The sequence below is a fragment of the Schistocerca americana genome, chromosome 6, assembly GCF_021461395.2.
Source record: "Schistocerca americana isolate TAMUIC-IGC-003095 chromosome 6, iqSchAmer2.1, whole genome shotgun sequence".
NCBI lineage: Eukaryota > Metazoa > Arthropoda > Insecta > Orthoptera > Acrididae > Schistocerca > Schistocerca americana.
In genome coordinates, this window is record NC_060124.1 from 299,608,283 (window position 1) to 299,680,371 (window position 72,089).

At 41.6% G+C, this 72,089-nt stretch overlaps 1 protein-coding gene across 1 annotated transcript; it reads right to left on the reverse strand.

The window, feature by feature from the left end:
* Positions 1 to 8,241: 8,241 nt before the first annotated feature.
* Positions 8,242 to 43,614, reverse strand: LOC124619799 (luciferin sulfotransferase-like). Its single transcript, XM_047146391.1, has 7 exons — positions 43,583 to 43,614; positions 37,422 to 37,627; positions 27,937 to 28,036; positions 27,412 to 27,547; positions 17,164 to 17,284; positions 12,803 to 12,897; positions 8,242 to 8,800 (listed from the first exon to the last, which is right to left on the reverse strand). Exons 2-7 carry the CDS (start codon positions 37,609 to 37,611, stop codon positions 8,474 to 8,476), a joined length of 969 nt encoding a protein of 322 aa, XP_047002347.1. The 5' UTR covers positions 37,612 to 37,627; positions 43,583 to 43,614; the 3' UTR covers positions 8,242 to 8,473.
* Positions 43,615 to 72,089: the final 28,475 nt, after the last annotated feature.

Below are 72,089 nucleotides of genomic sequence, written 5' to 3' on the forward strand. Positions count from 1 at the left end.
GATTACTGCTGTAATGTGTTCAATGCAAATACATAATTGTTTAAATAGCAAACAAATATAATTTGACGTACAAATCCATACGGCAATGCAAAGGATATAGTGCGCTATTGTGTTCGACCTCCACTGGATCAGGCAATTCTATGTTGGAGTTCGATAGGGGCGAGTGCTGAGTAGCAGTACCACTAGCAGGCGCCAGTGGCTTCAATGTCGCTGTACGATATTTAATAATGTTTCTGCTGTTTGTATACTAGCGTACAGGTAGACTGTTAACTGTTTTGTGCATATGCCTATAATAATCTATATGTAAACCATGGATGGGTGGCAGGAGGGGGCGGAGGGGCTACTGCTGGGGGACGGGGGGAGGGGTTACTTCTCTCCACAATACCATCAGCGGTTCAGTCTGTGCCTCGGATGTGTTAGGTACTGTGTCACATACAAATCGCAGAATATAACATGAAATTATCCTATTACATTATTATTCGCCGCCATTTTTGCGGAATATGTTATGACGTCATTAATGGATACACGGCGCACTTGGGATTCAAATACTATTCTTACAAAACTACACTATTAATCTACATTACCTGGTATAGTAACTGCATAAAGGCCTTTCCTAAGTGAAGCTTGACGTTAGCTTGGAGGTGGCATCTTGCTTGTACAGAGACAACTAAGCTTATACTTTACTATAAGACAGTTAGGGTTGATTTTTTAACGTAGGCGCCCTCAAATCATAGATTAAAATTATTATGATAGTTTATATATGTCAAATCGCAATATTATCGGTAACCACCATGCAGATTTCAAAGTTCAGAAGAACGCGAAATCCCGAAGATTGGCTAAAATTTACAGACGCGCGATATTTGGCACGGACTTCAATGCGAGATACCTTTAATAGGTTCCACAACGAAACATTGTCTCTAAATTCGGCAGAAAAATCCGAAGAAATTCTGGTCGTATGTACAGTACACAAGCGCCAAGACGCAGTCAATACCTTCGCTGCGCAGTGCCGATGGTACTGTTACCGACGACTGTGCCGCTAAAGCGGAGTTATTGAACGCAGTTTTCCGAAATTCCTTCACCAGGGAAGATGAATGGAATATTCCAGAATTTGAAACACGAACAGCTGCTAGCATGAGTTTCTTAGAAGTAGACACCTTAGGGGTTGCGAAGCAACTCAAATCGCTTGATACGGACAAGTCTTCAGGTCCAGATTGTATACCGATTAGGTTCCTTTCAGATTACGCTGATACAATAGCTCCCTACTTAGCAATCATATGCAACCGCTCCCTCTCCGATAGATCTGTACCTACAGATTGGAATATTGCGCAGGTCGCACCGGTGTTTAAGAAGGGTAGTAGGAGTAATCCATCGAACTACAGACCTATATCATTGACGTCGGCTTGCAGTAGGGTTTTGGAGCATATATTGTATTCAAACATTATGAATCACCTCCAATAGAACGATCTATTGATACGTAATTAGCATGGTTTCAGAAAACATCGTTCTTGTGCAACGCAGCTAGCTCTTTATTCGCACGAAGTAATGGACGCTATCGACAGGGAATCTCAAGTTGATTCCGTATTTCTAGATTTCCGGAGGGCTTTTGACACCGTTCCTCACAAGCGACTTCTGATCAAGCTGCAGGCCTATGGGGTATCGTCTCAGTTGTGCGACTGGATTCGTGATTTCCTGGTAGGAAGGTCGCAGTTCGTAGTAATAGACGGAAAATCATCGAGTAAAACTGAAGTGATATCAGGTGTTCCCCAGGGAAGCGTCCTGGTACCTCTGCTGTTCCTGATCTATATTAATGACCTGGGTGGCAATCTGAGCAGTTCTCTTAGGTTGTTCGCAGATGATGCTGTAATTTACCGTCTAGTAAGGTCAACCGAAGGAAGACCAGTATCAGTGGCAAAGCGATTTAGAAAAGATTGCAGTATGGTGTGGCAGGTGGCAGTTGACGCTAAATAACTAAAAGTGTGAGGTGATCCACATGAGTTCCAAAAGAAATCCGTTGGAATTCGATTACTTGATAAATAGTACAATTCTCAAGGCTGTCAATACAACTAAGCACCTGGGTGTTAAAAGTACGAACAACTTCAGTTGGAAAGACCACATAGATAATATTGTGGGGAAGGCGAGCCAAAGGTTGCGTTTCATTGGCAGGACACTTAGAAGATGCAACAAGTCCACTAAAGAGACAGCTTACACTACACTCGTTCGTCCTCTGTCAGAATACTGCTGCGCGGTATGGGATCCTTAGCAGGTGGGATTGACGGAGGACATCGAAAGGGTGCAAAAAGGGGCAGCTCGTTTTGTATTATCATGTAATAGGGGAGAGAGTGTGGCAGATATGATACGCGAGTTGGGATGGAAGTCATTAAAGCAACGACGTTTTTCGTCGCGGCGAGATCTATTTACGAAATTTCAGTCACCAACTTCCGATTGCGAAAATATTTTGTTGATCCCAACCTACATAGGTTGGAATGATCATCAAAATAAAATAAGAGAAATCAGAGCTCGAACAGAAAGGTTTATGTGTTCGTTTTTCCCGCGCGCTGTTCGGGAGTGGAATGGTAGAGAGATAGTATGATTGTGGTTCGATGAACAATCTGCCAAGCACTTAAATGTGGATTGCAGAGTAGTCATGTAGATGTATATGTAGATGTAGAAGTATCCATACATGTGTCTACAGGAAATTTCCTTGCCTAAAGATCTTGGTATACCAGTCCGGAGACCACTACAGAATGGAGCAAGTGATTTATCCCTGTGCAGACTGTTCAGATATGTACACAATGACTCGTATCTTTCTTTTGAACTACCTTGTTAAGGGATATAATTACGTCACTTTGGCAGTTATTGGTAACAGCTCGCTGCTATTGCTGCTGTAATCATATTATTTTTTCTCTGTTTTATGTGTATTACGACGTCAGTATCATCGTCTCTTCAAACTGGCATTGTAATGCTGCCACACAGCGTATTTTGCAAGCATTTTAGAATTTTCCGACATCTTATACACAGAAAATAATTAATTTACGACTCTGTTGTGTTTTACCATCACAGATCTGACTGCAAATTGCTGTTATTATACACAGCCTTCAGTAGGTCTGTGTCATTTCTAATAATAGTAGTAACTGGCAATCAGTAGCATCGTTTGTATTGTTTCTAGTGAACAAAATGATGCAGTATTTTTATCCATCCTAAAATGGTGCTTGAGAAAAATTTAAATGTGGATGTATTTAACTCGAGGGGTCATTTTATGAGTTACATAAGCAGTCGGCCTAATTAATTACATTCAGTTCGTCTATTTGCCTGTTTACCATAATATTTTTAGCTAACACCTATTTTTCTGCAGTTACAAGCCTGGTCACGTTAGTTTTATGACATCGAGTTATTAGGCATACATTCTCAAATGTCAGCATGTGTTGAATTCTAGCCCTGGGGTAAGTACCTTAGCATTTTGGGCACTAAAATGACGAATATGTGTATATATGGAAATTAATTCACACTTACTTTTTCACTGCAGACATGTTTTTGCAATATTATGATACCATAGTAACTGATTTGTGTCTCACAGCGTTTTTACATAATATTAATCTCAACCAGCAATGTAAATCTTCCACTCGTCATGCTGCCGACTTATTTTGCAGACATTTCAGAATTTTTAGAGCATCGTAGGTGTGGAAAATAATTAATTTACGACTCTGTTGCGTGTTTTAACTTACTAAAGGTGGCGGAGGTAGGTGTGAAAGAGATTGCAGGTACGGTGGTTTTTCAGTTATCGCCTAAAGCGCACCTATAAGCTTGGGTGAAGAACTCCGTGTCTTGGGGGGACACTGATTTCAGAGATCAATGTGTCTATTGTTTAGGAATGATTAGCAAATATTAAGAATGAACACGTGAAAAAATTTACGTGTCGTGCCACAACTGTAGGTTTTGTCAGTAGAAACTTTGTGTTTGGTTATCAGTGAACCACTTGTGACCACATCTGCATAAATATTTGTTTTTCACTGTGTAGTGCATGGTGGAACGAACTTCGAAGCAATGTGGAACAAGAAAACTGTGCAGCAATCTATTAGTAGCAGCAAAAACCTACACACAAAGATCGAATATATCTCGATTTTACAATGCTGCCCTCTGCTCGTGATAGGATCAAACAGGATGTGAAACAGGACATGCTTTTCTTTCACATTTTCAAAGGTTGTGCGATGACATTTAAAGTAAAATTCATTTTCAACAAATACGAGTTCCCAGCTCGTTATTTATATTTTAGATGAAAATGTTGGTTTTTACTTGTTTCTAAGGAAATATGCTGTCTACTTTTTCTAATATTCCATGGAGAATGATTTACAGCTTCAAATGAAATTCATCAATGGCATGGTGTAACCAGTGGCTCCTGAAAATCAATCCTTCCAAGACCCAGGCAATCGTCATAGGTTGTACCACTTGTTCCTTCCGGCTCCTAAATTTCTCCCCTACCATCTGCGCCCATCCTGTCCGCATCTCCCCCCACCCTCACCTACCTTTGTCTCACCACTGACCCTCACCTCACCTTTATCCCTCATCTCCGCTCTATCCAATCCAAAGCCCACAACCGCCTCCAACTCCTCAAACTCCTCTTTGACCTCACATGGGGGTTGAACCCCTCTATGATCCTCCACACCTACAAATCCTTAATCCATCCCATCCTCTGTTATGCCAGTACCGCCTCTATATCTGCTCCCCCCCCCCCTCGCAAATTCTATATGTCCCTCCCAATCCTCGAGCATCATGCACTCCGCCTCGCCTTCCGTATATGCCTCCCATCCTCCATGCGAATCCTCTATGATCTGATTCCTTTGCCCCATCTGCTCCTTTTCCTTGAACATATCCACATCCTCTACACCTCATCTTCTGATTGCTCCTTTACTCTCCAACTCCCACCCTCTGCCGCGCTTTCACTGTTGTGTCCCCCTACCCTTCACCTCTCCACCCTTCATCTCCTTTCCTGAGGTGACTTCCGTCGACTCCCTCTCCCGGATGTTGCCCTCTCTCCCTCCATTTATCCCTCCTATCAACTCTGATCCTCACCGCCTTTCCTCTGTCCTTTACCTGAGCTTCTTCCCCCCCTTCCATCCTGTTTTTTTCCCCACCTAACCTCTCTCTGCCTCCCTTCTCTCTCCTAAGTCCTTTCTGCTCTCCCCTCCACTGCCTTTCCCACTCCTTCTCGCATCCGCTCAGCCCCACCCCCTTTTCTATGTCCCCTTCCACCACTGGATCCCCCTTTTTTTCTTCCCTTCCTCCCCTCTTCTCCCCCTCATAGACCTGGGTCCTCTCCCCTCCCCCCATCTGCCGCCATGTCACCTGTGTAGTGCTGGTATAACTGAGTGTTCAGTGTTGTGTTGTCCATCTCCTGTCAGTGTTGTGAACAGCCGCTATACTGTCTCCAGTTGTGTTTTTTATCTCGTGCTAACAGGAACCAGACTGTCGCCATGTTTTTTAATTGTGCCTGTCTGCATCTTCTGTGTCTTCATCCGCATCATCACTGCAAAGTTTTTATATTTTAAATTCCACAACTTTCCGGTATTTTACAATGCCTCCGTTTTATCGCCTGTTTTCTTGTTTTTTTATATTCTCATTATGTTTTTTAACTTTTTGTAGGCTGTAGAGCAGCATATTACGCTGCTGCCAGGGGGGGGGGGGGGGGGGAAATTGAAATCCAATAAAGAAAAAGAAAGAATTGCCACTGTGATTGGTGCAACAGTCCTTAAACGAATTTTTGGAAATCAGTAATGTAAACAGCTGACAAATTCTTCAGTGAGTCAGATACTTCATCGTATTTAGCCCCTGAGCAGGGATGCATGGGTGTGCATGGTGCAGGATGGGTGTGCTTCATGCAAGCTGCAGGTGTGCAGGGTGTAGGGAAGCAAGTGGTGCTTGTGGCTGGTTGCTGATGCTGATGCTGATGCAGATGCTGATGTCAGCGAAATATGATATGCATCGGAACTGCAGTCAACTCTCGCTCTCACAAAAGTCTGGATGCATTGTTGCACTTCATGCTGACAACATGCACGCCACTGGTTACAGAGTGGAAGCACTCTGGGCTGGGGATGTTTCGTGCAAACTTCAGAAGAGCAGGGGGGAATCAGTCCTCCCCTCCTCTCCCCCTCCACTCCTCCTATCCCTCCCTCCTTGACCTTAGCACACGGTTCCTGTGAAAGCTTTGGAGATAAAGAAGTGCTGATGCTACTGTCAGCAAATACGACAGGTGCTATTGCTTCAGCTGTAATATGACACCACAGATAAGAAAGCACTTGTGCTGATGTTAGCATAATCTCCGCCAGAACATACACAGCTCTACTGCTTGATAGGCTCCAAAGTGTCTTCTACATTGAGAGCAATTGGTAGCAAACAAATTTTTTTTCTTGGTAGTTGGATTGATTATTTCTACTAACTTATACAACCAAAATCTCTTATTGAATTCACTAGGATTTTATCTTTTCAGTTCCCTTTCACCTTCTTGATAGGATCCGAAGTGTCTACTAGATTGAGAGCAATTGGTAACAGAAAAATTCGCGATTTAAAGATTTTTTTTATTTTTTTGGTTGTTGGATTGATTATTAATGCTAACTTTTATAACAAAAATCTCTTCATGAATTCACTAGGTTTTTATCTTTTCAATTCTTCTGTGTCAGTTTATTGCCAGTGTGTTAACATAGATTTTTATTTAAATAATTATTTCCTGCTTTTTAGTGTCATGTATGCGAAATTATTCAATCGATTTCAAAAATTTCGTTATGACAGAAACGGAGACATGTGTAAAATTTCAGGTTTAGTTCAGTTTCTCTTCACCTGAGTCAAACAATCTACTGCTTTTTATTCCCTATATCTCGCGATAAAATAGTGAAATTCTTCTTTATGAACTTCTCCATAAATTTGTGCCTCATTACTACTGTTTCAAAGGTTACATGATGTTTTGCTCTGTAATTTTCACGTCTCGTAAATCTTCTCTAGTGTCTTCTAAGCAGCTAATTTTGGTCTTGTCTGACTTAGTAATGATGATAAGACCTTCGATGAGGCTGCTGTTCTACATTGTATAAATGTAGCCATAGAATTTTAATTACGTCTTGTACACGGTGTGAATGAACTTACCTATCACGTATGGAGATCAGACGTTCTCCTCTTCATCCAATTTTCATTATATTGTGTGTATCCATAATTTTCCGAAGGCTTTTCAGGTCCTATTTCTCCAAAAGTAAATCCCAGTGATGCATATAGTGCTTCTAGTAAAAGTAGATATTGCTACGCAAATTAAGTTACTTATGAGATAATTGTCTGGATAGAAATCAAGTTTGATATACCATATTTTTAAATTGAACTATTTATTTCAATAAAAATCTATTTTAATATACATCATTTTTATACTGGACCAAATGTATAAAATAATTTCTGATAGCCTCATACTGATTCCTAACTCCATACAGACGGTCCTGAAAAATTTTGAGCGTGATATTTAATAGCTATGAAAATACTTGTAAAATTTAGAACGAAAAATTTGGAGTGCAGGCATATAATAATGAGGTGAACTATTCAGGAATGCATGAATGTATTACAAGCGCCTCATGTTTTTCGTTTTAAATCTTAGGAATATTTCCGTAAGTATTAAAATTTCACACTCACAAATTTTCAGAATTCTCTGTATCACCTAGGAGAAATTCTTGTACGCATTTTAGTTCAATTTTAAAAAGTAAAATATTTAAATTGATTTTTATTTAAATAATTGTTTCCTGCTTTTTTGTGTCATGTATGTGAAATTGTTCAATGATTTCAAAAATTTCGATATGACAAAAACAGAGACATGTGGTAAATTTCAGGTTTAGTTTAGTTTCTCTTCACCTGAATTAAACAACCTATTGGTTCTTCTTATTTATATCTTCCGATAAAATAGTGAAATCTAACAGTGGAGATATTCGAGCTCACAAAAGCTTACCGTCGATCGTTCTTCCCGCAAACAATTCACCCCTGGAACGGGAAAAGGGAGAGATTGTAGTGGTACATGAAGTACTCTCCGCCACACATCAGGCAAGCAGGTGAGTTAATGTTGCACGTCATCCACTTTTCAGTTGTGATGTAAGTAGTGAGTCTCTGGCTCACTGGAAGTAGGTTTAAAATCAGTTGCAAAATTTGTGCTGTGCGGACAGGAAGACATGAAAGCGACCTAATAAAAACGTGATAAATATATTACTGATAGTGAAACTACAGAGCTTGAATATTTGAAACTTTTTATTGACTGTTTCTCGAAAGTACAAAACATTTTAACAGATTATTATTTGACCAGAGGTGAAGAGGTCAGTAAGAACATGTCAGTGAGTCTGTAGCGACATTTAGTGATGGACCCACAGGGCCCAGATAGCTTCGTGTTTTCCTGGTCGGGTTCTACCGCGCCAGCGATTGAGATGTGTGTGTGTCTTTGTGTGTGTGTCCGTCTGACAGCTTCCTAGGCGTGCCCCCCGGAGATGCCGACGGTGTAGCCGGTGCCGCTGGTCTTCTCCTGGATCCACTTGTCGAAGCGCTCGGCGAATCCTGGAGGGAACTCGTTCCTCCAGCCGCCCGGCTGGCCGCGCCGCATGAACCTGGGCAGGTCGGCCGCGTTCGGGTCGAGGCCCATGCCCTTGCGCACGGCGGCCACGTAGCCCTCCTTGTTCACGGCGGGGTTCGTCTTCATGTTGTCGAAGCTCAGGTGGTCCACCAGCTTCTGCAGCAGATCCTCGCTTACGTCCGCAGACATGAAGCGCGCGCACCGCCGTACTGCTGCCGGAAGGTCCTGCAAGGCAATTCAGACAGGTGCTTACTTCGTCACTTGTTTCCAGGCTCGGGTCCACGGTTCGCTTGAAGTGGAGGGGGGATGTCTCAGTTACCGTCCACTGCCACGTTTCCATCAGAAGCGCCACGTTCCTTATGGATCATTTCTATTAAAAGGTACTGCAGTGGGTGAAGTTGCCTTCAGCGCAAGCAAGTATATCATTTAAAAATGGTTCAAATGGCTCTAAGCACTATGCGACTTAACGTCTGAGGTCATCAGTCCCCTACACTTAGAACGACTTAAACGTAACTAACCTAAAAACATCACACACATCCATGCCCGAGGCAGGATTCGAACCTGCGACCGTATCGGTCACGCGGTTCCTGACTGAAGTGCTTAGAACCGCTCGGCCACACCGGCCGGTAATAACTATGAAAATACTTGTAAGATTTATAGCGATAAACGTAGGATGCATGCGATAGATACGTAAGTCAACTATTCATGCATTTATTATTTTCTGCATATACTAAACGTTTATTGTCATAAACCTTAAAGTCCACAATGACAGATTTTCAGAACTATCTCTATGTGGGTATCAATCTGTATGGAGCTAGGGGAAATTATTTTATATTTAAAAAAAAAAAGGCTAGGAGAAATTATTTTGTATTTCTCAGTCTGATTTAAAATATGCTATATTATAGAATTTATTTTTATTCAAATAATTATTTTTTGATTTTTAGTCGTGCATGTGAAACCTGTCAATCGGTTTTAAACATTTTGATGAGATTATAACAGAGAGCTGTGCTAAATTTCAGGTTTATGTTAGAGTCTTTCCACTTGATCATATTTAAAATAGAACAGCGTTATACCAGTTCGCTATTAACTAAAGTGCAGCTAGTCACGGAGATCCACTGTAGGGTGTAGTTATTGTATGATATCGAAACTTGGTACATATTCTATTGGGTTAATGCCGAACCGATTTACCCTGGAAAGAATTCAGTTCAAATTTCTGGAGCTGTACAGCATCTCGTCGATGTCCCTGGCGACCATATAACACAAATCTTGTAGGTGACAGTTAATAACAAAATCAGCTCGATGCCTTTCTCACCTGTTTGATCATTGTTACCCACATACCGTTCCTAATCTGTTACGTAAGGAAACATTTCTGTACGTCTTTCTCGCCGTGAGAGCACCAATTGGACCCTGGTGGCCATACTTGGAACTAACATTTTTCCAGCGTATATCGATTTCGCATTATCACATTACAATATCTACCAAGTTCCACTGGCATTAAAACCCACTCTGGACTTCTGAGAGTAGCTGTACTTTCACTGAAACCACCTGGTACCTACCTAGTAGTAAGATATAGAATGCAAAATTAATTTTATATGATTTCATATAAGACTTTTATGTGAATACTATCTTTATATCAGTGTCTTTGCCCTTGTTCACATCTTCCTCTCCCTCCTCTCTCTGTCCATCTCCTCCTCCCCCTCTAATTGTCCATCGTATTCGCTAATTCTCTGTCCACTTCCTCCTCCTCCCTCTACCTACATTTCTCCTCCTCCCCTCTCTGTCTGTCTCGTCCTTGGCCATCTCTGTCCATCTCCCCCTCTCACTTCTATGTGGCTATCTGTTTATCCTCCCTCTCTCTGTACATCTCTTACTACCACTTCTCCTTCTCCTCCTCCAACCTTCTCTGTCAATCTCCTCTTCCAGCTTCATCTTTTCATCTCCTTCTCCTCTTGTCCTCTCACTCTCCTCCCTCTCACTACCCATCACTTCCATCTCTCTCTCAGCCATGTTGTACTTACATACACCTCCTGAGACGCAGCCCAATAGTACTTGGTCACGCAGGGTAACCTACATGTCAGGTGTTACCAAACACTTTCACTTTCGCCACACTGGGTAGTCACACAGTCTGAGGCGCCTCCCCCTGTCGGACGTTCGAGTCCTCTCTCGGGCATAGATGTGTGTGTTGTCCTTAGCGTCAGTTCGTTTAAGTTAGATTAAGTAGTCTGTAAGTCTACGGACTGATGACCTCAGCAGTTTGTTTCCTTAGAAGCTTACCACAAATTTCCGAAAATTTTCACTCTCACACCCTCCCCTACCGATTAGATTGACAAAAAGCGAGATAATACTAAATTGTCATCCAGTTCTGAGCTAAGTTTAAAGTTTCAGGTCTATAGGTTTAGTTTAAATTAAATTCCAAATTTTGCAGCGAATAGACGGACAGACAAGAAAACTATCAAATAAAAATGTTTAAAATGTTCATAATTAAGAAACCCAAAATTCAGGGAAGTTTTAGCAATCATATGAAAGACATCACAAAATAGAGAAACTCATAATAAATATAATTTAATAATAGGTGGGGATTGTATTTTGAAACGAATTACCCTTGAGAGATTACAAAGATGCAGGAAGTTCAGTTCAGTGTTATAACGACATGAAGCCACTAACCTCTGAGGTCTCCGAAAATAGTGAAAGCGTTAACTGGATGGCACAAAGTAACATTCCGTGAGAAAAATCAGGTGAGATCACTGTACATCATTAGGGAAGGAATGGTGCTGATTCTACGTATTTTGAGATTCTTCGTCAATGCTGAACTGCCTTTACCATTAGACGCAAGACTACATAAAAGTTTCACATACATAAAAAATGTTCTGTACTACGTATGGGAGAATACACACTTATTCAACAATGTCATTCTTGCATGTAGTTTGAAAGTCGTAACACATCAGGGGGTCGTGACACAGACGCCGCATCGTGGGTGACAAGAAAAAGTGCGGGGTCCGGAATCTTATTAACTGGACAGTGGTGGGATACCAACCTCAATATCACCAGCCATAAGGCTCAAAAACCTAGCGTGATGAGTGTGAGGTGCCATTTCACCTCATAGCCGGTCCCCTTGTCATCCACAGCACTCTTGCAGCACTGCTGTCCGTCGACGACATTCTACGCCTCGTTTTGCTGCACTTCATGAGTAGCCATCCTGGGCTTACATTCAGTAAGATATTACCCTTCCGCACACACGGCGAGAGGTTCTACTGCTTTTATTCTTGCCTACCAAATCCTACCTTGGCCAGCAAGGTCGCCAAATCCCTCCCCAGTTGAGAACGATTGGATCATTATGGCCAGGGCGCTCCAACTATCTCGGGATTTTGATAATCTGTCGCTCCAACCGGACAGACTCTGGCACGATATCCCTCAGGAGGACTCTGTCAATCAATGCCAATGAGAATGTCTGCTTGTACAAGGGGCTGAGGTGGACCGACGCTCTACTGACTTGCTCAGTTTGTGAACCTCTTTCTCTTGAATAAATCATCCAGTTTTTCTGGAACCATAATCATTTGTTTGAACGTAAATGTAAGTCACATCTACCGATCTCCATCCCCTTCGGATAATTCCCTTTTTTTTTGTCTTAGAGAGTATATAAAACTAAATATCACATGAACGACCCAGTGATTCCTCAGCACTGTAAACTATAATCAGAACAACTAGTGCACCTGTAAATGACACAACCTGGTACGTTTTTTTATCAGAACAGGTCCACAGAAGCTAATGTTTGGAGCTACTAACATGGCGAAGGCTGGCTACAAGTGTGTGACGTCATGATAATCGCCTTATTTACCTCCATGGTCTCTAATGTCTTGATTATGCACACAAAGTGCTCAGTCATGGTACATACATGTTTGTATAGAGGCTTTTGTTTCCTAGGAACATGGACCGTGCACGCGAATAGTTGTTGCCGTGACATTCATCGAATCGACGAATGACGTTGAAGCACATTATGTGAAGACACAGTTACAAACTAAGTGACCACGAATTCTTAATACTGCTATATCTGTTTTTCTTGCTTTTATATGTTTATTTTAGAGTAATTCTGAGTATGAGGACTTGCATCCTCGAAACGAGTTACTCCAAGTGCTTTTGCTTTATGGAGGGAGATTGAGTCTAGATTTTAACACTGAGTTTAACAACCACGACCTCTCTTCCATCATGGATACAAAAAATTGTACTTACCCTCTTCATTTCTTCATAAGTGGTGAAGAGGACGTTCGGCTGATGCCGAAGCTTCCAGTAGCCCAGGACGTGCGCCCAGTATGGGCCGTACGGAACTGAAACATTAGAACGCTTGTCATAAAGCGAAGCTAAGTTTTATTATGTTTGTTTGATAAAGATATGAAGTCCCCCCGATATGATATCTGCAACATATCATTACTTTTACCATGTTGCCAAAAAAAAAAACTATATTATGAGCTCACTGTTTTTCAGCAAACTCTCTTCTTCTTTTGGTCAAGAGTGCTCTTCCATGAGATGTCTAGTCCCATGACAGTTAGAACGTGACGAGAGTATAGAGATGAACATTCTCCTGAACTGCGAACTCCAATTTTTCAAATTTTTTATTCCGTTTTTGCAATTTTATTAGGTATCGAAGTACGCCAGCTTTATCATTCAAGAGAACAGTTGAAGTTCGAGGCCCTGACCAAGTAAGGTAGGAAATTAGTGCAAATTTACAGATCAATAATTCGTCGAAATCACAGTTATTATGGACTGTTGGACATGGATGACTCGGACAGGGAAATACTGCGGTATTCACATCACGTATATTAAATCAGGCCAGCTGGACAGAGCACCTGAATACCAATCCAGCCGCTGGGAGGACATTACAAATATTACGTACCTAATCTGAAAACTAAGGCTCTTGATGGAGAAACCAATCCAGCTGCACACAGAGTGAGGATAGTGATCTAATAAAGAAACTGGACTCGTATGTATTCGGGATAACGATGGTTCGATGGCAACAACATTTAGATTTTCTAAGTCTTTTCCCCTTAATAATCTAAAAGAATGATAATATTAAATTGGAAACACTTGGTAATAGTCTGCAAAATTATGTTTATTTGGTCGTGAATCGCCGTCCGACTTATTAGGCCATCTTTATCTGACAAAGTATCTCCCAGATAAAAGTAACGTACGACTTACAGAGATATTATTTACACAGAAGACACAAACACGATGATATATAACGTGTTTGCAGATGAAAATGTTACTTTTTTGTCTTGTAGAAAAAGTTGCACTAGCTAAGAAAGAAAACAAAGTTTTTTATGTGGAGACACATTTAACAGCTAATGAGAAGTAATACTGAATTTGCAATCTGAATCTAGTATTTGCAACTAAAACTTAATTTAACAGAGGAGAAACAGAAAATTAAGTTCCGGCATTTAATACTAAGGTGGAATTCTCTGTCATATGTTTCTTGATTTCCGGTATACCCAGTAGGGTCATTATTCTTTACATTCTGTTTAGAAAAGAAGACAATGTGTCATCTTTCTATATTTTCTGTTAGGAAAAGCAGAAAGATGACCCTACTGTAAAAACTGGAAATCAATAAAACGTATGACAGCTGTTGCCAACTTACTATTAAATGACCAAACACAGTTTACTTTTTGCCCTGTGTTAAATTAAGTCGTCGTTACAAATACTAGATTGAAATTGTTCAATAGTTGTTAAATGTGCCTCCTCATAAAAAACTTTGTTTGCTTCCTCAGGTAATGTAATTATTTCTGCATGACTAAAAAACATAACACTTTCCTGTGCCAACACTCCGCACGTCTTCATTTTGGTACCTTTTGTATCTTCGTACAAAAAATCTGTCTAAGTAGCAATGCATTTTATCTGTTTTCGCGACATTCAGTTGTCATCTAAAGATAGAGTAAGACGCCGGAAGCTAGTTCCTGACCAAATAAACACAATTTGGCTGAACATCAGGAAGTGTATCCTATTTAACAGTGTCATATTCTGCCGAGCACTGACGGTAAACTCAAGTAGTGTTAAAAGAATGGTATTTTTTGCCAGGTGCCATACGTTTTATTATCAACTGTTTTTAGCTACTGTGTGCTTTTTTTAGCCATAAGATGTAACTGCTGACTGCGCGGTAAATATACCAAACTCCAGTAAGTAAAGAAAACTAGAATTTTTTTGAGTGAGATCGAACGTTTCAAAGCAAAGAGAATTGCTATAAACACGAGAATTCTAAGTCTGGATGTCCGTGTGGCGATTTGAACCTCGCTCTTACGTAATACAAGTCCATTTTTTTTTTAAGAGAAACAATCACGTTGCAGTTTTTCTCATTTTATGAAAGTTATTAATGTCACTATTCTCCCTCTGAAATGAAAATTGTGTGAGGTGTTTCAGTTTCCATAGTAAACAGTTGTATTACAAGTTGGGACAAAAATAGTCATTGCTTGTACGGGTGCTTGTGTGTTTCTAGTGCGTTTCACGACGAAAGTTTGGCGCTAATTTTTGGACAAATGTATGATGTGAAGAGAGCAAGAATAATTCACCAAGGATAGGCGTGACGAATGCGTCACAGCAAACATTATACGACTAGAAAAACCATTCACGTCACTGCACGTCAATGTTTCTGGAAATAGTATAGTTGATTGTAGCAGCACGTTCTGCTTGTTCAGTTCGGTGCGATATTTTCCCCTGGAAGATCTGCTTACAAATTCAGGCGGTGTTTCAAAATCTCGTAATATTTCCAGTGAACTCTCATTACCGGTAAGCTAAGCAAGAATTTCACGTATCTCAATGAGCGTGTAAAATGTGTGTGTAGTAAATGCCAGTCTCATTGATTGAAGCTGGTTTTTGTGACTCTCCATAGTTTTCATTTTTGTTCATTTCATTGTTGGAAACTCAAATTTAATGAATTACATGTGGATTCCTTTACTATGAAGAATCGATTGTGAATATTCAGTTCAACACCTACGCAAGCAGTTTATATTAGAAATAGAAACTTATTTAAACGCTTATGAATTCCTTGACTATGGCGAGACCGTGGTGAAATATTTCGGCACACGTCCATGGATGCCGTTCATACGTGGAAAGCCAACCAGGCTTGGATATGAGGTGTCGTGCCTAAACAGTGACAGTAGATATTTGGTGAATTTAAAGGCTACTTAAGGGGAAAAACACGCTAGCGATGGCAAAGCAACGGTTCTTGCGATTTCTTTTGTAGGCGAACTGGCAAGTGATAAAATAACATTACCATATAGTTACAGACGATTTATTCACTAGCTAGAATCTTTTCGAGGGTTCAAAGAATGTAGGTATTCGGGAACTGGGACAATAAGGAACCACTGAATTCCAAAAGATTTCAATTTCATGAGGTAATGAAGCTAATGAGCGTTGAAATTTTGAAGAAACTAAAAAAAAAAAAAGAAACAAGGTGCTATTTTAACAGAAAAATTTATGGACAGTAATATGGTCCTTATGGATTCAGATCCACTAGGATGAAAACGACAAACGCTCCTAACAAGCAGTAACTGAAGGAATCGATAGAAAAAAACATGCTAACACACAAGAACTTATTTTGAGATCTTACATGCTATATGTTTCGCTGGACTGAAAGACAAGAACATAAACACAACAAGACAAAATAATACGTAGCCAAAACAGTTCTTACTGACAATAAATGTGGAATTACTAGTTATCAGCATGAATCAGACAATACTGTCAGGCTATGGCTTACATCTTTCTACCGCTACCCCTTCAATATCTATGCCTAATGAAAACATGGGTAAGACAGACAGAATGGACCATGAAATCAACGAGAGTCGTATTTCTGTTGGAGGAAAGAAACAGCACTGGTGAGTACACGGACGTGGGATTTTGATGGCACAATGAAAATTACATAGAGGAAAATGATAACACTTGGTTTCAAGTGATCTGACATACATTTTTAAGTACAAAACTCATGAAAAATCTGCAGGACTAACGGAGGTTTCGACAAAGAATTCGATGAGTGTTCTAAACAATAAACACTATAATCGCACAGATCTCCTCCTCAGAGAGATAGAAGAAAATAAGAAGGAATTTGCAAAAGCAAGGCAGCACAATCGATGTTGCATCCACTTGAGGAAAATGTGGTGCATTAAACAAAATATTCCGTTGCATACGAAACAACAATTATTTAGTTTTTATGACGATTTAATCTCAGTTCTGATGTTTAAACTTTGATACTTTGGCTACCATAAAAGTGGTTTACTAAATACTTACATCCACCGATTAGGCAAAGGTGTACTTACTGATACTGACGTAAATCTGTCTTACGCAGAATATACAGTTTCTTTCGGCCCTCTACTGTATGACGCTACAAACGATGAGTGTCACACGCCCCCCTTCCTTATTAAATACTGATAACAATCTTGTAGAATTTTTATAGGTCTGAACTAAAGTTATCAGTTAAAAATTATAACATGTTTTTGTTTTCCAACAAAAAATAATTCCCATGTTTTGGGGCGATAAAGTCGATGCATTCGCCGATGGAAAACGAGGCGGAGCCGTACCGGCGCTATACTGATTGCTGGCGCTCTACTTACGGGATTCATCGAGGAAGGCCTCCAGGAAGTCGTCTATGGAGCCGGAGTATCCGTAGCACGTCCTCATGTAGTGGTAGTAGGATACGGCCACGTCCTTAGGGTCGCGCGCCACGTAGATGATCTGTAGACAGCGCATACACGTGACACATCATACAGGCCAACGATGGAAACACCTTTCTTTATGAAAGTGGCTTAGTCTTGAGGTGTTTAGTAATTACAGTGAATCCTAACACGGTAACACAAAAGTAGTATGTATTACTCAGCCTTTTTCTTACAATTTACTCTTTAGTGAGGCTGTTTTTGCAATTAAGAGTTGACGCATATGATTCTAAATTTGTATCCTAACGGTTGATACTGATATTCAGACGTTACTTGAGTGTTGCAAACATGTTTCTGCATTACAAATATTTATATTTCTGGCAAATCATCAACTTGTATGGTAACGTAGATTTCTCTTCCCCATGAGACTTATTCCGTTCACGAAAACTGACAACGGCCGGGAGAACGGCGTGCTGACCACATGCCGCTCCATATCAGCATCCAGTGACGCCTGTGGGCTGAGGATGACACGGCGGCGGGTAGTTACCTTTGGGTCTTCATGTTAGGATGGAGTTTAGTTTAATTTTTATGTGATTGAGTGTCAAAGTCCATAGTCAATCGGTGTACTTGATTTCGATGTCCGTCCTCAAATCCCATCATCACGGTGATTGATTTGGGTGTGTGTTTCCACCCAAACCGCCGTAACTCTCGCACTGGCCGCTGCACGGCTAACGGCGAAATGCAAACAACAACCGTTGTGATAAGATATAACGTTCCTTAAGTGATAGTGACAGCTCACGTGCCTTTGATACTTACGAAAATCAGGCACCCCAATGGCGAGAGGCAAGGGGATTCACCGAAATTGCAACTAAAGTGAATTTTAAACACAAATATCAACCGATAGGTCACAAATGTTTAGATTTACATAGTAAATTAAATGTAGAATCAAATGAGTCGGTTATTAATTGCAAAAGCAGACGCACTTGAGATCTGTCGATTGCAGTGCTATCTACCACGAATGGAAAAAGAATGGTATGACTAAACTGTACGGATTTCTTGGCGTGGAATCCTATTATGCAATAAAAATGGGAGTGGGTGTTGGGGTGGGGATCCCATTTGAAAATACAGAGTTGACCCCGTCCACGCAGGAGGGGTGGTTAGAAGGTGGCCTATTGTTTCACAGACAGATGTCCCCTTTACTAATACTTTCACCTAGAATATTTTTTTTTCGTACGATGCGTTATTTTCTAGATATTCAGTTCTCTCAAGTTGAAACAAACATCCTGAGTATGAACGTCCCAACTCACTCATCACAAAATTTAAATAGAATGTTCTAGTTCGTCCCCTGATTTTCTTCCATACCATCTTGACTTAGCAAACAGATCGTAAAGGTGTGTTATGTCTAATTAAGTGTCGAACGAATTTTGCTTTGCATTAGTCTACAGCTTTCAGTAGTCCTTTCTCCTCTGCTGTTTCTAGCAGAACCACCTAACTCATTTTTCCGTCATTCCAGTTCTCCCGCGGATCCACATTCCTGTAGCTTTCTCGTGCTTTGCTAACACTGAGTTTCACATCCGTATGTCAGGACACTCCATACAAAGACCTTCACATATACTCTCTTAACGTGGAAATCGATATTCTTCTTGAGCAGAAGGTTCTTCTTATTTTGGATGACACCCTTAGTCAATATTGCTCTTCCATTGATCGCCTTGAGATTCATCCATAATGATAGTGAGACGGTGAAATTCGGTTACCTTCTCGAGCTGCTCACTGCGTGCTCTTATTTCAGTATTACTTCCATCACCTTTCTTGTCTACAACCCTGAATTTTGTCTTGTTGGTATTCACTTTGAATTGTAGTTTTATTATCTCTTGATTTAAGACCCTAACCATTTTATGTAATTCCTTCTCTGGCTCTGCCTCTATTGCTGTGTCATTGACGAATCTGACATAGTGAACATGCATTCCATTCATTTTGACGTGAATGTGATGGAAACAAAGTTATCACATGACAGAATCAACTAATGTCCTCTGATTAAAAGCTGCTTCACCGATTCGATGATCAGTTATCATTCAAACACAAATGAAGATACTTTAATAACTAGATTTGGTACGTGCGGCTTTTTCTAAACCTTCTATCAGTGAAATCCGATGAAGCTTTGCGCAAATGTGTTGTGCAGTGTATCTAATATACCGGTGAATCGCGTCACTTCGCACTTTCCAGGTCTGACGGCACAGTGAGCACATAAATATGCCTAGATCAGAAGTGTTGACCACCACGAGTGAAGTGCACGCTGAAATGTTCAGTGTGATTTCACGTAGCCCACACAACGTAAATGCCATGTGTGTCCTTCTTCATCATAACGATCAGCCGCAAACTGCTGGTACAACAAGGACACTCCTTCAGCATTTTCGGTGGGAAGTGTTTGATCACCATCCATACAGACCGGATTTGACTCTCTCTGATTTTCATCTCTGTGTTCACTTGAACCGCAGGCTATGACAGCATTTTGGCACCGGAAACGAGCTGCAGACCAGCGTAGGCAACTGGCGGATAGCATAGGCGGCCACCTTCTTTGACGAGGATATTGGAAACTTGGTACCACGCTACGAAAAATCTCTAAGTCGGAGCGGCAATTATATAGAGAAGCAACAAATGTAATGTATTGCGAATACATAGAAAGAAGGATCCTTTATTGTATGATTATATGATAGCGGAACAAACATTGGTAGCAGTTACTTCTGTAAAATATCTGGGAGTATGCGTGCGGAACGATTTGAAGTGGAATGATCATATAAAATTAATTGTTGGTAAGGCGGGTACCAGGCTGAGATTCATTGGGAGAGTGCTTAGAAAATGTAGTCCGTCAACAAAGGAGGTGCCTTACAAAACACTCGTTCGACCTATACTTGAGTATTGCTCATCAGTGTGGGATCCGTACCAGATCGGTCTGACGGAGGAGATAGAGAAGATCCAAAGAAGAGCGGCGCGTTTCGTCACAGGGTTATTTGGTAACCGTGATAGCGTTACGGAGATGTTTAATAAACTCAAGTGGCAGACTCTGCAAGAGAGGCGCTCTGCATCGCGGTGTAGCTTGCTCGCCAGGTTTCGAGAGGGTGCGTTTCTGGATGAGGTATCGAATATATTGCTTCCCCCTACTTATACCTCCCGAGGAGATCACGAATGTAAAATTAGAGAGATTAGAGCGCGCACGGAGGCTTTCAGACAGTCATTCTTCCCGCGAACCATACGCGACTGGAACAGGAAAGGGAGGTAATGACAGTGGCACGTAAAGTGCCCTCCGCCACACACCGTTGTGTGGCTTGCGGAGTATAAATGTAGATGTAGATGTAGATGAACTACAGCTAAATGTTGCAAATAAAATATGTCAAATTTCCACAGCGGTTTCCATTTCCCAACCGATCAGGAGTTGAAAAGCAAAGTAGCCTTCGTATATGGCTTTCTAGTTTGCTTCTTGGAAGATTGTCAGCTAACGTTTGTGAAGAAATATGGTTTTGATACGTTAGCACATTTTGCAACTCGCGTCCAAAACATTCTCAACGCAAGTTTCAGGGAACCGAGCTTCCCAGATTTGACTACTTTAGTCCTTCTCCGGTGGAGCGATACGTGGAGTGTGGGTATAGAGATTTCTACGGAGTCGGAAGAAAATATGTTTCCACCACTTGCTGGTAGGATAACCAGGGTCGCGTTAACGTCACGCAGGGTCTGGGCATGGGATACTATTGAAATGCAGCGACCCTGTTGAACAATGCATACTCATATTCTGTAATACATGCTGTTTTATTTACTTATACGAGTAATACGTGAAGCTAGAGTCTGATAAAATTTTATTTCGCGAATGTAAGCATTAACAGTCACATCTGATTATTATTCGCTCCATTCACATATGAAGGAAAAACTACAGCTTAAAAATTATTCCGTAAAATGAAAACTTTTAATTCTCTTTTTATTTTTCTTTGTTGATTTTTCTGTCTATTTCTAATTGAAGTGCTAACGCTTTATGCACTTTATCTTGGTAATCAATGTCACATACTCTGCTGGCCATTAAAATTGCTACACCACGAAGTTGACGTGCTACAGACGCGATATTTAACCGACAGGAAGGAGATGCTATGATAGGCAAATGGTTAGCTTTCCTGAGCATTCACACAAGGCTGGCGCCGGTAGCGACACCTACAAGGTGGTGACATGAGGAAAGTTTCTAACCGATTTCTCATACACAAACAGCAGTTGACCGGTGTTGCCTGGTGAAACGTTGTTGTGATGCCTCATGCAAGAGAGGGAAATGCGTACCATCACGTTTCCGACTTTGATAATGGTCGGATTGTAACCTATCGCGATTGCGGTTTATCGTATCGCGACATTGCTGCTCTTGTTGGTCGATATCCAATGACTGTTAGCAGAATATGGAATCGGTGGGTTCAGGAGGGTAATACGGAATGCCGTGCTGGATCCCAACACCTCGTATCACTAGCAGTCGAGATGTCAGGCGTCTTATCCGCATGGCTGTAAAGAATCGTACAGCCACGTTTCGATCCCTGAGTCAACAGATGAGGACGTTTGCAAGACAACAACCATCTGCACGAACAGTTCGACGACGTTTGCAGCAGCATGGACTATCAGCTCGGAGACCATGGCTGCGGATACCCTTGACCCTGCATCGCAGACAGGAGATGTACGAATGGCAAAACGTCATATTTTCGGATGAATCCAGGTTCTGTTTACAGCATCATGATGGTCGCATCCGTGTTTGGCGACGTCGTGGTGAACGCACATTGGAAGCGTGTATTCGTCATCGCCATACTGGCATATCACCGTCATGATGGTATAGGGTGCCATTGGTTACGCGTCTCGGTCACGTCTTGTTCGCATTGACGGAACTTTGAACAGTGGACGTTACATTTCAGATGTGTTACGACCCGTGGCTGTATCCTTCGTTCGATCCTTGCGAAACCCTACATTTTAGCAGGATAATGCACGACCGCATGTTGCAGGTCCTGTACGGGTCTTTCTCGATACAGAAAATGTTCGACTGCTGCCCTGGCCAGCACATTCTCCAGATCTCTCACCAATTGAAAACGTCTGGTCAATGGTGGCCAAGCAACTGGCTCGTCACAATACGCTAATCACTACTCTTGATGAACTGTGGTACCGTGTTGAAGCTGCATGGGCAGCTGTATCTCTACACGCCATCAAATCTCTGTTTGACTACATACCCAGGCAATCAAGGCCGTTATTACGGCCAGAGGTGGTTGTTCTGGGTATTGATTTCTCAGGATCTATGCACCCAAATTGCGTGAAAATGTAATCACATGTCAGTTCTAGTATAATATATTTGTCCAATGAATACTCGTTTATCATCTGCATTTCTTCTGGGTGTAGCAATTTTAATGGCCAGTAGTGTAATTCCGGAAATCTATAGTGTTACTGAAGTTCAGCATCCTTTGATATGGTTACTACCACCACCGGTGAACTGAGTTGCCCACCATTACAGGCCTTGACTTGTGCACATTATCTAGAAGTTAATTAGAAACTGCTACAGCTCAATTAGTAAGTCCTGTCAGTTTTTTATAATGGGCACTGCACCAGAATGGAACGGAACAACATAAAGTTGTTGTGCTTAATTGCAGTACGTAAAATGTGGTTCAATGAAGTAGAATTACAATAAATGGCGTGCGTGAAGAAGAAATGGGAGTCAATGTGGAACACATAGGCGATCGAATATTAGAGTCAGAGTTTAACAGAGCTTTGGAAGATTTGCCACCAAATGGCTGAAAAGGAATGTCTAGGGGGGAAAATGTAAGGAGTTAGAACATATTTCACTAAGAGAAAGGTAGATATCGCCTACAGGAAAAATGAAGTGGCCTTTGGAGAAAAGAGAAGCGATTGTATAAATATCAAGAGCTCTCATGGAAAACCAGTCCTAAGCAAAAAAGGAAAGATGGAATGTGGAAGGATTATATAGAGGATCTCTACAAGGGAGATTAGCTTGAAGGCTACAGAAATGGAAGAGATCGTAGATGAAGCTGTGATTGGAGGTACGATACTGCGAGAAGAACCCCACAGAGCTCTGAAATACGTAAGTCGGAACAAGGCCCCGGAAGTAGACGACATTCCGTCAGAACTACTGGTAGCCTTGAGAGAGCCAGCCATGATAAAACTATTCCATCTGGTGTGCCAGATGTATGAGGAAGATGAAATAACGTCAGGCTGCAAGAAGACAGTAATAATACCAATTCGAAAGAAAACAGTTCCCGATAAGTGTGAAAATTACCTATCAATTCAATACTGCAAAATAGGCGACTAACACGAATTGTTTACAGAATAATGGGAAACCTGGAATAAGCCGGGCTTGGGAAGAACAGTTTGGATTCTACAGAACTGTAGGGACAAGCGAGGCAATACCTACCCTAAGACTTATCTTACAAGGTAGGTTAAGGAAAGGCAAAACTTCGTTCATAGCATATTTAGACTTAAAGAAAGCTTTTGACAATGTTGAGTGGACTAGTCTCTTTGAACTTCTCAAGGTAGTAGGAGTAAAATACAGGGAGAGAAAGGCTATTTACAACTTGAATGGAAACTGGGCGGCAATTATAAGAGTCGGGGGGCCCAGAGGGGGAACAGTGGTTGAGAAAGGAGTGAGACAAGGTTGTAGGCTAACCCTGATGTTATTCAATCCGTACATTGAACAAGCAGTAAAGGAAACAAAAAAATGGAGTCGGAATTAAAGTTCTGGCAGAACAAATAAAACTTAAAGGTCTGCCGATGGCACTGTGATTCTGTCAGCAAAGGACTTGGAAGTGCAGTTAAACGGGATGGACAGCATCTTAAATGGAGGGCATAGGATGAACATATACAAACGCGAAACAAGTATAGTGGAATGTAGTTGAATTAAATCAGGTGATGCTGAGGACATTAGATTAGGAAACGAGACACTGAAAGTAATTGATGGGTTTTGCAATTTGAGCAGCAGAATAACTGATGATGGCAGAAGTAGAGAGGATGTAAAATGCAGACTGGTAGTGACAAGAAAAGTGTTTTTGAAGAAGAGAAATTTTTTAACATCGAATATAGAATTAAGCTTTAGGAAGCCTTTTCTGAACGTATTTGTCTGGAGCGTAGCTACGTATGGAAGTGAAACATAGGCGATAAACAGTTTAGGCAAGAAGAGAATAGAAACTCTCAAATGTTGTGATACTGAAGAATACTGAAGATTAGATAGGTGCCGACCGTTTTGGCTGATCGGTTCTAGACGCTTCAGTCTGGAACCGCGCGACCGCTCTGGTCGCAGGTTCGAATCCCGCCTCGGGCGTGGATGTGTGTGGTGTTCTTAGGTTAGTTAGGTTTAAGTAGTTCTACGTTCTATGGGACTGATGACCTCAGATGTTAAGTTCCATAGTGCTCAGAGCCATTTGAACCATTTTTTGATTAGATAGGTAGACAGCTAATCAGGAGGTACTGAATAGAATTGTGGAGACAAGAAATTTGTGTCCAACTTGAGGAAAAGAACGGATTGGTTGATAGGATACATTCTGTGAGATCAGTGAATTGCCAGTTTAGCATTGGAGAGAAATGTGGGGGTAAAAATTGTAGAGGGAAACCAAAAGATGAATACAACAAGCAGTTTCAGAAGTGTGTAGGTTACAGCAGTTATTCGGAAACGAAGGACTTGCACAGGATAGATGGCATGGAGAACTGCACCAAACCAGTCTTTGGACTGAAGACCACAACAACAACAACAACAATGGTGCGGAAGGGGCAGACAACATTCCTTTTGAACTTCTACAAATCAGCAACCAAACATTTTTGTTTGGAAAATCTATGAGTTTCCAGACAATGTTTCGGGAAAGTGTCATTCGTACAGTCGCAAAGATACTAAGTTCAGGTAAGTGCGAGAACAATTGCACAACCGGCTTAACAGCTCTTGCAACTAAGATGCTGGCAAGAATAACATAGAGAAGAATGGAAAAGACATTAGGGGGTATGTTATATGGTGATCAGTTTGGGGAAGGTCAAGGCACCAAAGGGCAGTTTTGTCGTTACGCGTGATATTAGAAGCAAAACGGAAGAAGAATCAGGGAACTTTCATAGGATTTCTCCACATCGAAAAGTGCTTGGGAATAGAAAAGGCTTAGAAGATGTTCGAAACTCTCACAAATATCTGTGTAAGTTATACTGAAAGACGAGTAGTGTACAATATGTACAAGAAACAAAAGGCAACAACAGGAATGGAAGGCCAAGAGCGAACTGAATTGCTCGGATAAAAAAATGGCGTAAGACGGGGATGCAGTCTTTCATTACTACTTTTTAATGTATACTTCGAAGAAGCAATAACTAAAATAAAAGTTAGGTTGAGGAATGGGATTAAAATTCACAGTGAATGGTTTTCAGAGATAAGATTCGCTGATGATATTGCTATCCTCAGTGAAAATGAGAAAGAATTGCAAACTGAATGAGCAGTGTAATGAGAACACACGGTGGTCTGAGAAGAAACCGAAGAAATACGAATCTAATGATGAGCAGCAGAAAAAAACATTAGTGATGAAATTAAAATGAAAATCGGTGAGCACGAAATCAAGGAAAATAAGTAATTCTTCTACGGCTCTAACGCTTGGCAGACGAAGCAAGGAGGAAATAATAAGCAGACTAGCAGAAACAAGGAGGGCGTTCCTGGTCAAAATAACTTCACTAGCTTAAAAAATTTTAGGAAACATTTGTGATCATGTAATTTTAGAGCACTGGATAGTTTGGAAGTAAATCGTGGGCTCTGGGAAAAACGGAGAAGAACAGAACAAAGCGTTTGACATGAAGAGATTCAGAAGGATGTTGAAAATTAGTTTGACTGATAATAAATGCGGAGGTTCGCCGTGGAATAAGTGAGGGGAGCAACATGTGGGAAACATCAACAAGAAGGAAGAGAACAATAGTTCGTGTGTTAAGACGTCATGGAATATCTTCCATTGTACTTAAGTGATCTAAAAACTGTAGAGAAAGACAGAAATTGTAACATATCTAACAAATAATTGAAGGTATTGGGTGCAAGTACGTAAGGCCAAAACAAAAAAGTACAACAATACATACACATATACACGCACACACTTACACCCTGGTGCTGTCCACAGATATATTTTTTTGGACTGAATGTGTCAGTTTAATGACGTGCCTAGCATGCGACGCTCTTCCCCCCACCCCCCCCCCCCCACCCCACCCCCTCCCCTCCCTTCCCAAAGTTGTGATTTCCGTTAGTCGAATTCACATTTCCCCCATAAGCATTTGTTTTATTGCAACTGATTATTTTACGAGTTTGTTTTGATCTTTTGTTGTTGTTGTTGTTGTTGTGGTCTTCAGTCCTGAGACTGGTTTGATGCAGCTCTCCATGCTACTCTATCCTGTGCAAGCTGCTTCATCTCCCAGTACGTACTGTAGCTTACATCCTTCTGAAGCTGCTTAGTGTATTCATCTATGGGTCTAATTCTACGTTTTTTACCCTCCACGCTGCCCTTCAACACTAAATTGGTGATCCCTTGATGCTTCAGAACATATCCTACCAACCGATCCCTTCTTCTAGTCAAGTTTTGCCGCAAACTCCTCTTCTCCCCAATTCTATTCTATAACTCCTCATTAGTTATGTGAACTACCCATCTAATCTTCAGCATTCTTCTTTACCACCACATTTCGAAATCTTCTCTTCTTGTCCGAACAATTTATCGTCCATGTTTCACTTCCATTCATGGCTACACTCCATACAAATACTCTCAGAAACGACTTCCTTAAATCTATATTCGATGTTAACAAATTTTTCTTCTTCAGAAACGCTTTGCTTGCCATTGCCAGTCTACATTTTATATCCTCTCTACTTCGACCATCATCAGTTACTTTGCTCCCCAAATAGCAAAACTCACTTACTACTTTAAGTGTGTCACTCCGTAATCTAATTCCCTCAGCATCACCCGAGTTAACTCGACTACATTCCATTAGGGTCGTTTTGCTTTTGTTTATGTTCATGTTTTCATCTAAAGATGGGAACAGCCTAAAACTTTTAATAAATAAATACACATTAAGTGAGGTAGACGACATTATTAGTAATCAAAAAGTGTTCGTGAAAAAGTACATACAATTTATACCCGAGTGCATAGTGTTGTTGGTCATTTCAAAATTTAATTTCTGTTAACGCGAGCAGGACAGTACCTTGGCCTTGGTCTTCCAGATCTGCTGCGGCAGCAGCTCCATGGGCAGGTGGCACTTGATGTAGCGAGGCGCCGGCATGTCGAGCAGCTGCTGCAGTGAGTTCACGCCCTCCTCGGACCGCACGATCACCTGGTGCCTGCACACACACCCGACTCATATACCTTTACTACTGCCCACATATCTTGTTGCGCTGGTTTTAACTCTCCCGCTAGTGGGAGGGGTAGGCTAAGGGGTAGGCTAACACCATATTTAATTCCAGCATTACCAATGGAGGGCGCCACGAACTTGAAAGTCATTTTCAGCCAAGTGTCCGGGTACTTTTGATCACATAAGTGTAGATTTTTCCTAACCGTATTCGGCTCTGGTACGAGACGTAGAGTTTCTGCGTGCAATCAAGGCACATGCATAATAGCAACTACTTTCGACGACACGGGGTTTAGTTCTTGCCACAAATTATGTTTGACGGCATGTATAATTGGTGAATACAACAAATATCCTGCGAACAACTTTTTTTTTAATACTCACTCGATGTGTGGCATTCTGAAGTCGAGGGGCACCTTCTTCGCCGTCTCGAAGTCGCAGTTGTGGCCGAGCAGCCACGACATCTCCTGCGTCCATGTCGTTCCTGAAAAATAACCGGTGCCGCTAATGTACTGGAAAGTGTGGGAAATACCAGTTTTAAATTTAATATTTGAAACTGAGAATTTCATCTACATGTGTCTACAGCTATACTCTGCAAGCCACCTCACGGTATTTGGCTGAGGGTACTTCACGTCCAGTGTCAGTGCCCTCTTCTCCTATTCCAGTAGCGAATGTTTCACGGAAAGAGCGATCGCTGATAAGCGCCTCCGCGTTGGCTCGAAACTATCTGAGTTTTTTTTCATGGACTTTTTGCGAGACATACGTAGGAGGAAGCTAAATATTACTTGATTCTTCGTGCCACGTACACTGTCGAAACTTTAACTGTAAACTACACATTGATGCAGAGCGCCGCTTTTGCAGCGCTGCATCTACCACTGGAATTGGTTGACCATATCCGTGACGCTTTTGTGCTTACTAAATGAAGGTGTAACGAAACGTGGTGCTCTACTTTGTATCTTCTTTGTTTCCTCTATCAGTCCTGTCAGGTACAGATCCCAGATTGCCTAGTAGTATTCAACCATTGGTCGAAGAATTGTTTCATAAGCTACCTCTGTTGCTGATGGTCTACATTTCCTGAGATTTTTCCATTGAATCTCATTGTGGAACGTGCCTTACCTACTATTAATTTTACGTGGTCTTTCCACTTCATATCGCTCCGTACACTTACACCTAGATGTTTTATAGAAGTAACTGCTTCCAGTGATTTTTCTGCAATTGTGTAATCATATAATGTCTATGTATACGCAATACATTTATTTATGTTGGGTGTCGATTGCAACCGCGTGCACCAAGCGTCGAACCTCTTCAGATCTATCTGCATTTCGGTGTAATTTTCTGGCTTTACATCTTCTCTGTATGCAACATCATTCGTGCATAGCCTCATTGAACTTCTGACGTGATCTGCTAGATCACTTATATATATTGAGAGAAGTAATTGTCCTGTATCAGTCTAATGGAGTACGCCCAAAGTTACTTCTAGGTCTGAAAACCTCTCCCCGTTCAGAATGACATGCTGTGTTCTCTTTGCTAGGAACTCTTGGGTCCAGTCACACAGTTGGTCTCGTATTCCGTACGCTCGTATTTTGTTCATCACGTGCCAGTGCCGCGGCACTGTATCGAACACCTGCCGGAAGTCAAGGAATACGGCGTCTACATGTGTTTCTGTATCTTCTGCTGGCTCCCACACTATCGTTCTGCTCTGAATCCATGTTTATTCCTACAGAGTGGATTTTCCTAGCAAGTAGGTTTTCCCAGCAAATTACCGAGAAAGTAATTCCATGATATATTTTGTTAGTAGAGTATATTTTGTGAGTAACGTGTATGACAGGCTGAAGTTAGACTCGCATTTCGACTCCTGATACAGAACAAGTGCTATGCGGAAAAAGTTCATCAGTGACGATGGTGGTGATGATTGTGACTATGAGAATAATACGATGAACCGAGGTATTTCAGGGCCCTTATTAAGGCACTCTGGTTGTTGTCATAACGCCCAGAACGCCAAATATCCGTTAATATAGCACTTCCCATCTCCCACCCCAAGTACACACACACACACACACAGACACTCACTCACTCACACACACACACACACACACACACACACACACACACACACACACAGACGCACGCACGCATTCACACGCACGCACACACGCACACAAAAGCAAACAAAACTGTAAGCTGTTAATAACGTCTTTCCCGTCAAAGTAAGAGTACGCTAACAGAATCAAACCTAGATAAATAGAACAGGTACTACAGTCTATTACCTTATAAATTGCTGGGTATACGAAATATTTTCTTGGTCTTCGTGTACATGACTGTCAACACATTCTACATTCCGCTCTCTGGTGCTAGTTTTCCATTTACTGTTTTCGACGTTACTCGTTTTCGTCTCGTTAAGAACAGAGCAATTATCAAATGGCTCTGAGCACTATGCGACTTAACTTCTCAGGTCATCAGTCGCCTAGAACTTAGAACTAATTAAACCTAACTAACCTAAGGACATCACACACATCCATGCCCGAGGCAGGATTCGAACCTGCGACCGTAGCGGTCGCTCGGTTCCAGACAGTAGCGCCTAGAACCGCACGGCCACTCCGGCCGGCAGAGCAATTATCAGCATACGCTTTGACGTACAACGTCTTCGTCTATCTTACGCTGAAACGACACAAAAGTTTTTAAATACTTGAAACCGTAAGCAGAGTAGCTGTTACTTTGGCTGAAATGCTGCTTGGATCACTAACATCGCAAGCCTAAACATCATAATGTTTCTGACTGAAACACAAACACAGAAGTTTCTATGTCCAATGGCTAAATACTGTCATCCCTTCTCAGGAACCTCATTCACACCTCACTTACTATGTTGTGACACAAATTAACCTAAATATACTCCTACACGGGGTAGACATCTTAGATCGATAGTCATGTTACAAACTGCAAGGCTTTTGAGGCTGTCGAATAAACGACATATACTTAATAAGAATGTACCAGCAAAATACAATTTCCTTTCTGCAAATGAAACAAACGTACAAGCCATCGCTTGCCATCAGTTAACGTGCATCTGAGACGGCTAGACATCGTACCAGCAGATCCGGTGAAACCCGAACAAGTCACCGTCTTCTACAGTGCGGACATGCAGGAATGTATTCAGTGAGGTTCTGGAAGCTACCGACAGGGATGCAGTGCCAGGACAATTCAGCGATGGGTTTCTTGGTTGAGGACCCATGCTGGTCGCTGTGGCCGAGCGGTTCTAGTACTTCGGTCCGGAACCACGCTGCTGCTACGGTCGCAGGTTCGAATCCTGCCTCGGGCATAGATGTGTGTGATGTCCCTAGGTTAGTTAGGTTTAAGTAGTTTTAAGTCTAGGGGACTGATAGATGTTAAGTCCCATAGTGCTTAGAGCCATTTGAACCATTTGAGGATCCATGGTGAGTAAAGCCGATCGAGGTGATCCCACAGATTCTCGATTGGGTTTATGTCGGGGGAGTGGGGTGATCAGGTGACTGCGGTAAACTCTGCCCAGTGCTCTTCGAACCTCGCTCGCGCACTGCTAGCTGTGTGACATGTTGCACTGTCCTGCTGGCAGATGTCATCGTGCCGAGGAAAACAAACTGCATGTAGGGGTGGACGTGGTCCGCAAGAATACTTGTATACTTTTGTTGTTCCATTTTGTTTTCCAGAATGACGAAATCACCCAGGAAATGCCACGAAAGCATTCCGCCGACCGTAACGCTAACTCCTGCGTACTGATCCCGTACGACGGTCGTTGCAGACCCACACAAGGTAAGGGCTATCTCTAAGAGGAAACATAAAACGTGATTCATCTGAAGAGGCCACCTGTCGCCACTCAGTGGATGTCCAGTTGCGGTATTAGCGTGCAAATTGCAGCATTCGTCGTTGATGAACAGCATTCAGCATGAATGAGGCGGCTGCTGCGGAGGGCCATACGCAACAACGCTCGCTGAACAGTCTTTGAGGAGACAGTTTTGGTAGCCACTTCGTCCGTCTGGATGGCTAGTTGCTCAACCTCAGCACGTCTACTCGCCCGTGTACATCTCCGCAGCCGCCAGTCGCCCCTGCCATCTATGACTCTACATCTACATTTATACTCCGCAAGCCACACAACGGTGTGTGGCGGAGGGCACTTTACGTGCCACTGTCATTACCTCCCTTTTCTGTTCCAGTCGCGTATGGTTCGCGGGAAGAATGACTGTCTGAAAGCCTCCGTGCGCACTCGAATCTCTCTAATTTTACATTCGTGATCTCTTCGGGAGGTATAAGTAGGGGGAAGCAATATATTCGATACCTCATCCAGAAACGCACCCTCTCGAAACCTGGCGAGCAAGCTACACCGCGATGCAGAGCATCTCTCTTGCAGAGTCTGCCGCTTGAGTTTGCTAAACATCTCCGTAACGCTATCACGGTTACCAAATAACCCTGTGACGAAACGCGCCGCTCTTCTTTGGATCTTCTCTATCTCCTGTGTCAACCCGACCTGGTACGGATCCCACACTGATGAGCAATACTCAAGTATAGGTCGAACGAGTGTTTTGTAAGCCACCTCCTTTGTTGATGGACTACATTTTCTAAGCACTCTCCCAATGAATCTCAACCTGGTACCCGCCTTAACAACAATTAATTTTATATGATCATTCCACTTCAAATCGTTCCGCAAGCATACTCCCAGATATTTTACAGAAGTAACTGCTACCAGTGTTTGTTCCGCTATCATACAATCATACAATAAAGGATCCTTCTTTCTATGTATTCGCAATACATTACATTTGTGTATGTTAAGGGTCAGTTGCCACTCCCTGCACTCGTGGCTCATCACAGTTGCCACGGCGCCAGTTTTGGATAGCGTCATTTTGTCATCCACGATATAGTTTAACCACGGCGACAATCGAACAGTTTAAAAATTTTGTCTTTCCAGAAATGCTTCCACCCTTGTCTCGAAAGTCAACGGTCACACCGTTTTGGACGTCAGATAAATCGCTCCGGTTCCACGTGCCACAGACACGCTTCATATACCCTCCACCGCTAGTGCTTCCATCTGCTGTCTGCGAGTAGTTTTTGCTCCTTGACGCCGAACGTTCACGTTGGTCACATCGATGTGACTGGATCATGCATACTTTCAGTTATCTGGTGACTTAAGTGCATAACTGCTGGCTTACATATGCAAGGTCGGTGAGGCCAAGGTCGGTAGTAGTCCGCGCCGCTTAACTGATCGATCGCACCTGATGTGTGGCTATTTGCGAAGGTCGCATTGCATCATTTTGATTATATCACATATTACAGTGAATATGCTTTTGCGAGCTGTAATTTAATGAATATGGAATGAATTAGTACAGTCACATTAAAACATCCTCTTATTTGCTTCACGTTCATTACTGGAATAATATATTGCCACAAACGTTCTTACACACCACATCCAAATGAGTGACATCATCAGTGAAATATTTTCATAATTTTAAAGTCTTAATGAAAAATAGTTATTCTTCTTTTTTAATGACTTCTATGCTGTCTTCTTCTAGTAAATCTGGTTAACTGAAATTATTCTAGTTATTCTATATCACAAACAATCTGTTGGAAGAACATCCGCAACTGAGCATTGTAGCAGAGGTTGAAAATACCGCTTCAGTCGTAAATTACTTTATTTTAGTCCCTGTTCTGCGCTCATAGGCAGCACACCGCGCCCGGTACACGCGGCGCTTGGGGACCAGAGCACAGCTACGACACCTGAGGATGGGCGTATAACAGTCCGGTCGTGTGAAAATAAAGTAATTTACAAGCGAAGCGGTATTTTCAACCTCTGCTATCGTATAACAGCAGAACTAGGATTCTGTGAGGAACACGATTTAAAATTGTAGTCCGTTTACAGATGTTTGAATCTGGATTTTACACAATATTTTAAAATGCCCTTTTAATCATAAATGGTGCGTCCATGTTTCTGTCGTTTTTTGCCTTAATGCAGACTGAAAAGACTGAGCACCCGTAGGAGTTGGACATGTGTCTGCCGTCGTCGTCTCTGTGTTGGCTTGTAAACAAGAGGGAAGTTCTTTTTTTCTCCAAAATGAACACATAATCTAACAAACCAGTAAAAACAACGAATCCTGGATTGCGCAATCGAGCGCAAAATTTTTATTCCTGTACTTGTAGCCCTCCCGAAATTTTGGAAATGTAAAGTTCCTATGGCGCCAAACTGCTGAGGTCATTGGTATAGGCTTACACACTTCTTAAACTAACAAGTACAACACACACACCCATGCCCGAGGGAGGATTCGAACCTCCGATGTGGGGAGCCTTGCGGACCGTGGCAAGACGCCCAAGACCGCGCGACTACCCCGCGCGGTGTGGACCTCCCAACATGTGCCCTCAAACACGATGGGCCCGATAGGAAAGTCACAAAGTCCTATGATTCTCTCTGGATGTAGATCATTAATTATAAATTCAACATGCACTCGCAGGAAAAACAGTAGCGCAGACAAAACCAGCAGTCGAAGGAGGACAAACACGAGACGAGATACTGGCAAAAGTAAAGCTGTGAGGACCGGGCGTGAGTCGTGCTTCGGTAGCTCAGATGGTAGAGCACTGGCCCGCCCGCGAAAGGCAAAGGTCCCGAGTTCGAGTCTCGGTCGGGCACACAGTTTTAATCTGCCAGGAAGTTTCACATTGCAGTTGTCAGCCATCTCCCCCTTATTGTCTTCACTGGCTATCGAAATGCGTCGTTATGAAATACAGAGAAGAGATTATTCCTTCAGAGGACCAAAAGTGCCGGCCGCTGTGGCCGAGCGGTTCTAGGCGCTTCAGTCCGGAACCGTGCTGCTGCTACGGTGGCAGGTTCGAATCCTACCTGGGGCATGGGTGTGTGTGTGTTGTCCTTAGGTTAGTTACGTTTAAGTAGCGCCAAGTCTAAGGGACTGATGACCTCAGATTTTAAGTCCCGTAATGCTTAGAGCCATTTGAACCATTTTTGGACCAAAAGTAAATAATTCGGAAACTTATCAATAAAATTCTTCTGGGTTTGTGAGCGCATTGTCAACTATCAAATTCCTACGTTTCGGTGACTAGACGCCTTCCTCAGGGCGTGTTGCTAACTGCTGAATGGGCGCTAGTTTGATTACTTATATACTATGGAGGAGTGCTGTAATTGGATATGAGGGTGAGGAGGAATGGTATCAGGTGTTCTTTTTATTGGTCTTTGGTTGCGTGTTGTCAACCACATTCGCATCCGGAGGCATGAAATTTGTCAATTGTATCTTTCGTTGAGCCCAGAACCTCTTTGTTGTTGCTAAGACGGAGAATTTTGCCCAGGCGTTGAATGACGCCTTGTACATATGGTAGCAGGACGGTGCTCCGTGTTTCGTTGCGCATTTCCCTATTGCCCTCCTCCTTTGGCGCCATAGATCATCATGATCTTGAGGTTCAGTAGTTCAGTTTTGAGATTGTGTTCGTCGCTGATCCTGCAAGCTTTCTTAGTTAAACTTTTGCAGGGCCGATTTCTTTTGCGTAAGATAGTGGTGCAAGGATGGATGCAAGGACCTGTCCGTGTTGGTGGGCTTTCTATAAAGTCCAAGCTTCCCATGGTACTTACAGTAAGTAAACTTCCAGGTCGAGAAAAGGCAGCACCCCATTCTTTTCTATTTCCATGGTGAAGGGAATTTTGCTGTGCTGCTGAATGAGACGTGGATGGAAGTTCAGAAGCTCTTCTTCTCCGTGTGGGCAGGTAACAAAGAACTCGTCAACGTACGGTAGCCAGCATTCTGGGCGTAATGGTGCCGACTGGAATGCTGTTTCTTCGAACACTTGCTTAAAACTATCTTCTGTGACAGGTGATAGAGGGGAACCCACAGCTACACTGTCCGTCTGCTCGAATAAACTTGATTTAAGTGTTCTTAACTGTTGTTAGAGACAGATAGAGCTCCCTAGATTTCCGGAAGCTGGTCAACACTCAGTTACTAATCAATATACGATCGTACGGAACATCGTCACAAATATATGATTGGCTCAAGAAATGTATATATGATAACAGAACCCAGTGAGTTATATTAGACGGGGAATGTTCATAGAAACGAAACTGACTTTGAGTGTACCTAAAAGAAGCATTGTCGGTTCCACAACGTTTTCAACATACATAAATGTTCTATCATATACGACCTGTAACACTATAAGAAGACGCCGTCGCTTGCAGCGAAATATCATCTTTAATCGTTCATAAGAAAGTATAAAAAGACTGGAACAAAATTTCAATTTAGTGTAGGTTGTCAGCTCTTCTTTAACCTCTTTGTTTCTAGCCTTTCGCGTGGAACCACCCGCGCTATTACAAGACACTGTCTCCACTTGGTACAATGAGGTACGTCTGTGGATGCAGCACTCGTCAGCAGCGTTCAAAGCAACAGTTAGCGCGGAGTGTTTGCTTGGCAACAGTAGGAGATTTGTGTCTGCAAATTTTTGTTATACTTTTGCATAATAATTACATTATGGAGATCATGGACAGTGAAGACATGTATATCTGAAATTCTTGTAACATAAATTCGAATTTGTACTAAAGTTTTTATGAGTGATGTAAACAGGAAACCACTGGGCGTGTATGTACTTTTACAATTAATTTTATAATTGGATGTAAATTTATTAAATTTTAGGGTCTTTTTTAGTTGTTATTTAATGCTGTAATATGTTTTAGGCATTGTGTTTTCATGAAAGTTTCTAGAAGTCACTCATGATCTAAGCGTCAGTGTTTAAGAAGAAATTCCGAGTGATTTGAAATCAGAGACACCTGAGGATACTTCTGTGAATGTTATTCATCAAGCAAGTACTTAAGAAACTTCAGCTCCGTTTCCAGTTCCTGAGCTGCTAATTGAAAATGTAATTCATGACTATATTGATTACGACAGTTGAAGATGAACCTACCATGATAAACTCACAAATAAAATGATTCTGCACATGACTTCGCTGAGGATGTTGATGTAAGCTGGGAACCTCCTATGGAATTGTTTCTGGATTCGTTTCCACAGGAATTGACGGGAGATTGATAACTATATGCCCTAGTTGCTCCATAGTGAAACCACCTCCAGCAGTCGGTTGTTTACTTTCTGACAATTTATTTTGTTGTATTCATTGCTTGCGATGTCAACAAAAGTTAGTTTTGTGGAAAATTTTAAAATTCTATTTTTTTCATATTGTTGGAGCTCAGAGGGTTAAATGTGGACAAATGCACAAAAATATTACTAAGAAGCGATACCAGATTTGAATATTACGTAAAATCAGTATTAAGGAAGTTGAATCGAAGACTTAGATCTGTTGGAATGGTTCTGGGAATTCGCAGTGCACCTGTAAAGGAAGTGACATACAAGACGCCATTGCAGCCAGTTCTAGTGTATTCCTCCAGGGTTTGGGGTTCTTATTGAGTAATTGTGACAACAGACACCAAAAGAATTCACGGTCGTAAGAGGTTGGTGTTGCCCGTACTAAAGCGGAACAAATGTACTCGGACAACACAAATGGGAATCCTTGGAAAAAATACGAGGTACTCACGCGAAACCATGTTGGAGAAACCTATATTTGAAGAAGACTGTGGAATCATTAAACGTCAGCATCTTACATCTCACTGTGAAGTCATGAGAATGGATGTGATTAGGGTCTATTTTACCTCACTCAATACGCGAATGGGATAGGAGGCAAAACTGATAGTACTGGTACTATGTGAAACCCGCAGTTGTCCTTACAGTGTATCACCGAATATACATACACACGTAGATCGCCTTTGTACGTGTGCTGATATTCAAATGTTATTTACTCAGTGCCCATTAAAAGCTGTAGCAGCTTGTACAGGAATTCGGAACAGGCTGATACCGTGCTGTTGACCTTACCGCTCTTGGGCTGTGAGATGACCCAGATGTCTCCGTCGGTGGCGGGGAAGTCCCTGAGCTTCTGCCAGTGCTTCATGTAGTTCCCTGAGAGGACGCAGTTGGACGGCATCACCCGCCACAGCCGCACGCCGCAGTTGTCCGCCACCTTCTTCCCTGGTCCTTCCTCCAGCTCTTTAAAGTCTTGCTCCATGGCTGCTACAGTTCCCCTGCACACAACACACAGAAACCACCAAAACTTTATGTGCGAGCTTCTACAACGGAGGGTGCTCGTCTTTTACTCTGCAACAAGCGTTTGTCCTGTGACTGACGACGTTCTAAGCTAGTCTAGGTGACTGCGTAGTTGCTGCATTGTGCTAGTTTTATCCACTCGCAGAGGAAGAGGAAACAAGATTGTCGTTTAAGGTCATTAGAGATGGATCACAAGCTCTGATTAGGGAAGGACGGGAAAGAAAATCGGCAGTGGCCTTTCAATGGAACCAACCTGCCATTCACGTTAAACGATTTATGAGGATCACACAAAACTAATTCTGGATGGTTGGCCAGGGATTTAAACCGCCATCCTCCCGAATATGAGTTTAACGTGCTAACCACTTCGCTCGGTAACAAATCCGTACGAATGATGATGTTGGAAGTGCATCTGGCGGTCAGGATAGCTTCAATAATTGGGATTACTATGGAAGAGAGACAGTCTTTAGGAGAATATAGCTAGCCTCAAGCAACACAGCACCCTACGAAAGCAGTCTGCCAACCTTGTTACGCAAAAGTCTTGATAGAACTGACTAGTGTAGCGCCAGAGACATTTTAAGACCAGAGCAGCCATCAAAGCGAAAGTTCATTGGAACAGTATAGTGTTCTACTAAATCGAGACTTATTGGAGGTGGTGTGTTGTCACTTAGGCTTCAAAGCCACCTTGTCATATTTTTATAAGGGAAGCCGTAATCTAACATGGAATCTAGACCGTATCACAAAGTGACTCATCTTACATGAACAAATCACATAGCTGTCAGACATTAATCCCAATTGAGAACCAAACTTCATACATTTATATTTGTGCTCCGACATTAAATCAGCCAGTCATGGACTGTGCGGCTGGTTCTGGCAGAGGTTCGAGTCCTCCCTCGGGCATGGGTGTGTTTGTTTGTCCTTAGGATAATTTAGGTTAATTAGTGTGTAAGCTTAGGGACTGATGACCTTAGCAGTTAAGTCCCATAAGATTTCACAACCATTTGAACACCCACTAAATCAGAGCAGACAGCAAGTTTCTCCGCCTCTTCGTCACTAAAGGCCTTTAAACACCCGACTAAATACCCCCAGTGTAGGGTCACGTCACGCATCCAAGGGAATGCAATTTCGTGGAAAATGGATTCATATTACAGGCGTGTTTTGTGTCGGGATGATACAACTATTTGAGCTAGTTCGAAAAAAGAACTTTCGTAGCGGGCTACTAGTTAAGACAGCCCGTGATTTGAGACCTGATGTGCCCAGGCACACCACTAATGACGTCATTCTTACGCCTAATAAACTGACTGATAGAGACCAGCGAGTTTCAAAGTGTGTTGTTCAAATCTCCTGTCGGGCATAGTTGTTACCTGGTGCAGTGGACTTCAGTTGGAGCTGAGGTGCAAATGTCACCGCCAGACCTATCTATGGATAGTAGGATTGGAGCAAATGACATACCTCTAAGGTTCTGCGAAAATTATGCGAAAGAACTTGCTCCTTATCTATCAGAAGTTTATCGTCGGCCACTAGAGTAGCGAAGGATACCTAGTGACTATGAAAGAGCGCAGCTCATCCCCATTTTTAAGGAAGATCGTCGGCAGTGGCGGCCAAGAATTCGGCTTGCTAGCCTTGCCCTGGCGCAAGTGCTGCCATACTGCGGAGCCTCACTGCACACTTCCCCCACCGCCACGCCACACTGTCTGAGCGCAAGGAGGGGGCAGAGGGAGAAACAGGGAACACAACGCATTTACGTGGCAGTGTAGTCGTACTACAGACGATTTGTTTTCATATTTCACATTTCTTAACAACATAGATCACAAAAAAACATTTTCAGTATTTCAGAAAGACCTCCAGAGGTCGACGGTTGGTGTACATACTGGCAGTTGACCTAGAGTGTAAATAAGTACAGCGTACTGACCATTAACAGGTAAGGAAATTCCCCGTTATTCGATTATTGGCGACATATAACTGGAAACGTGAGCGACAGTAAACGCCTTGGTATAATCGTCTGGAGCGACTTAAACGAAATTACCACGTAAAACAAATAGCTTGAAAAGCAGATGCCAGACAGGTTCATTGGGAGAATCTCAGGCAAACGAAACTCATCCACGAAAGAAGGGCTCACGAAACATGCGTTCGACAGATTCATAAGTACTTTTCATGAGACTGAAACCCATACTAAGTATCATGAACAGAAGATCCAACGAAGAGCGGCGCGTTACGTGACGAGATCGAGTGGTCGAAAGTGTTACAGAGGTGTTCAACTAACCGCAGCAGTCAGTTGTTCTTCCTACGAGCCATTCGAGAATGGAACATTAAATGGGGTTAGATAGTTGTAACAGAAGTACCCCCCCCCCCCCTCCCCCGCCATACACCGTAAGATGGTGCACGGAGTGAAGATGTAGGCGTAGATGTTGTAGTTGCCAGGAAGCTGGAAGCAGTTGATCGCAAGAGTGAATGTGCTACATGGCTTGGGGAGGGGCAAATGACGTATATATTTGGCTGGACGAGTCGCAGTAAATGACGCGATAGTGAGAAGGACGTAGGTGAACTGTCGAGCACTAGTTACTTGATATAAAATTCGCTTATGGTATTGTGACGAGTGAGTGCTGATTTCCCTGCTATGAGTTCCGATTATTCGTTTTGGTGGCTGGCATGATGAACATAGGTATTAACTAAGTTATTTTAGAGCGAACTACATTTCGAATATAGTGCTCGCGAATGGTAAGTCAAATCTTTGAAAAGGTAACAGAAATACAGACTTGGGCAGGGAAAGTGGAGCCTCATCAGAATGTCATGCGAAATGCCTACAATAAATAAAATGAACACAGTTTTTGTTACCACAAGGATCTCTGAAAGAGGTAATGTAATGACACTATTGAAGGGTAACTGTCAAATACCAAATAGAGATATAAACTCTACAATTATGAGCACACGTATCCTTTGTTACGACGTTTGGGGGCCAACTGTCAGGCCATAAGAGAGAAAAATATATCCCTCTTATAATGGCTGCACATGCTCTGTTTCCCGATCCTCAGAGGCTACCTACTCAAACATAAAATAAGGAAATACATTTTCACTGTCTTTTGGGAGCTATCAAATCAGTTTTTGGGTAGTTTCTTACACTGGCCGAAAATCAGAGTGGAATCCAAGCAGCAGAAGTCATGCACTCAGGACAGTCAAAATCAGGGAAACAGCCCTGTTTAGTAGGAAGGGGAGCCCAAGGTTTGAGAGAGGAAAGATGAGGCACATTGTTGGGCGTTCTGCACAAACGTCGTGAACCTCAAACAGATGAAATCATTCTCGTTCCAAAAAGCAGGCGGAATCTGTGGAGAACAGCATAAAAACAAATGGTTAAAGTGGTCTCTGGGTCAGTTATTGTCAGTTTTCAGACAGAATTTCAGCTGTGCAGGTCCCAGCGTCTCCTTGAAACTCTGCCATTGTTGCTGCTACAGTACTTCTGTTGGGTATATAGATTTGGGGTCCTAACAGTAGAAAACTATATCAGTCTCAATGCTTTTAAATTCATGTCACTTGTTCACTGTACTGATAGCAACTTGCTTCGACTACCTTTCGGAGTCAGCTAAGAAATCTCCGATGACAGCCTACGCAGCTTAGGATAACCCGTTAAAAATTTAAAAAATGTCTTAATGCGGCTTATAATCCACGAATTTTCTACATTTATCCATTTACACTGATTCTGGACAGTGGAAATGCACTACAATGATTTATGTTGCGTTATTTTTGTTTGACGGGATCTACCAGCTCTTTTCCTTAAGCATTAGCGAAGATAGCATTAAGAAGAGAGCTCTAAAGAAAACATTGTTTATGAAGAAAGTATTAACAAAGGGGCTATTCAGGAAGGGACAGCTCCCGAAGGGACTATTCAAGAAGGGACTAATCAGTAATGTGCTACTCACGAAGATATTACTTACGAAGAGAAGTTCACGAAGACTGCACTTACAAAGATGAAATTACAAAAAACGTACCTACATAGAGCGTACACACGAAATGACTATCGTATGGACAATACTATTATAATATGTAATATTTCAAGTTACTCATATTTTTACTGGGAACTTACTGTTCCTTATATGTGCATCCAAAGTGAGTTACTGCAATATATGCTTGGTGCAATACATGAAGATTCTCATTCTGTCTGATTTTTGGAAGCGACTGCCTCTTCAAAGATGGTTATCTAAAGTAAATAGTTTACAGATCCACTGAATTCATTTTTATCTGTGTTCTTATGTTTAACAACATCTTTGATTTGTCACTATCTACTCGTTACACAGCATCAGACGTGCTATCGGCAAGTATTTGATGTTGCGTAAGTCGCCGTCATAACAGGAATTTGGGTTTCAAGAAATTGGGAATGGCAGCAGAATTTCTAATCGATTTTAAATAAATTTCGCTATACAGTTTAGCAACTGCAAACAACTTCTGTAAGCACTGCAGCATTTTACATGCATAATTAACTTCTCACAAGGTATCCATATATCGTGACTTATCACCATTTATCTCTTTTTCTCATGTTAGAGAATAAAGACTAACAATAAGAGTACCACTTGCGATTCACAACGGCATGCTGAAAAGTAATGAATCAGACTTTTTTATGTGAAAATTCTTAAAGCTTTTTAAATGAAACAAACGTTATTAACAATCTACATCTTTGTCCATCATGTGTAGATATCTGTTTCTCAACATAGTCACCCTGACGAGGAACATATTTCACCTAACAAGAGACCAGTTTGTTGACACCGTCAATGTAGAATGTTTGGATCTGTTGGTGCAGCCACAACTCTACTTGTACCGCTTCATGTCTATCAAAGTGCAGTCCTCGAAGGCGTTCTTTAAGTTTTGGAAACAGATCCTGATCGGATGGGGCCAGGTCGGGAGTGAATGAAGGATGATCGATGACAGGTTGTGGGTAGTCTGGCATTGTCCGCGAACTATTCGCATTCCAAACTCAGTTATAGCACATAGTTACGTTTCTCAAATGTTATACGCTACAATTCGGAGCCCTGTAGCGGAAGCCGATTGCAAGTATGTAGACATGTAGAATGTTAAGAAGTTTGGTTTGTTTACAAAGCTACGTACAAGGGTTTTCACATAACGATATTCAGAGGCATTACCTATCAACTCGCTCTCGTTTATTTGGTAGCAATGAAGTTTGACATTCGTATCTGGGGAATCGATGTTATGTGTTGCAATGTTCATAACTTCAAGTAGTGAGCTGATATCTTCTTCCCATAGTTAACGAAGTTTTATATCGCACTACCAAGACCTGGCAATCACCTGTTCTGGAATATAACGTCATAGGTTCAGGTCTCACCGGATCCTACTTTAGAATGAATTGCGAAAGATGTGACGGTTTGCTGACGATATAGTAGACAAAAAAAGATTGGGAGTTAGTGGTGACGGTTCACGCGTTTCCAGAAAAAACAAGAAGTGGCGAAGGGGAGGTCAGGGAAGAGCAGTCGGTATGGAGAGAAAAGCGACGGGTGATAGACGGCAAAATAAGATTCATCGATTTGACTCTTATTCATCCCTCACACACTTCAGTTAAACAAGTATTTTAACAATCTAAATTTTGTTGCTGAGTGATTTTGAAAGAGTTAGTCTTATATGTGCCCACAGGATCAAGGTATACAACGGTCTAGTCCGCAGCTCGTGGTCGTGCGGTAGCGTTCTCGCTTCCCGCGCCCGGGTTCCCGGGTTCGATTCCCGGCGGGATCAGGGATTTTCTCTGCCTCGTGATGACTGGGCGTTGTGTGATGTCCTTAGGTTAGTTAGGTTTAAGTAGTTCTAAGTTCTAGGGGACTGATGACCATAGATGTTAAGTCCCATAGTGCTCAGAACCATTTTATACAACGGTCTTTCGACGAGAGTAAGCCATTATAGTACTCCGCAATCGCAAAGAATGGCGACGTCTTACTTACCTTTCCTCTGTCCCGCTTCACTCTGCAGACACTACTGGGCATATATTTGAGGCACGCTGCCGCTTATTAAACGATTTGTCGATAAGATATGCCGGCGAAAATAGGCGATAAGACGACGCTACATAACACCTAATGAGTCTAAGTGATAAATGAAAATCACCTATATAGTATCGATCATCATCTTATATGGCGGACACATGAGAAAATCTCTTTTTAACGCTGTTAAGAAATCCTCATGAACATATATTCTGGGCAGTAATTTGAACCCTTCTCCTACATATAGGATTTCATTGAGCGCGACCTGCGGCACTCTCACTCGGCATGAAACGCAACAATGTAAAACTTGAGGGAAGGGGTAAATCTATGTCCCATACTAGACTATTAAGTTATGTTATTATTATATTGGTTTTAGAACACCTTTCAGAGTTGTCAGATGCTCAGTTCTCACGATTGTCTGTCATCCCACTGATCTTATGTTAAATCTCTTGATCTCACTCCTTTTAAACTTCCCTCCCCGATCTTTCACGTCATCGGTGGTCTCGTCAGCATAGTTTTCTTAGGTAATCTGGGTTCATCCCTGTGTTGGGCATTATCATACAACATTATATGGGGATCTCCAACGTGTCATAAATGAAGAAAACTTCACAAGCCAAGATCGCTAGAAAGCATCTTTTTTTATGTTGGATTTAGATGGAGCTATGCTGTCATCATCGGATCTTATGCTTTAATTTAAAAAATTTAAAAAAAGTTTTTCAACAAGCTGTCCACCAGTGTTGCAAGTGATAAAAATTTTAAATTATAAGGCCCAATCATTACATTATAGGTTTGTCGAAACCACTCATCCAATAAAATGGTTTTTTTAGTGATCTTGGCTTATCAAGTTTTCTTCAGTTATCACATCGTCATCATGCGTGTTCTGTCTTCTGGATATTCCCAATGACCGTCTGAACCTGTCAGTTTCTGTAGCATCGATCTTTTAGTTAGAATTTCATAGATAATATATTTCCCTTTCGACATAAAAGTTTTCTGGGTTTGATACCGCGTCATAACCGCCGAAGCGTTGGCTTTTCTATAGCAGCAGTAGTTTTTACATTATGACGCGGTACCAAACCCAGAAAACTTTTATGTCGAATGACTCTGGCCGCGGAAGCCTACGCAATTATATTTCCCTTTCTTTGCTATTTCGCTTTTAGAAAGGAATCCATTGAAACAGGGCTGGTCCGTCTCATGTTTGTGCATCATCTAAGAATCTGCTGGTGTTCCTGAGCTATAAGCAACCTTCTTATTGTCCGGCAAGCATTTTTTTTCCTGCCAGCAGCCTGCCTTCTTCCGTAGGACCACAGTTTCACGCGCGTCCCTGCGTGAATTCATGGCTCTTTGTGTCTACACTCCATCTCAGTGCATGCAAGGGTCGATAGTTATTGGAACATGCCTCGTTTATAAGGCAGCCGAAAATGGCTCATGTCAGCCAGAAGTTTCCCATGCCTCCAGCTGTGCGTTCCTGCTACCTTATTTACAGTTTGATAACTTAGTATGGCATAACTACCGAAAAAACCTTGTTAAGATTTCAATGAATTTATGGTGTTTCGGTATGGAGTAACGTAATACCAGTAACACTCAAAGATTTCCCCCCCCCCTCCCCCAAGAACCATGGCTCTTGCCGTAGTCTACCGTAGGTGCAACCACAGTGGAGGGGTATCTGTTAAGAGGCCAGACAAACGTGTGGTTCCTGAAGAGGGGCAGCAACCTTTTCAGTAGTTGTAGGGGCAACAGTCTGGATGAATGTCTGGTCTGGCCTTGTAACTCTAACCAAAACGGCCTCGCTGTGCGGGTACTGCGAACGGCTGAAAGCAAGGGGAAACTACAGCCGTAATTTTTCCCTAGGGCATGCAGCTTTACTGTATGGTTAAATGATGATGCCGTCCTCTTGGGTAAAATATTCCGGAGGTAAAATAGTCCCCCATTCGAATCTCCGGGCGGGGACAACTCAAGAGGATGTCGTTATCAGGAGAAAGAAAACTGGCTTTCTACGGATCGGAGAGTGGAATGTCAGAGCCCTTAATCGGGCAGGTAGGTTAGAAAATTTAAAAAGGGAAATGGATAGGTTAAAGTTAGATATAGTGGGAATTAATGAAGTTCGGTGGCAGGAGGAACAAGACTTTTGGTCAGGTGAATACAGGGTTATAAATACAAAATCAAATAGGGGTAATGCAGGAGCAAGTTTAATAATGAATAACAAAAATAGGAGTGCAGGTAAGCTACTACAAACAGCATAGTGAACGCCTTATTGTGGCCAAGGTAGACACGAAGCCCACGCCTAATACAGTAGTACAGGTTTATATGCCAAATAGCTCTGAAAATGACGAGGAAATTGATTAAATGTACTATGAGATAAAAGAAATTATTCAGATAGTGAAGGGAGACGAAAATGTAATAGTCATGGGTGACTGGAATTCGATAGTAGGAAAAGGAAGAGAAGGAAACGTAGTAAGTGAATATGGATTGTGGGTAAGAAATGAAAGAGGAGGCCGCCTGGTAGAATTTTGCACAGAGCATAACTTAATCACAGCTAAAACTTGGTTCAAGAATCATGAGAGAAGGTTGTATACATGGAAGAATCCTGGAGATACTAAAAGGTATCAGATAGATTATATAATGGCAAGAAAGAGATTTAGGAACCAGGTTTTAAATTGTAAGACATTTCCAGGGGCAGATGTGGACTCTGACCACAGTCTATTGGTTATGAACTGTAGATTAAGACTGAAGAAACTACAAAAAGGTGGGAATTTAAAGAGATGGGACCTGGATAAACTGACTAAACCAGAGGTTGTACAGAGTTTCAGGGAGAGCATAAGGGAACAATTGACAGGAATGGGGCAAAGAAATACAGTAGAAGAAGAATGGGTAGCTTTGAGGGATGAAGTAGTGAAGGCAGCAGAGGATCAAGTAGGTAAAAATACGAGGCCTAGTAGAAATCCTTGGGTGACAGAAGAAATATTGAATTTAACTGATGAAAGGAGAACATATAAAACGCAATAAATGAAGCAGGCAAAAAGGAATACAAACGTCTCAAAAATGAGATCGACGGGAAGTGCAAAATGGCTAAGCAGGGATGGCTAGAGGACAAATGTAAGGATGTAGAGGCTTATCTCACTAGGGATAAGATGGATACTGCCTACAGAAAAATTAAAGACACCTTTCGAGAAAAGAGAATCACTTGTATGAATATCAAGAGCTCTGATGGAAACACAGTTCTAAGCAAAGAAGGGAAAGGAGAGAGGTGGAAGGAGTATATAGAGTGTCTATATAAGGGCGATGTACTTGAGGACAATATTATGGAAATGGAAGAGGATGTAGATGAAGATGAAATGGGAGATACGATACTGCGTGAAGAGTTTGACAGAGCACTGAAAGACCTGAGTCGAAACAAGGCCCCGGAGTGGACAACATTCCATTAGAACTACTAACAGCCTTGGGAGATCCAGTCCTGACAAAACTCTACCATCTGGTGAGCAAGATGTATGAGACAGGCGAAATACCCTCAGACTTCAAGAAGAATATAATAATTCCCGTACCAAAGAAAGCAGGTGTTGACAGACGTGAAAATTACCGAACTATCAGTTTAATAAGTCACAGCGGCAAAATATTAACCCGAATTCTTTACAGGCGAATGGAAAAACTGGTAGAAGCCGACCTCGGGGAACATCAGTTTGGATTCCGTAGAAATTTTGGGACACGTGAGGCAATACTGACCCTACGACTTATCTTAGAAGCTAGATTAAGGAAGGGCAAACATACGTTTCTAGCATCTGTAGACTTAGAGAAAGCTTTTGACTATGTTGATTGGAATACTCTCTTTCAAATTCTGAAGGTGTCAGGGGCAAAATACCGGGAGCGAAAGGCTATTCACAATTTGTACAGAAAGTAGATGGCAGTTATAAGAGTCGAGGGGTATGAAAGGGAAGCAGTGGTTGGGAAGAGAGTGAGACACGGTTGTAGCCTATCCGCGATGTTATTCCATCTGTATATTGAGCAAGCAGTAAAGAAAACAAAAGAAAAAATCGGAGTAGGTATTAGAATCCTGGAGAAGAAATAAAATCTTTAAGATTCGCCGATGATATTGTAATTCTCTCAGAGACAGCAAAGGACTTGGAAGAGCAGCTGAACGGAATGGACAGTGTCTTGAAAGGAGGATATAAGATGAACATCAACTAAAGCAAAACGAGGATAATGGAATGTAATCGAATTAAGTCTGGTGATTCTGAGGGAATTAGGTTAGGAAATGAGACACTTAAAGTAGTAAAGGAGTTTTGCTATTTTGGGGCATAATAACTGATGATGGTCGAAGTAGAGAGGATATAAAATGTAGACTGCCAATAGCAAGGAAAGCGTTTCTGACAGTCGCTGGTCAAGAAAACGTTATAGGAGCAGCGACTGTCAGATGCAAACGTCAAAAATGGATTTGTAAATTGACACACTTATACTGATTTCTATCAATTTATAAAAGCTCCTGGATGTTTTGTGCTTCAGAAGAACTAGATGCAACTCTTAAAAATGACAGTAAGTCGAAACAAGCTTGTAGTGTAAATAAATGAAGTAAATAAAATTGTTGCAGCTAAATTGGACTACAAATATTCCTGAATAATAGGTTTGTCACTCCTGTATTGCAATATACTATAGCTGTGTTTGAATTATTTTATTATCATGCTAGGCAAAGAAATTACATAGCGTGCCCAGAAAACTGAGGTAAGAAAATTACAGGCAGAAGAAAAACCTACAAAGTACATAAGCTAGGACGGATGCGACCCATAATGTTTGTCCTTTTTTAGTTCATCTCCATACCACTAAGGCGCTGCTATTGGTCTCTGTTTCCCTCTTTCAACACGGGAGTTGCGCTTCTCTTTTCTTGTCGTTCTGTGGTTATCATGGACCTCACACATCCCCTGGATCTTTACCAGGTAGAATTGACAAGCAGCATTCTTTTTTTATTCAAACTGCATTATGACTACTACGACTTGCCATCTTATTACCCTATGCAAGCCGTAGTGCTCCACACAGACCTCTTAGCTAATACCCATGGCCACCACCATGGCTCAAAATTGTGCCACAGGCACTGTTGCCCATGCAGTTCCGTGTAGACATGGGGCTGTGTGGAGTTCTACTGTCTGCGCTTTGGTGTCATATTTTATTTACTTACAGCAATTGCACTTTTTTTAAAAAGAAGTGCAGAAATTTGGAAGTAGAAAATTATAATTTTATGGTATACTGTAACAAGAGAATAAAAGAAGACAGGAAAGAGCAGATATAGATACCTGTCCACCATCACCACCTGGGGAATGGGACTTGGTACTGCACTTCAAGTCCAGCATCTGCATGTGGTCCTACCCACTTTAGTGTTATCCACATGAACATCCCTCTTCGAAAAAACTCGATTCGTTCAGTCCATACGGATCTAATAATAGTCGGTGTTGTTTGTTGGACTGAGTTAATGTTCGTTATGTAACATAACAATAACTACTACTAAGATAGTAAACAAATTCTTCATGGCTTTGGAACAATATCCTGCCTCACTGTAATCTAATTAAGTTATGTGCTGTTCTTACATAGATCTAGGAGAAATAACAAGTCACCACTAACCTATTATAAATCTTGTAAAAAAAATTGTACACTAAAACTAGACTTTTTTTGAGTAGTGGATCCATTAATTTTGTATAACTGCATATTAAAGCATCATATGTTTCTGTTGCGTATTTACACTGTTTAATTTTGCTTCCTTTCTTTATATAAAATTAATGTGACATTCATATTATTACATTTACAATGATATTGTCATTTATGTAACTACTTAACAATGTTGCGTACATGTTAAACGTGGATTTTAGAGGAATAACTATCTGTGGACTGTTCTGCTTACTTCTACTTTTAATTAAATTCATTCATAATAAGATATAAATTGCAATCTTCGGTTAATCTTCATGTGAGTAATTGTGCATGTTTTACCTGTTTCATGTTATGTATTTTTTGTGTATTTGTGTTTTATCAGTGTTGTCACTGTCACTAGTTTCATCATGAGTACTGAAACTACTCGAGCTATCCACGTCGACCTGTCTTCATCTTCTGCGCCTTCTGTACGCATGAGACTATTTCATGTTCTGCTCTCGAGATGTTGTTGGCGATGCGTTCAACTGTATCCAAGTGTTTGGGTTCCCCAGTGCAGCGTGTAGTGTTGTTTCTGCTGTATGTTTTATGTTATTATGATAGTGCCTGTATCTAATGCATTTCAGAAGGAAGTGTTCTGGGGAATCAATTTCCAACATGTGGAACGACTGCCTTCTGAAAGGGAAATGTGCTCCAAGTGTGTGGGATAAGGGCCTTACCCAGTCACAAAATGAAGCATGCATCAGCCGGGGTTGACATGGTTCAAGTGTAGCTGCTGGTATTGGGAAAAGTGAACAGAGTCCACTGTACTTATCACCCTCGTCCCACTCTTTTTTCCAAGGATCTACATGCCAATTTTTTTAGTTGGAATCTGTTATCTGTGTGTTGCTCAGTGACCTGCAACACTCTCTCAGCCCTACCCATCTTCAGCCAGTATCTTGCAGCATTATATCTGATGGTTGTATCGACTGGGTATGTTCCAAGCACCACATGCAGCGAATCGACTGATGTTGTGCCAAACATCCCAGTAGCCTAGTCAAAGTAGCCACTCCTCTACTACCCCCCCCCCCCTCCCTACCAAACAGTGATACTGTTAATGACGCCGGCCGGAGTGGCCGAGTGGTTAAAGGCGCTACAGTCTGGAACCGCACAGCCGCTACGGTCGCAGGTTCGAATCCTGCCTCGGGCATGGATGTGAGTGATGTCCTTAGGTTAGTTAGGTTTAAGTAGTTCTAAGTTCTAGGGGACTTATGACCACAGCAGTTGAGTCCCATAGTGCTCAGAGCCATTTGAACCATTTTTGTTAATGACGAGAGCGAGTGTATATGCCCATGTAGTAGTTTCGAAGCTCAATACAGGCTGAAAAAGTGCTCAGTGATACATACTTATGTGCGTGAGTGGTAAGCTATATCATGTCGAATTTAATGACTCTAGTTTGTGAATTAAACTTTAGGCTTTCATTGTGATTAGTCGTATGTGTTCGTTGAAGCTATATCGTTGGTCAATGTGTACCGCAATGAACTTAGCTACTATTTCACTTTTTATGTTTGTGTTGTTTATTCCAATTGCTGGGCGGTTTTTTAATGATCCCTTAACCATTATGTATGCTATTTTGGTGCTGCTATGGCTAATTTGTTTTGGTTGCACCACTGTTGTATTCTGTATAGCATACAGCTTATAGCATGTTGTTTCCAACATCGCTGTTGCGTTCGCTGATATTACAACAAAGAAACAGTCGTCAGCATATGCAACGATCCGGCCTGAACGTTCATCTACCGCGGTTAAATTTGAGAGCGGCCCAATTATGATATCCCAGAAGACGGGTCCGCAGATAGTCTTGTGGACATCCTTTGGTAATCCTTTTTGCAACCTTGGGGTTGACCTCTTGCCACTTAGCCACTCTGTTCGTATAATAGCCCCTAAGGCTGTTGTACAGGGATCTGGGTGCCTGTAGTTCTCAAAATAGTGCAAACTTTGCTGGCCATCAAAGATGATCAAAGGCATCAGCAATGTCAATAAGAATCGCAAGTGCGTAGTTCATTAAAGTCTGTTCTGCAATTACGAAAGCCCAATTAACTGCGTCGTCAATAGATTTTCCGTATCTAAAGTCAAACTGATGCTGACTAAGGTCATGAAGTTCCTTATTAGTTTGGAGGCTGTTGCACAGAAGCCTCTCATGGACCTTAGCCAATGTATTTAACAAGCAAATTGGTCGATATGATTTTGGTTCTGATGGATCCCTATCACGTCTTTTTTAATAATATTTTTTTATTAATTCTGAGTTTGTTGTTTTCCCTATAAATTATCTCCCTACGGTGCGTGTGAATTTCTGTATTTGTATGTGCATCGTCATCGGGGAGGAGTTTGTCGAGCAGATATCGTGTGTGTCATAGTTCCGTCATCCTGCCTTTGCATGGTCAGGACATGAGGGGAGTTAATTTTCTCAGTTATAAGTTTCTATGGTATTTCCCACATGGTGTACTGTAGATCTGTTGTGAGGTATTCATCCTAGTGTTCTTGTGTAGTCGTGATTAGTACGGTTTTTAATATAGTTTTTGCGTCACTGTATTCTTGTAGTCGGATCTGTCTGCCCCGACAAGTAATTTCCTTATGATAGAGCATTTTCTTGTGTCTCACATCCTGTCTGAGTCTAGATAGCTCGGATCCCCAGGGAGCACCTGTGTTACGCTGGTTAGTGAAAGTCGATATGTATTTTCGTTGGGCACTTTGTAATATTTGCTGAAGTTTATATGCCCTTAGGTCTACACTTTCTTCTACGTTTCCCAGCAGTTTCTCTCTTACATAGTTTTGGATCCCCACTCAATTTCCCCTGCTAAATATATATTTGTTCGATGATGGAGTACAGTGTGCTGTAGTCTTTGTGTCAGTGATGATTGCATTATGATCACTTGTCGTTACATTCAGGTACACATGACAATTTGTTCCTTTATTTACAGCCATATGTTAACTGCAGTTATGTCTATATTGCTACTGCCACCAACATGTCCTGTATATGTAGATGGTTTTCCTTCTTTGTTGATAACGTACAGGTTGTTTGCACTTAGGATGTCGTTGATGGTCCGACCTTGGTCATCAATACGATCACAGTGCCACAAGGTGGATCTCTCATTGATGTCGGCTGCAATGATCATCTTCTTCCCTCTTGACTAAAGTGCTGTTGAATTATATCTGTGTGTAGTTGAACGGTATGGGAGTACTGGGAGGACAATGTAACCAGTACCCTTATGTCTATACCCTTGGTGACCTCTACTGTTACAACATGTCTGTTGCACAAACTGCGTGATTTTTTTAGTATTGTACTCGGTGACCATTATCATCATAGCAACCGTAGCCTCTCTATTCCTGTTATATTGGCTGCTGGAGGGGGGGGGGGGATATTAATGTGGTGCTACAGAAGAATGCTGAAGATTAGATGGGTAGATCCCATAACTAATGATCAGGTATTGAATAGAATTGGGGAGAAGAGGAGTTTGTGGCACAACTTGATTAGAAGAAGGGATCGGTTGGTAGGACATGTTCTGAGGCATCAAGGGATCACCAATTTAGTAGTGGAGGGCAGCGTGGAGGGTAAAAATCGTAGAGAGAGACCAAGAGATGAATACACTAAGCAGATTCAGAAGGATGTAGGCTGCAGTAGGTAGTGGGAGATGAAGAAACTTGCAAAGTATAGAGTAGCATGAAGAGCTGCATCAAAACAGTCTCAGGACTGAAAACCACAACAACAACAACAATGTGGGTCCTGTGTGAACGTAACATCAACGTCAATCCCTTGCGTCAGCCTGGGGAGTTCCGCACTTACAATTCTACTCCTCGTGCAACTGGGGTGCAAGATCTTCACGACTGCTTTGTATAGACGTAGCATTTCATGCCCGTCTGCTCTGGGTGAAAATAAACTCTCCTGTGCGCCCTGACAAGGTCTTTGTAAATTTTCTTAGTGCTGAGATCTTCTGAACGCCGTCTGCAGTCCTGTCTTAGGAGATCAGCAAGCTCATTCCCATCAGTGGGTAAGTTTTCCGTCCGAAGGGTTATCCTATCCTTTTGCTCGGTTGTAGGGAAGCAAGTGGAATAACTTTTCGCTTTTGTTAATCGTTTAACTAATCTTTGTGCAGCTTACAGGAAATCACTTTGCTCGAGCCTACTGAGATTTAAGTCCAATTCAGACACACTGTAGTGTGCTGGTACTTGATTATGGTTATGTATTTGTTCATCCTATGTGTTTTTCAGTTCGTACTTAATGTACGAGTAATTAACTACCTCCTGCTACTGATTACAAACTTGTTCGTCCTTTATTTTGTTCATCGCTTGTTTATGCACCTCTACCCGTGTGTCTTTTTTACATTCATTATTGTGAGAGTTAAATTTGCTCCTCCGCTTTGTTTTCATGGCTTTATATTTTGTCACAAACATTTCTGCCTTGCTGATTTCACTACCTACTGTGGCTTTGTCTTTTTTCTCCTGATATGTGATTTCATTACTAGCGGTTGATGCGGTTGACACTGTCTCACTACACGCCATACCAATGGGGATTATTTGGATTGTTCTTAGTCTATCATATGGCACATATTTGGGAATTGGTGGTGGTACCCCTACTTCATTACTTCCACATGCTTGGGGATTAATGAAGGTTTCCCACCTTCTTCACAAGCCATACCATTTGGGATTAATGGTGGTATCCCTGCACAGTCGCTCGTTACATCGATTTTACTTTCTTTACTTGCTACACTGTTCGCATCGCACTGTCTCGTGGGCATTGCGGTGGGTGGAGGTTATGGCCTCTCACTTATGGCAGAAGGTGTTTCCCCAGGGTTGTAATATCCTCCTGAGATAAACGTGATAGGTTTTACGTATTGCTTGCATTATTTGTATCATATCTACCTGCATTTTCGGGATTTGTCTTAGGTATAGTCGGTTTTTTTGTGTTTCGTCTCGATTCGTAGATGGATTTTGACACTCTGTATTTTGAGAGTGAACTGCGAATGTATGTGTGTTAGTTCATGAAATTCTACCACCCTTTAAATTATTGCAGTTTCAAAAGTAGTACATCCCATTCACGTTTTAGCGTACGTGTAACTATCGGGTCTACCTAGCCTAAATTACACATGTGGTCAAGATAATCTGTATTGTCGAGATACACTATTTGATCAAAAGCATCCAGACACCCCAAAAATATACGTTTTTCATATTAGGTGCATTGTGGTGCCACCTACTCCCAGGTTCTCCATATCAGCAAGCTCAGCAGTCATTAGACATTGTGGAAGAGCAGAATGGGGGCACTCCGTGGAACTCACGGACTTCGAATATGGTCAGGTGATTGGGTGTCACTTGTGTCAAACGTCTGTACATGAGATTTCCACACTCCTAAACATCCCGAGGTCCACTGTTTCCGATGTGATAATGAGGTGGAAACGTAAAGGGTTACGTACAGCCCAAAAGCGTACAAACCGACCTCGTCTGCTGACTGACAGAGACTGCCGACGGTTGAAGAGGGTCGTAGTGTGTAATAGGCAGACATCTATCCAGACCATCACACAGGAATTCCAAACTGCATCAGGATCCACTGCAAGTTAGGCGGGAGGTGAGAAAACAGATCTCGTGGTCGAGCGGCTGCTCATAAGTCACACATCAAGCCGATAAATGCCAAACGACGTCTCGCGTAGTGTAGGAAGCGTAAACATTGGACGATTGAATAGCGGAAAAACTTTTTTTGGAGTGACGAATCACCGTACACAATGTGGCGATCCGATGGCAGGGTTTGGATCTGGCGAATGCCCGATGAACGTCATCCGTCAGTAAAATTCGGAGGCGGTGGTGTTATGGTGTGGTCGTGTTTTTCATGGAGGGGGCTCGCACCCCTTGTTGTTTTGCGTGGCACTATCACAGCGCAGGCCTTCATTGATGTCTCAAGAACCTTCTTGCTTCCCACTGTTGAAGAGCAATTCGGGGATGGTGATTCCATCTTTCAACACCTGTTCATAAGGCACGGCCTATAGCGGAGTGGTTACACGACAATAACATCCCTTTAACGGGCTGGCCTGCACAGAGTCCTGACCTGAATCCTATAGCACAACTTTGGGATGTTTTGGAACGCCGATTCCGTGCCACGTCTCACCGACCGACGTTGATACCTCTCCTCAGTGCAGCACTCCGTGAAGAATGGGCTGCCATTCCCCAAGACACCTTCCAGTACCTGATTGAACGTATAGCTGCAAGTGTGTAAGCTGTCGTCGAGGCTAATGATGGGCCGACACAATACTGAATTCCAGCATTATCGATGGAGGACGCCACAAACTTGTAAGTCATTTTCAACCAATTGTCCGGATACTTTCGATCATATAGTGTAAATGTCTTGGATAGTCTGTGTGTGTATTAATGAAATTATTTCAGTTTTGGTGTTTAATATCTACTGCTGCAATAAACTATGCTGCTATCACCATTCTACGGCACATTCTACGGGACTTCAGTTCTTGTGGATGCAGATTGTTTTTTCATTCTGTGTGTGAAAATCTCCGATTCTGGATTTAGAACTTACTGCGTGTGGTGGCTGCAATTCATATTGTAGTTAGAGGCCATAGTCAGCCCTCTCAATTTGTCCGTTGCACAAGAGTTTGTAAGTTACACAGTCAATCGAACCACCATTGTTGCAAATATTGCCCCGTTTCTTACAGGGGATACATCTCGTTCTATGCTCCGGTCGTAGGCATTGGGGTTTTTTATGTCCTTCTTCACTACATGTTTCACAAATAATATGAGAGGCTCTGTAACCTTTCACTCGTGACTACATTATAATCTTTGATAGCTAGAGACTGGAAACGACAAGTACTCTGCTCAGTAACTGGTTTATTATTCCGGGACTTACCTCTACAATGTTATGTGAAAAATCTTTATCACGTGGCCCGGTTTTAAATCTTAGTTACACTTCATTTGTAAATTCCTCTCTGGGTACGTGTTCTGATAAATTCGACTCACACAGTTCGTCCAGGAACTCATCATGCTTATAAGTTGTTGGTACCTGATAGATAGGCACTGGGGGCCTTCCCTTTGTTATGGTCTCGCACTTAATTTCTGAAATGTTACGACTTTTCTCCAAAAATCCTGCGTCTGTTTCCATAATGACAACGGATTGTGTTTTCTTGATTGATCTTATACTCAGCTTTTCTTTTTTTATCTATGCATGCCATCGAATTGTTTAAGACTTCATTTGTGTCCTTGTGTTTGTTGTTCTCTCTTTTTAGGATGTCAGTCTCTCCCTTTAGACGCTTTGGTCTTAATTCATCCAAGGACTTAACTTCCTTTCGTGCTCTATCCATAGTCTGTTTCTCTAAACTTGCACGCAGTCTGGCGTTCTCATTATTTAATGCGTGGACTTCCCCTTCCAGTTGCATCTGGGCGAGAGTGAATATGATTAATCTGCGTCTCAGTTCTTGCACACATACCAGTGGCAATTTCTTCGTCCCCAATTCCTGGGTAAGTTCATCGACTGTTTCATCTATGGCAGATAGTTACACCTCAACAAGTCTCTCTCTCTCTCTCTCTCTCTCACACACACACACACACACATTCTTATGACGTGAACTTAACAGTGCAGAACACATTGCCAAAGATGTTAGACAGGTGGGCAGAGATCGTACAACATAACAAAGAGTAGTCATAAATTTGAAAATACGTATAACATTACACGAGTTGTACCTTATTTTTATTGACTCAATGATAAAACAGAAAAGCATAGGTGGAAAACTCGTTAATTATTTTGGATATGATCTCTAGTCATAGCAGATTACAACACTGCATAAAATAAAATAGAGCGGTATTTTACATAATCATACATGTACATGAAAAAGAATAAGTGAAAACCATGAGGGCATCCTTGTCTCAAAAAATCGATGAACATCTTATGTTGTCAAAATATTAACAATATTTTCCTTTCAATCATTTATCAATGTAAAGTATGACGTTGTATAAAGTAAAATATTAAAAAAAGGAACGTATTTCTTGACAACCCACAACTGTGTTGAGTAAACAATCAAAATTCATCTTTTATGACATTGTAGTTAACTTGGAAACATAGTCCTCAGTAATAAAGAATCAAGTTTACTAATAAAAGGACATAAATACAATATCAGACATAATGCTTTCAATGTGGAGAAGTTAACTGCTCATACCAAGCTGGCAGTACACCAGGTTTTATGGCCTTCACCTCATAAAAAGAGGAAAGTTGTAAAAATTATTAATGCTCATCTAAAGTAGAAGGAGAACACAGCATTCTAACAATGACAATAGCTGTTTAAGACTTATTAATATGAAGAATATGAAGAATAGTAAACTTAAACACTAGTACAGATATGGATTGAGAGCAAATCATAAAAAGACATAGGTGATGAAATTTGGCAGCAGTGTGAATATCAAGAATCTTAAAACCAAAATTGGAGATAAAAAAGTAGGCAAAGTTAAGGAATTCTCCTACCTTGGAGTCAAAAGACCCACGATGGACAGGGCAAGGCAGACATAAAAAGCAGGCTAGCACAGGTAAAAAAATGACATTGCTGGACGAGAGAACTCTGCAGGTATCAAACAGTGGCCTTAATTTGAGAAATAAATTGATGAGAACGTAAATTTGGAGCACAGCATTGTACGATAGTGAATCACAGACAGTGGAAAACTGGAAAGATGTGGTTCTCCGTAGAATTGGAGAAGGATGGAGTATTTGGAGAAACTGACAAAAAAAGGGACAGGCTGATAAGTCATGTGTTAAGGTAGTGGGGAATAACCTCCATGGTACTAGAGGGAAATGTAGAGGATAAAAACTATAGGGGAAAGATATTTCAACACATCCAAGAAACAATTCGGGATGCAGGTTGCAAGTGCTACTGTGACACGATGAGGTTAGGAGAGAAGAGGATTTCGTGGTGGGCCACATGAAACCAATCAGAAGACTGACGTCTCATAAAAAAGTTCTAAGAGCTGATAAATGCAATTTTGGTGTTATAGTGGATGAGGTACAGCATGTAGACACAAGCAATAGGTTTTCTGACGCAAATAAAATCACGAAGGTAGATTGAAACCTCACAATAAGGTTAAACAATAGCTTAAATCAAGCCATTACAAAATATTCATTTTTACTTGATCATGAAAGAAAATGTTGTAATGTTATGAATGATAATGGCACTGAGACTGAGGTCCCAGGCAAACATACACAAAATAGGTAATCAAATAAAACCTGTTGTTAAATAGATCGGCAGTAAAGATTATTTAATTAGCCAGAAGTTAAGTAAAATTACAATTAAAAGATACACTTCTTCCAATAATCAGATGATTAGCACAGAATTGACTGAATTAATTAACGATGCAGACATTCCAGTAGGGACTAAGTTTATTTCTCTAGGTGTGGAAAATTTGTACAATAATATGCCTGTACGAGAAACAACATACCCTGTCAGGAACTACCTCCTAAAATATAGAAAACTGGGGTCATATAATTATTGAATCAAATGACCTTCTTACTGTTGTACAGTCTCAAACTTACTTCTGTTACAATGGTGTCTGTCACAAAGAAGTAAACATATCAACTATGGGCGTTGTCTTGTCGGAATTTTGGAAAACATTTTCATGAATTACATCACACACATCCATGCCAGAGGCAGGATTCTAACTTGCGACCGTAGCGATCGCTCGGCTCCAGACTGTAGCGCCTAGAACCACACGGCCACTCCGGCCGGCCAATGACAAATGATTGGAAGGAGAACATCATTAATGTTTTGACAATATGGTCTGTTTAACAGCTTACAATTACTCTTTCTGATGTATATGTTTGATGATGTAAAATAGCAGTCTACATTACGTCATACAATGCTGTAATCTGCTATGGCCAGAAGTCACACCCAAAATAATTTGTCTCAGGTTTTCCACTTAAGCTTTAGTATTTTATCACAAAGTGAATAAAATTAATGTACACTAGGTCGAGTGTCATCTGTGTCATGTACATCTATGACTTCTGTTTGGTGTCGTGTAGGATCTCTTCTTACATATCTAACATCCTTGACAATGATTTGTGTTCTGAAGATCACATGTTAGTTCAACTATGACAAGTGCATTGTTAGTGAATTACAAGTGTCTTTGCCTTAAATTAAATAGAGAGGTTGGCTTGTACCATGATGATTTATGATGGGTATGAGTTGTATCACATCAAATTATGATATCAAAGTGTAAATTCTCCATAAGTTGTTCGTGTTCACTACCATTTTTACGATTGTCATTGTGAAGACGCATTATCGTAATTTTAGTTTTCTACTGTAAGCAGAAAAGTGAGTGACTGAAACCAGTTCTGTAGTAAATTTTCGAATAATATAGCTGTGTTCAATAGTGAGTAGTCACCTGTTTTGCGATGCTTCTCAAGTGTCACAATGTTAATTGATCTCCTAAAATGTCTGCAAAATATTTCAGCAATGATATTAATGATTTCATTAAAGCAACCTGATTGACACCTGTAAATGAAATTTAAATTAATTATTGGCAAGTTCACACAATTTAATAATTATTTTACAAGTGCTTCATTGAATAATTAAATGTGCTCTGTTTACTAGCCTGTGCCTTGTGTAAATCTTTTGTGTTAAATAAATTTGCGAAATTTTACTCCTAGTGAGCAAAAGGTGTTTTCAGTAATTAGCGTTTTGCCTGTTTTGTTGGAGTATATGGCCATGGGAGCCGTAAGATTAATGTCTGGTTATTATGGGTCCTAAATTCCTGCTGGGCTTTCAGTCATTACAAGATCAAGTTTTGTTAATACAACAATGAATTTTATTTATTAATTGACAGAAAAATTATGTATCATCGACCGACTAAAAAATAACATTTGAACCTGGAAGAAATTTAGTAAATTTTCAAATCCACTGACTGCAGTTCTTCAGAATGTTCAAATGTTATCTATTGAGAATACTAACCAAATCTTGGATCTATTGAGGTTAACTCTAAGACGGTAAAATTAGACAAAAGCATTGCAGATTCCACATGGCATCGTGTTGCAAATGATTTACACATTAGCGGCTACTCTGTTAAGACGGAAAATTGCTGAATTTTTGCAGAGTAGCAGGTCGGTAGGTGGGCTTTGAAAGGATATGCTCCAGTGGCGGTTGCTTTTCAGATGATTCAAATGGCTCTGAGCACTATGGGACTCAACATCTGAAGTCATAAGTCCCCCAGAACTTAGAACTACTTAAACCTAACTAACCTAAGGACATCACACACATCCATGCCCGAGGCAGAATTCGAACCTGTGACAGTAGCAGTCTCGTGGTTCCGGACTACAGCGCTTAGAACCGCTCGGCCACTAGGGTTGGCGGTGGTTGCTGTGTAAGGGTACACGAGCACATGAACACACTAACTTCAACACCTTGCGGATTTATTAGTTATTTTTCTTTGAAATCTTTTAAAACGTAACATAGATATGCAATGCGAAAGACACGGCTCTTAAATCCTTTAATCTAACACTCTTCTGATCCTCTAGATTCCATGAAACTTGATATCAGGATGGCGAGTTCACCTCCAGTTGTTCACGTTTTAAGGAGCTTTTGCGCATCCACAACTCGCGTGACATAATTGGCTTACAGGCCAAATACATACAGCTTTGATAAACACTGTGCGCGGTTCATGATATGCACAGCTAGCCCTTGCACCTCATCTAGAAATTTACTTCAGTGCCGCCATGTGGTAGCACACTGCGGCAGACTTATCTCCGTTCGTTCGGCATAAATCCTGCTAGAAGGCAGCACACTACTTAGGTATGCAAATTCCCTCGCCATATGCTGTAGGAAAATTGGATCAGACGTCAATATATGTTCAAGTTATACTGACACTAAACCCATTTTGTGGGTTTCTGAATGAGTTACAGTATATTAAGTTATGAATTTTATCATGCAGTAATCCATTTGGGGCACTGCGAATCATAAGGGCATAAAGCACATTACTGTCGATTGTGAGACAGTAGCATTATATCTGCTTTTGAAGTCTGTTGATGTTATGATGATTCAGGTTCATTTGTGCTGCAGACCCACACTGTATATACGGAAACCCACGAAAACCTGTATCACTGGTTTCTCTGATATTCTCTTTAATGTGGGGTCGACGGCGGAGTGCTTTGGGCCCTTATGGATCTCAGCGCCTCGTTTCTTTTTTCTAGTCAAGTGGTCATGTTGGTAGACATTGCTACTTGAGTTTAATAAGTTAATAATTTCCCCAAACGGCACTTCTGTTTGCAGTTCGTTATTTACTGTTCGGGAATAGGCTTTCGTGTGCAATGTAAACATGAACTATGTTGAATCTACTTTCAATGCTAACAAAAAAGTAAAGCTTTAAGGACGGGTCAACAGTCGTGCTTGGGTAGCGCAGACGATAGAGCACTTGCCCGTGAAAGGTAAAGGTCCTGTGTTCGAGTCGGCGTGCGGCATACGACTTTAATCTGCCAGGAAGCTCCATAACAGAGCATATTACACTGCAGAGTGAAAGTCTCATTATGGAAACAGAAAATTAAATTACCATGAAAAGTTAGGCCCAAAGAGACTACGGCCTCCGAAAACATCCTTTGACAGAGAGTAACAAAATCAAATACGCGTGACTACAAGCAAACATTTAACAAGGAAGTGTACAGTTAGCACAAGTCGTTGTGTGGGTGCAGCGTAAGAATATCGGATTTTCAATCTGGAAATAAACTCGTGAACTAATACATCTCTTAGGCATCTTGTTCATTTGTCTGAAAAAATGGAAAAGGACCAAATATCCCACTACCACAAAATTACGAAATGGAGAGTTGCGAAATCTTACGCATTATCTCGTTATTGCTCTAAACTGTACTTAATTACGTACTAAACAATAAATTTCCACAGAAACAATCATTTCTTTTGTCGGATAAGTTATGCATCTTGTTATCATTATTACTTTTGTTATTATTATTGGCAGTGGCTGTAGCTGCATAAACTTGTTGACAAGCATAACTGTTGTACAGCGGATGCTATTAATTCCACACTCAAATTTATGCACACTCACGAGCCACCACTGATTTATTCTCTTACTTGTTAGAGAACCTAGGGACTCATAGACGAAAGAAATTGACTGAGCAACATTTTTACAGGGTGCAAGCCATGAATGTTTCATTAGGGAATTATATTGATAATGTACGTATGACAATGATGGAGCTCTGCTTAGACATTTCTAAAGACGATGTTATCCTTAAAACAGTAAAGAGTCAAAGAAACTGGTACACCTGCCTAATATCGTGTAGGGCTTCCGCGAGCACACGGAAGTGCTGCAACACGACGTGGCTTGTATTCGACTGATGTCTGAAGTAGTGCTGGTGGGAACTGACACCATGAATCCTGCAGGGCTGTCATAAATCCATAAGCGTGTGAGGTGGTGGAGAACTCTTCTGAACAGCACTTTGCAAGGCATTCCAGATATGCTCAATAATGTTATGTCTGGCGAGTCTGGTGGCCAGTGGAAGTATTTAAACTCAAAAGAGTGTTCCTGGAGCCACCCTGTAACAACTGTTGACATGTGGGGTGTTGCATTGTCCTGCTGGAATTTCCCAAAGCTGTCGGAATGCACAATGGACACGAATGGATGCAAGTGATTAGACAGGATGCTTACGTACGCGTCACCTATCAGAGTCATATCTAGACGCATCAATTGTCCCATATGAGTCCAACAGCACACGCCCCACACCATTACAGAGTCTCCACGACCTTGAACAGTCCCTTTCTGATATGAAGTCCCTGAGGTTTTCTCCAAACACTTTCACGTCCATCTGCTCGATACAACATGCATACCACGCAACATGTTTCCAGTCATCAACAGTTCAATGTCGGTGTTGACAGGCCCAAGCGAGGCGTAAAGCTTTGTATCGAGCATTCATCAAGGGTAAACGAGTGGGCCTTCGGCTACGGAAGTTCATATCGATGACGTTTCGTTGAATGGTTCGCACACTGACCCTTGTTGATGGCCCAGCATTGAAATCTGCAACAATTTGCGGAAGGGTTGCACTTCTGTCACGTTGAACGGTTCTATTCAGTCGTCGATGATCCCGTTCTTGCAAGATCTTTTTCCGACCGCAGAAATCTGATGTTTTACCGGATATTCACGGTACACTCGTTAAATGATCATACGGCAAAATCTCCGCTTCATCGCTACCTCGGAGATGGTGTATCCCATCGCCTGTGCACCGACTTTAACAACACGTTCAAACTCGCTTAAATCTTGGTAACCTGCCATTGCAGCAGCAGTAACCGATCTAATAACTACGGCAGACTCTTGTTGTCTTAGATGGGCGTTGCCGAACGCACCACCGTATTCTGGCTGTTAACGTATCTCTGTATTTGAATACGTATACCTATACCAGTTTTTTTGGCAGTTCAGTGTATCTTTCAATGGACGCCAGCAGAATACCAGTCAAGAGTGTCTTTTACGTATAAGCTGCACACATTCTCTTACTTAGATAGAATGGTTATCAGCATTAAGAACATCCAATTTAGTGAGATACGTTGGACATTCAGGCTGGTATGGCTGACCCGAACAGAACGCGTAGCATTCCCTAGGGTACCGGTTTTCAGTGTGGTGAGCAGGCTCATTTTGGTAGGGACTGTTAGAAGCCGCCGGACCAGCGCTCAAGGAGTTGTCACTACTGAGAGTTGGTGAGGCGTGCTGGTCGCATTTTGCCGCTTAATGTCTGTCTTAAGATGTATGCTGTTTAATAGGCGCATTCCCTTCCGTGTGCGCCGACCTTTGTTTGCACTTTGTTTGACTGCAGCAGTACTGTCTCCTTAATTGATTATTGCTGGTGTTCTAGACATACCAGGTCACGAAATTTCCCAGTCTGTAGCCTGTTCGCTGGAACGGCCATTCTCTTTCAGATGATCTATTAAATGTTGTGTTGCAGGCAGGCTTGAAATTAAGAATAGTGAATTTTACGTGGCCTACAAAAATTGTAGTCGCCGAAGTGCTTATTACCATGGTATTGTCGCGCTGTGATTTCTTATTTGCGTTGTACGTTGGATTACGCGCATAAATGTTTTTTTTTTTTCCTTTACATTCCATGCTGAAAAGAGATATAGAATCTATAGGCAAGATAGGTTGCCGATCTATCATTGTGGCTAGTGATACTAAATTCAACGTAGGTCACTTAGCAGAGCCGGAGACCGCGCAGTTATTGCAGCTCTGGGGGAGTTTCCTGACGTTTTGACGGACATAATGGTTCAAATGGCTCTGAGCACTATGGGACTTAACATATAAGGTCATCAGTCCCCTAGAACTTAGAACTACTTAAACCTAACTAACCTAAGGACATCACACACATCCAAACCCGAGGCAGGATTCGAACCTGCGACCGTAGCAGTCACGCGGTTCCAGACTGAAGCGCCTAGAACTGCTCGACCACAGCGGCCGGCCTTGACGGACAGATTAGGTGTTACCAACGGGAATCAATATCAGATTAAAACTGACCGATCAGATTCCATTCCAGCAGATTTTCATTTGGCTTTCGAAGGCAAAGATGGGCAAGTTGCTTAAAATTATAAATCTGGTGTCAGTCGATGGCGTTATTAAACATTCTGTTTCACCTTACTTTGCTTTTACTGCCGAAACCGAACACTGCGAAGTATTGACCAGTTGTCAATTACCGTGCCTTAAATCAGAAGGTGGTGTTGGAATCTGTTCCACTTCCTAACCCAGATAATTGCTTTACATAATTTTCTGGGGTGCAGGCTTTTACAGTACTGCATCTTAACCAGACCTGTTACCAGATATCCCTCAAAGAGGATCTCAAGCTATTAATAGCGTACTACTCCGACTACAACCTTTTCGTATTTGACAGATTTCCATTTTGACCTCTCCACAGGTGCGGTAGTTTTATCTCGCCTTTTAGATTCTGTGCAGCAGGTCATAACGCTTGAGTGTAACAACAATTATTTAGACGATGTGGTCATTTATAGTGAAACTTTTGCTAATCATTTAGAACTTCTGAGCTCCCAAGTGTTGAGACAGTTGAGGGAGGCGTTCTTGACTGTTGAACCCTCTAAAGTGAATTTGGTCCATAGTGGGATCTCTTTTTGGGGCATATCGTATTAGCCAGGGAGATTAGCACAGATCAAGCCAATACCCAGGCTACTTATAAGTTCCCATAGCCCAGGGACAACAACGTGCGGCCTCATTTATAGGCATAGAGAATTTTGTGTAACTTGCAGCAACACTTCATCAATGGCATCGTAAAAGTGAGAAATTTCAATGGACAGGTTCTCAACAGGCAGCTTATGATGCCTTGAAACATGTGTTGATTGACTTCCGCTACAGGGTATTCCGTATTTCAATTTGCCAGTTACTGTGCACATTGACACGTCCAATTCGTACGCTTCCACCGCTTTGCTGCAAGAGCAAGATGGAAACTGGGGGCGTTTGGCGTATACTTTGAGAGTCTTCTCAGCTGCTGAAACAAATTAGTAAATAAGTTTATGAGCTGGAAGCTTTCGCCCTCCTCTTCACCCTAGAAATGTTTAAGTATTAACTGGAGCATAATAAATTTAGATTAGAAACTGATAAACAGGCGTTGAGCTAGGTGACTGCAAGACTCCTAAGACCAGAAGAATTGTTTGATAGACAGTCAGAATATCGGCTTTCTAATTTTAAGTAGTACAAATCTGGGAGGGGGGGGGGGGGGAGAGAGAGATAGGTACAAAATTAAGTTGTAGATGCCCAAGCGCTTGTTTCAGGAGAAGAAACAAAGGCTCTGGATTTCGAGGTAGCCACAACAGTTCTGTCTGAAATTCCTGACTATTTGTAGATCTTAGAGAGAGACGAAAACAGGTAGGAAGTTGCATGAGATTCAGCGAAGGTGGCTGGCCTGATCGACGCTTGGATAAGGGGGTCCTTTTTTTACCGCACTCATTACGATAGGAAACTGAAGATCTATCTGGAAGCTTAGTCACTGTCATATTTAGTTATTTTCACCGTTAGTTTGTGGGCGGCATCTGGTGCTTTATAAAACTACCATGAAAATTAGGGAAAACCTGACATGGAAAAGCATGAACTTGGATATGAAGCAAGTAATAGGTCAGTGTCAGAAACGTAATACAACCAAGCTTAACACTAACACCAGAACGGGTATTTTGCAGTCCATCAGGGAACATTAGCTTGTGGATAAACTTTTATTCACTATTTTGGGCCTCTCCCATCTATCAAAAATGGTTATAGTTACATTTTAGTGGTGACTGATGCCTTTACTAGGTTTGTGTGGTTGGTGTCTAGTAAAGGAATGAAGAGCGCCATTAGTATTCAGCACGGATGTATTGTATTCGCTAGTTTTAGGCCTCTGACGGTCTTAGTGACGATGCTACCACATTTACAAGTGAATTTTTAAAAAACGTGTTTCAATAATGGCGTTTCTCACATGGCGACTACCCTATATTATCCTCAGCTGTACTTTGCGAACTATATTAATGGCAATCTGAAATATGCCTAAATGATACATGATTCACATTTTCAGAAACGTTGGGTAGGTTCTGTGAACTAGTGTAGTCTTCCCCTTAATACCTCTGCCGTGAGGCACGTGAGATAACGCCTGCCAAACTAATGGTTGTGCTTCCCCTTATTTCACCATTGAATATTTTGTAGTCGTTTGGAATGCCAATGGTTTGGAGGGAGCCCAAAAATCATAGTGATGACTGCCATTTTTGTCCTTGCAACGTACGAGGTTTCAATTTGAAAAAGAAAAAGGATATTTCTTATCCTAACATTCAATCAGCCATTCGCCCTGTTCCTCACGGATCTGAAGTACCAATACCCTCTCCTCCAGATTCTTTGGATGATATAGATGATCACGAGCCATTGGCTGAGCAAGGTGATAGTGAAGAAGACAGAGATTGCTACTATCGTGGCACAACCAATCCCATCCATTCTCACAATCTGAACTGAACGATTTAGTTAGTGACCTAGGCCTTTCGAAAGAATCAGCAGAGGTTTTAGGATCTAGATTGAAAGATAAACATATGTTGGCTCCGGGTACGTCCTTTTCGTGGTATCGATCGAGGGAAAAGGAGTTTGTGTCTTTCTTCTCTCAAGAACGTGACCTGGTGATTTGCAGTGATGTTAAAGGACTTACGGCACGTTTCAAAATAGAATATACTCCTGATGAGTGCAGACTTTTTATTGATTCTTCAAAAAGAAGCCTTAAAGCAGTACTTCCAAACAATGACAATAGGTATGCTTCTATACCAGGTGGACACTCGGTTCACTTAAAAAATCATACGAAAATTTTGAACTGGTTTTAATCAAACTCTGTTATTCAGACCACCAATGGACACTATGTGGTGATTTAAAAATGATTTCAATGCTGCTTGGTCAACAAAGTGACTGAACAAAGCTCCCTTGCTTTCTCTGTGAGAGACACAAAGCAACAGTACATAAAAAAAAGCTGGGCCCTTGAGAAAAGCCTTACAGGTAGCGGTTAAAAATATTGAGAGGGAAAGCCTTGTGGATCCCAAAAATGTGTAACTTCCACCACTTCACATTAAGTTGGGGCTGATGAAACAATTTATTAAGGCACTGTCAAAAGAAGGGGGGTGTTTCAGATATCTTTGTGGGCAGTTTCCTGGTTTATTCGAGGCGAAGCTAAAGTAAGGAATCTCTGTCGGATCAGACTTTACAAAAAGTAACGACAGATCCCAACTTTGTGGACAAAATGGAAACAAAAGAAATGGTAGCATGGACATCTTTTAAATTAGTTGTTCCCGGTTTCCTAGGAAACAAAACAGATCCAAACTACAAGACAATCGTCGCAGACGTGCTAGACAACTCTAAGATGCTGGGCCGTAATATGAGCATTAAAGTTCATTTTCTCTACTGATATCTTGAATACTTCCCTGCAAACCTTGGTGATGTAAGTCAAGAACAGGGCGAAAGATTCCACCAAGACATCAAAGAAATGGAAAGAAGATATCAAGAACTCAGGACCTTTGCCTTTTGCGGGCAATTGACTAACCAAGGAGTGAGTCATGTTTGGATATCCCGGTCGGAAAAGCACTTTCTCGCGAATGGAAGAGGTCCCAAGTTCGAGTCCCGGTCTAACATACAGTTTTAATCTGCCAGGAAGGTTCATATCAGGGCACGCTCCGCCGCTGAGAGAAAATTTCATTGTGCGAACGTCTCCCAGGTTGTGGCTAAACACTGTCTCCACAGTATTATTTCTTCCAGGAGTGCTGGTCATGCAAGTTTCACAAGAGAACATCTGTGAAGTCTGGAAGATGGGAGATGAGGTACTGACGGAAGGAAAGCCGAGAGCAAAAATCCCGAGTTCTAGTCGCGGTCAGACACATCTCGTTGTGGAATGTAATACGCTGACGCAGCATCTAACAGGGATCCTGGTTTTATCTCTTACTATCAGTGTCACGGACCTTTAAGTTCCACAGTGGATGTACCATATCCCTTCATTAGTTTTTAAATTTTCAATTTTAAGAATTTAAATTACGATAATAATGGGGTTCTCAGGGTCGTGGCATTAAGATGGCCGCTATTGCATGCCACGTACCGAAAATGTCGGCGTGATGTTGTCTTGTCTTGTAACGTCGTGTGCCCATTCTCGAAAGTTCAGGAAGAATTTCAGTGTCTCTAACTGCATTACTTATACGCACACAAATGAGAGTGTTGTGACTAATACAATTTTTCAAAATTATTAACTGTGTTATGACAAAAGTTGGCAGAGTAGGGATTATGGACCACGTAAATGAAATACAAAATCAGGTAAATGTTGGACATGGCAATATGGCACTATCGACCATCGTAAATATAGACGCAGCCACCCACCACTTACACAGAAGTGCAGGTAAATCTTACCCAATCGAAACGCCTCAGCAAACATCTGCTATAGCAGTTCCGTTTGTAATGTTATATCAGAAATTAGAGGCTATGATAAGGAACAATTTTGATCGAATTGAGCAACACCTCGACACGAAATTAAATGAGCGTGATAAAAGATGAGATAATCGACTGAAAACTAATTTCGATCATTTGGCACAAGGTTGAGGCACACAGACGGAATGAAGTTTAATGAAGTTGAGAAGGAACAATCCGATCAGATCACCGTGAATTTCGCGGAAATATGTTCCGAAATTGCAGTGTTAAAAGACACGTATCAGGGTATATCGTGTGCGATACAATAATTATCGAATGATGTAAGCTCACTAAAAAAGGCGCAAACCACAATGGAAACATCGATACAACACTTCACAACTTAGTTTCAGAATTTAACTGTGGAGGAAAAGGGATGGTTTCGGCGAGTAACACAAGGAATATGTCAATGACTTTTCGTTCTGGTTGAGGACATGTGGCAGAAATTACTGAATTGCTCAACATTCATTTAAATGCTGCTGCACAAAGTGCATGTCAAGAAGTGAAACGTGAGTGCAACGCTCCTAATAATTTAATTAAAAAAAGTAATTTACACAGATGAAAAGTGAGTTAAAGCGAGTCACACCGCACTGACGTGAACAAGTAAAGGCTCAGGTCAGTGGCCTGCCGCAAGGGAGAGAGCAGCGGTGAAGGTTTCCACACGTGAACTGGGTGACGTGTTCGGAAATGCACATGTATATGACCGACGGTCTAAGGAGAACGCGGGTCCGGTATCTCCTTCCACAGACAGAACATTCGCTGCACTGTTAGAGGAGGGCCTTTTAAAATAAACGGCATTTCATGTGCCATTCCCAGTGGAAAGGTCACCCCATCCAGTTGCATTCATAAGAAGTCCTAGGAGTGCTTTACGCCAAATTTGGATCGATGAACAAAAATATCATATTCATTACTATCTACACACAAGGAAATCCCACTGTCTGGACTGCTGAAACTGCCGAAAAATACTAAATTTACCAGGAATTTAAAAGAGATTTCTTAAATATTGGTCAGAATCCATACAGTAGCGACTTTTGAAAGAAAGATACGATCGTGAGGCCAATAACATGAAAAGGGCAGTTTAAGTAAGTACTTTGTTGTTATCTAAACGCCGGCCGGAGTGGCCGTGCGGTTCTAGGCGCTACAGTCTGGAGCCGAGCGACCGCTACGGTCGCAGGTTCGAATCCTGCCTCGGGCATTGGTGTGTGTGATGTCCTTAGGTTAGTTAGGTTTAATTAGTTCTAAGTTCTAGGCGACTGATGACCTCCGAAGTTAAGTCGCATAGTGCTCGGAGCCATTTTTTTGTTATCTAAATAAAACGAGATACTGGGACGAACCCATGTCTCACAAGGACGTTATCAAATTGCTAAAGTCGAAGTTGCCAGTACATAAGAACGAAAAACTAATCCATGCACAGGAGGTGAATCTAGAGCAATTTATGCCTGTTCTTGATTAGGTGCACTTGATACATGAAGAGTTAAAGTACGGCTCTGGCAATGATACTAGGGAGTATCCAGCAGCCAACAGAGGGCACAACAGTTAGAGTGGGAATTCCATATGTCACGGCAACAGCGCTCAGCTATACAGCGGACCTGCAACAGTGTGCAGAGCACACCATAAAAACGGAATTTTTCATTTTAGCAGAAAGTTAGGAAAAGATCACTGGTGCAGTCCAGGATAAGGCAACAACCAACACGGAAACTGTAACCATAACTATGCAAGATACGCGCGCAAATGGATAAAACATCTGAACTGTCTTCTGAAGCCCAGGGTGTTAAACAGACATACTAACAGACATTCTATATAAATATGAATCTGGCCCTGTAAGGCAGTTAATATTAGGAGCTGATCATAACAAATTAATTAGAAATGCTGCTGTTACATAACAAGAATGCATGAATTAGTAAAAGTGGAAGTTGGGGATATATTCTAGAAAGACACAACAGCTATCCCCTTTTTCATTCTACATATAGTTTACCAACTGTACTCTCAGGGATCAAGTGATACACAACAGTCATATGCAATTACTTTCAACACTCAATAACAAAATATTTAACTCTTGGACATACTGAATTGGCAATTATTAAGTCATTATCTCTACAAATGAAAATGTTATCACAGGCAAGAATGATCCAAAATCTTCATCTATTAAGTTTACTTCCACGATATCGTAGCTGGTCAGTGCACTAAGTTGGTGGGGAATAAATTTACCTTTTATACCAATGAAAAAATTCTCATGTACTCGATGTGAGGTTAGGTTAGTATCATAGCTTTTGGTCAAAGCATATGCAGGTTGGAGTGAGAAAAATCTCGACTCAACATTTACTGTGGCCTAAAGCAGAATGGTACTTTACCAATTGGGATCTGCAACGGCGCTGTGTCCATGCTGAATCTAAAACACTAATTCCCTACTCTGGTCTTGACTGAATTCACTCAGTCTCAACTTTCCTGAATTCCGTAGAACGTTAATGTTTCCCTAGTCGAAATAATGGCTATTGCACACTCGCTAAGTGTTGGAGCGACGTGCACTATTTCATTGTCCGCAAAAATTCCCGCAGTAATAATTAACTACCTCTTTGCTATCTGTCGCCATGATACGTGAAGCATACCATCCACACTTCGCAGATGCAAAGCTCTCAACACCCTCGCTTTTTTCCACACACTTGTGTGGTCTGCCGTGAGACGAGAGAGAACAGGAAAGTTTTTAGTTCCCAAAATGCTTTTATATAATGGAGATCTCCCCACCATGTCGTGCTTGAATCGCCTAGTATGGCTTCAGCCAACCGCCATCTCGTTAGAGGTAAATTTTATTTTTCTTGCCCAGCCACCACTAGCCCTGTTAAAGCCATGCAGCCACATACCCTCGGTCCCGGCCGTATTTATATTAAAACGAATAATGTATTGTTCTGGCCTTATT

What these genes read in the sequence shown, in the direction of transcription:
- LOC124619799 (XM_047146391.1), bottom strand. Translation starts at nt 37,611, where the DNA reads ATGGAGCAAGACTTTAAAGAGCTGGAGGAAGGACCAGGGAAGAAGGTG. An exon ending in CATCTCACAGCCCAAGAGCG is followed by an intron (nt 28,037 to 37,421) that starts GTAAGGTCAACA and finishes GTTATTTTTCAG; the next exon opens with GAACGACATGGACGCAGGAG. An exon ending in TCTGGAAGACCAAGGCCAAG is followed by an intron (nt 17,285 to 27,411) that starts GTACTGTCCTGC and finishes CGCTGTCTACAG; the next exon opens with ATCATCTACGTGGCGCGCGA.